Consider the following 51752-nt stretch of genomic DNA (forward strand, 5'->3'; position numbering starts at 1 on the left):
AGTATAGTCTTCTAAACTTTACAATAAATAGTATTTTTCTTTCTTTCTTTTTAAATAGAGATAAAGTTGTAAAGACTTAAATAAAAAATAAAATAAAAAAAAGATACAAAACCCCATTTATTCTCATAGTTTAACATTTAATTAAAATTAAAATTTTCATTTACTTATATAAGTTAACTTAAAAATTGAAGTCTACACTGATTTGCTTATGGGTTTCACAGAAACGTCGTTTATCAAAATTCAAGCTAAATTGAATCCCAAACTTCTTTCACTAGCATTATGAAAATGTAACAATTTATAATACAAAGTTAACTATACTTCCTAAGAGGTCAATGTTATGAAAATAAAAAAGAGTGACTCAAATTACACCACTAAAGGTTAGATATTGGATGAAATGATAAGGCAATGATGATAATAATAATTGAGTATTATGAGAACAACCAACCCAGAAATGGGAACATCCTAATATGGGGACCCTCAAATTCTAATTACTCATAATCTTGCATAATTCAACCACATAATCTCTTTCTTAACCCTCTTTATCACAACAATCTTTAATCTCATCTCTCTAAATTAGGTGCCTTTTGACATGTGGCCACATTAATATTTCATTTCTTGGTTAATTTTGCTAATGTGAAGTAAAATTTAATTTAAAATTTTGGTTCTGCCATGATGCATACACTTGCATCATCTCTTTTGGCAACTTAATTTTTTTTATAAATACTTTGCATAGTTTATAATTTAAGTTCTTGGGTTGATTCTGAATTTGACATCAAACCTTCACAGACACTTCCATGGCCATGAGTGAGCTGGCCAGTCTCCAAAAGTCATTTGAATGGCAACATCATAAAGCAAATTTGTGTTTTTGTTTCTAGGTCTACAAAACAAACTGTTTTTCTTATGTCAAAAGCAACCCATAGTTTGTAGAACTCAAAGTGAACAAGTAGGGTTAATTTTGGTGGGCAGGTTGTCTTCGGCCCTTAAATTTTGAGCCACTGAAAACATATGGATGGGCTTAGCCATCAAATTTGATGTAAATTGTTTTTGGGGTGGTGTCATTTAAATCCGTTTAATGTGCTTATACAACAACAAAGGCCCAAACCATGTTTCATAACTGTCAAGCAAGAAACCTTTGGGGTAACCATTATTGGGTGGACGGGTGATCGAATATAAACTCTTAAGTATATTATCAAGAGGTATTGAGTTCGATTTTTCTCAGGTTCTAATAAAGATACTACTGGAGGTTTACCCGTTTAGGGCCTGGGACATGTGCGCAAAAGAACCTTTACGGTAGAAAGAGGGTGATGGGAGCCTTGTCAATATAGGGTATTATGAAATCTTGAGATTATTGAAAATGAACCAAGAATAATTTTATTAATAATGATATTAAATTTAGACAATAATTTCCACTTTCAAGCCACCAGGGCCTCCAAATAATACATTATATCCGATTTCTCCCGTTGTATTCCCTCTATAATCAACACCGTAACACGCAGGCTTGTCCGAATATGCGTCTATTTAAATTTACTTGGATCCCTGTACAGATTGAACTCATCTATAACTTGCAGGCCTCAGCAAAACAAGTATTCTCTTGATCATTGATTTGAATTGGCCACTCCCCATTTCCAGAGCAGCCTCGTTTCCAGGACTATAGGCAAATCCTCCCCAAGCAATCCTTTGGCATTATCCTTCAAAACGTCGAACAAATTTGATGGCCAATATCCCACCAGGATCCTATTTTTTGATATGGTTAACCACCAATTTTTAGTCTTTGGATCCTACATATCAATAATCATTTACACGTATTAGATTAAATTCTAAGACAATAAAGACAATATTTTATGAATATATGTATGTATTCACCCTTAAACACCAATAAATCTAGTGTACTTTGGAGATCACCATGAGTAGGTTGATTAAGAACTGATTCAGAGGAACTGAACCAACTTGAATGAACCCTGGGCAGAGAGTATTGTAGCAACCTGTCTGGTCATCCCGATCTACCTGGAAATCATTTACAACACATGTTCAGACGACCCTTAAGTTAACATACGTAATTTGATGTATTGAAACTTACAGTCCATCGAGTGTATAGACGAGTTTTATTCGCCGTATAGGTTAGGATTCACCTGAAATAGACAAGAAAAATCAAAACTTAGAACATGTATTATTGTTAAGTTAGGATTAAAATATAAATGACTAATAAAACAAGGAGAATATATATATACATACAATCCATCCAGCTCGAATACTATTATATTATCTCCCTGAAAGTTTTGTATCCATATTGATACTCCACTGAAATCATATATTGTTGCAATTTTTGGGTTACATATAGAAAACATTGCTGATCTCCATAAATTGATTGGTTGGGTCTTCTCGTATGTGACAATCTGCAAACTGATTGATTACAATAATTCTTAGAAGATAATGCAATATCAAATAAAATGATAAGAAAGATATTAATATTGCAGTTCATACTGTATATTAACTCACATGAGTTACATGGATGTCGTTATCACTTGGATTATAAGTATTTGCCAGTTGTTTTTGGCAAAGACCTAATCCTGATAAGATCTTCCTTCTGAATCCTTGGATGGGAACGGTTCCTCTTGGACAAGTTAATCTTCTTGGTTTGACCTCCATTAAATTAGATGATGATAATGGGGTTCCGTGACCTCTAATTCTTCAGGAAAAGCACTAGGCTCCATCTGTTGTTAATAAAACGGTGTCTCAAATTACTGAAGCATATAGATTTCTAATGAAAAAGATTGAATATTGTAAAACAAAATACCTGTATGGTATGGTTCTTGGTGCAGGGTGATCTAACGAGGGTTGTTTTATATATCGACACAATCAATAATATCACCATGTTCAGTCTGCATACGGTAAAAACGTCGCAGATTCATGTTATATTAGCTAAAGAAGGATACAAACTAATTATAATAGGTGTTGCTTAAAGTTTAAAATCAGAGATAATACCTTGATAGTCTTTGAAGCAGGCTTGTTTAGAAGCTTTAATTGTTTTTCTAGCTCTTCATCTTCTTCTGATCCGTTACTGCTGGTCTTCCTGCAACTTCAACACTGACAATCGACACAAAAATAATTAAACACCATATCATCTTTAACATGTCCATGTTTCTGCTCTGACGTGAGTATTATTCATTCAAATTGCTGAATTTATAATAATACCAGCTGACACCAAATTTAATTAGGTACCATACATAGTTTCTCTTAATTTAGGATGATATAATACGAGTTTAATATTTTTCTGTCATATCATAAATGATCCTTCCTAAAGAATGACGTGAATTTAATACTGTCTCCATTTATGAAATCTTTGAAAATTAGAGGGTTTGTTTGGTAGGTTATTTGAAAAAATATTATTCTGAAAACTGTCTAAATAGGATATGATATATTAAATCAAAATAAGATAGAATTCTAAGGATATCTTTGGTATAATATTTAAAAATTATATCAAAATAAAAAATAGAATAGTTGTTTTGTACATTTTTGGAAAACATTTTCTGAAAACATTTAGATTATTTTTTAACTCTTACATTTGTTAATTTAGCTAAACACCTCCCACAATAAAAGTTTATAATTAACAAAACATCACCACCCATCTAAGAACTGCCGGCAGTAAACCACCACCACCGAATGGTAGTCACCGAAATGGTACACTATCAACTAGATCTGGCCGACTGTAAGTTGATCTGGCCCCTTTAGGCCAGATTCACTGTGCATCTGGTTGGAAATGGCCGAAATCTGGCCATAAAGTATGGCCGTCGTCAACAAGCAAATAGATCCGATCCTTGATCTAGCCGTTTTTGGCTAGATCCACAACCAGATTTCTGGCTGTCAGCCACGACCAAAATATGGCCAACTTGGCTATAAACAGCCAAATTGGTGCATGACCGGCTAGATTCGCCTGGTCGTGCTTCGTAATGGCATCGACGGCCAACAGTGGCAGCGATAGTGGCCAGCAGTGGCTTGGGTGGTTGACGGTGTTTTTTTTAATTTATAAAACTTTTATTGTGAAAGGTAATTATTTTTAGTTGAATATAATTGGAAAAATGATAGAATAGGATAATAAAAAAGAATGATAGAATAGGATAATAAAAAACAAGTCCCACTCACTTTTTATTTTCAATAGAAAAATCCTATTTGATTCAGAATAATATTTTGAATAATAATCCCAATAAGTAAACAAACACATATTCTGTTTATTAATCCAAATAACATCGATAACAGAAAAGTGGTTCCAAATAATGAAATAAAAAGAGGCACAATTTCTTCTTTAAGCTTTCATAGACATATAAAGTCTTGTATTCATTAGACGTTTCATAAACTAATAATAATTGTAATAGGAACAATAAATCTTTGACACAAAATGATGTTTTTCATAAAAAAGAATGGTGTTAAGATTTCCCACCAGGATCCTATTTTTGATATGGTTAACCACCAATTTTTAGTCTTTGGATCCTACATATCAATAATCATTACACGTAATTATATTAATTCTAAGCAATAAAGACAATATTTATGAAAATATGTATGTATCCCACCTTAAACACCAATAAATCTATGTACTTTGGAGATCACCATGAGTAGGTTGATTAAGAACTGATTCAGAGGAACTGAACCAACTTGAATGAACCCTGGGCAGAGAGTATTGTAGCAACCTGTCTGGTCACCCGACTACCTGGAAATCATTTACACACATGTTCAGACGACCCTTAAGTACATACGTAATTTGATGTATTGAAACTTACAGTCCATCGAGTGATAGACGAGTTTTATTATCGCCGTATAGGTTAGGATTCACCTGAAATAGACAAGAAAAATCAAAACTTAGAACATGTATTATTGTTAAGTTAGGATTAAAATATAAATGACTAATAAAACAAGGAGAATATATATACATACAATCCATCCAGCTCGAATACTATTATATTTATCTCCCTGAAAGTTTTGATCCATATTGATACTCCACTGAATCATATATTGTTGCAATTTTTGGGTTATATATAGAAAACATTGCTGATGCTCCATAAATATGATTGGTTGGGTCTTCTCGTATGTGACAATCTGCAAACTGATTGATTACAATAATTTTAGAATGATAATGCAATATCAAATAAAATGATAAGAAAGATATTATTATTGCTTCATACTGTATATTAACTCACATGGGTTACATGGATGTCGTTATCACTTGGATTATAAGATTTGCCTAGTTGTTTTTGGCAAAGACCTAATCCTGATAAGATCTTCCTTCTGATCCTTGGAATGGGAACGGTTCCTCTTGGACAAGTTATCTTCTTGGTTTGAACTCCATTAATTAGATGATGATAATGGGGTTCCCTGACCTCTCAATTCTTCAGGAAAAGCACTAGGCTCCATCTGTTGTTAATAAAACGGTGTCTCAAATTACTGAAGCATATAGATTTCTAATGAAAAAGATTGAATATTGTAAAACAAAATACCTGTATGGTATGGTTCTTGAGTGCAGGGTGATCTAACGAGGGTTGTTTATATATATCTACACAATCAATAATATCACCATGTCAGTCTGCATAAGGTAAAAACGTGCAGATTCATGTTATATTAAGCTAAAGAGGATACAAACTAATTATATATAATGGTGTTGCTTAAAGTTTAAATCAGAGATAATACCTTGATAGTCTTGAAGCAGGCTTGTTTAGAAGCTTTAATGTTTTTTCTAGCTCTTCATCTTTTCTGATCCCGTTACTGCTGGTCTTCCTGCAACTTCAACACTGACAATGACACAAAAATAATTAAAAACCATATATCTTAAACATGTCCATGTTCTGCCTTGACATGAGTATTATTCATTCAAATGTTGAATTTATAATAATACCATGACACCAAATTTAATTAGGTACCATACATAGTTTTCTTAATTTAGAATGATATAATACGAATTTAATATTTCCGTCATATCATAAATGATCCTTCTAAGAATGACGTGAATTTAATACCGTCTCCATTATAAAATCTTTGAAAATCAGAGGGGTAGGTTATTTGAAAAAATATTATTCGAAAATTGTTGAATAGATATGTACATTAAATCAAATAAGATAGGATTTTGAGGATGGTTTGATATAATATTTAAAAATTATATCAAAGTTGATAAAAATTAGAATAGTTGTTGGTACATTTTTAAAAACATTTTCTGAAAATATTTAGATTATTTTTTAACCCTACATTTATTAATTTAGTTAAAACTCTCACAATAAAAGTTTATAATTAACAAAGCATCACCACCACCCAAGAATGTGGAAGCCAGCCACCACCGCCGAACTTAGTCACCGGAATGTGTGCACTTCGACGGCCGATTGTACATGATCTGATCTCTCTTTGGCCAGATCCACTGTGATCTGTTGGAAATGGCGAAATTTGGCCGTAAAGTATGGCCATCGTCACGGGCAAATAGATCTGGTCCTGATCTAGCCGTTTCTAGTTAGATCCACAGCAGATTTTGGTCGTCAGCCACACCAAAATATGACCAACTTGGCTAGAAACGGCCAGATTGGTGCATGACTGGCCAGATCCGTGGTCTGCTTCGTAATGGGGTCGACGGTGATGGTGGTACGATGTGGCCAATAGGCTTGGTGGTGATGGGGATATTTTTGTTAATTTATAAAACTTTTATTGTGAAAGGTAATTGTTTTTAGTTGAATATATTGGAAAAAGATAGAATAGGATAATAAAAAACAAAGTCACTCACTTTTATTTTCAAAGAAAAATCCTATTGAATCTGTTTGATTAGAATAATTTTGAATGATGATCCCAATAATGAACAAACACTATCTGTTTATTAATCCAAATAATCGATAACAGAAAAGTGGTTCCAAATAAGAAATAAAAAAGAGGACAATTTCTTCTTTAAGCTTTCATAGGCATATAAGGTCTTGTATTCATTAGACGTTTCATAAACTAACAAATAATGTAATAGAACAATAAATCTTTGACCAAAAATGATGTTTTGTAAAGAATGGTTTAAGATTATGGCATATTTCACTTACATATTCGCCTAACAAATTCTCATCTGAAATGAATTGTTTTGAAAAGAAAAGAAATTAAATTGGCAAAGTTTTGATAAAGTTAAAGAGCTTATTTATAACCTCGGAGTTACAGCCAAACCATTCTTCTAGTTAAGTTGGTTGCTTAATAGGAGTGGTTAGAAAAAAAAAAAAGATAGCTCTTTAAATATACAACTGAGATTATTTTTCTCTATTGATAACAATGAAACTAAGACAAGCTGCACACAATTATTTTCCACATTTCAACCCACCAGGTCCTCCAAATAAGACATTATATCCTAATGGTTCACCATAGACCTCTATAATCAACAGCATAACAATCTGGTTTGTCTGCATACGTATCGATTTTATAATATTCAGCTCCCTGTAACGGTTCCATCCATCGACAACCATCAGGTCCCCGGCATAACTAGTTTTAGACTCTTGATTTGGCAAGAATTGGCCACTTCCCATTTCCAAACCAGTCTCATTTCCCGGATATAGGCGCTCCCCCCAAACAACGGATTTAGCATATCCTTCAAAAGGTTGAACAATTTGCAGGCCAATAACCCACCACGCTCCTTGATTTTGATACAGCCAACCACCCATTTTTGTCATTTATCTTTAAACACCATAAATCTAACGTATATTGGAAATCACCATGATTAGGTCCCGAACTTGATTAAGCGGAATGAGCCTACTTGAACGAATCCTGGGCAATAATTATTGTAGCAACCTGTTTGGCTGTTCGCATCTACTAGAATCAATTACAAATAATAATTAGAGCAATGTATACTTACAACTGACTCATACAAATAGTAAAAAACAAATGATAGAATAATATTTTACTAAATTTATGAATTTTGTTTGTTTGTATGACTCAATTAACAATCAGTTGTAAACAAAATTATTGATATAATTAACTCCCAACAAAAACAAAATTTGTGATTACATCGATGTAAACTTACAGTCCAAGATGTGTATAAACGAGTTTATTATCACGTATAAGTAGGATGAACCTGATATATATAAAAAAAAAAAAAACTCGAACTTAGAACATATATGATTATTAAGTTGGAATTAGAAAATAAATGAACATTGAAACTAGGAGAAAATACAGACCAACCATCAGCTTGTATCTATTATACTGATCTCCATTAAAGTTTTGTATCACATTGATGCTGCACTAAACCATTTACACTTGAAAGTTTTGGGTTATATATAGAAAACATTACTGATCCTCCATAAATTGGCTTCTTTGGATCTTCTCGTATGTGACATTCTGCAAACTGATTATTTATAAATATTAAAATGATTAATACAATAAAAAACAATACGAGATCATAATCTCTCTTGATATGATATTTTACTTAAGTAAATACTGATTCGTGATATATAGAAGGTTAATGAAAAAAAAAATATAGAAATAAATAATATTTCAAGATCCTTCAAAAAGCTTAGATAAGTTTATGTCAGGAGAGAATCCAATAAAATGTAAGAAAAATGTTAACAATATTTCAAACTTATGAAGCAAGTTATGTTATTGATCACAGAGTTACATGGATGTCGTTATCACTTGGATTAAGTATTTGCCTCAGTTGTTTTTGGCAAAGACCTAATCCTGATAAGATCTTCTTCTGAATCCTTGGAATGGGAACGGTTCCTCTTGGACAAGTTTCTTCTGGTTTGACCTCCATTAAGTTAGATGATGCTAATGGGGTTCCCGACCTCTCAATTCTTCAGGAAAAGCCTAGGCTCACTGTTGTATATAAAACGGTGTCTCAAATTACATGAAGCATATGGATTTCTACGAAAAAGATTGAATGTAAAACAAAAATACCTGTATGTATGGTTCTTGAGTGCAGGGTGATCTAACGAGGGTTGTTTATATATATCGACACATCAATAATATCACCATGTTCAGTCTGCATACGTAAAAACGTCGCAGATTCATGTTATATTAAGCTAAAGAAGATACAAAAAACTAATTATAATAATGGTGTTGCTTAAAGTTTAAAATCAGAGATAATACCTTGATAGTCTTTGAAGCAGGTTGTTTAGAAGCTTTAATTGTTTTTAGCTCTTCATCTTCTTCTGATCGGTTACTTGGTCCTGTCATGCAAAAAAATAAGATAATTAATAAAAGAAATTTATTAATTAAATTTGATTGGGTTTGTGCATTCTTACCTAACCTATAATCATTTGATTGATAATATACAGCTTGACATGAAGATGAAGATCCGTAAGCTAATTAAGCTGCCTACGCACACCTCTCCTTTAAACATGCAATCATATTTATTTAATTATTGTCTGCTTTATTTTTGTGTGTCGGGGAGCTTTTGTACTATTATCTTTTCATTTTTAAAATTAAGCTTTTAATTTTCTATCTATAATTTTAATATTAAAGTATAAAGATAAAGTTACTCGTCACTCTTTTAAGTGATTTATTAGGTTTACTTACCTTTAGATAACTCAAATGATAAAACGAGTATTGAGATGTGTGGTTAAGATATACAATCTCAAGTTTGAATACTTTTGAATCTCAAGAGTTAAGTGAGTGATCATGACGGTATGATGTCGTACTAATCATCTATATTATTAGTCGAGATATACACAAACTGATTTGGACCACTTGTTTTAAAAAAAAAAAAAGAGTTATTAGGTTTCTTCGAATCACCTTAAACCATAATAAAAAAATCAAATCAAATAAAAAATTAACATTTGATCATGTCACCATTTGAGTAAGTTCGTAGGATAGTAGAATAAAATTATCTTATAGTATAGTCTTCTAAACTTTACAATAAATAGATATTTTCTTTCTTTCTTTTTAAAATAGAGATAAAGTTGTAAAGACTCATTAAAATAAAAAATAAAATAAAAAAAAGATACAAAACCCCATTTATTCTCATAGTTTAACATTTAATTAAAATTAAAATTTTCATTTACTTATATAAGTTAACTTAAAAATTGAAGTCTACACTGATTTGCTTCTGGGTTTCATGTAAACGTCGTTTATCAAAACTATGTCTACTTAATTACAGAGATTCAAGCTAAATTGAATCCCAAACTTCTTTCACTAGCATTATGAAAATGTAACAATTTATAATACAAAGTTAACTATACTTCCTAAGAGGTCAATGTTATGAAAATCTAAAAAAGAGTGACTCAAATTTACACCACATAAAGGTTAGATATTGGATGAAATGATAAGGCAAATGATGATAATAATAATTGAGTATTATGAGAACAACCAAACCAGAAATGGGAACATCCTAATATGGGGACCCTCAAATTCTAATTACTCATAATCTTGCATAATTCAACCACATAATCTTCTTCTTAACCCTCTTTATCACAACAATCTTTAATCATCATCTCTCTAAATTAGGTGCCTTTTGACATGTGGCCACATTAATATTTCATTTCTTGGTTAATTTATGCTAATGTGAAGTAAAATTTAATTTAAAATTTTGGTTCTGCCATGATGCATACACTTGCATCATCTCTTTTGGCAACTTAATTTTTTTTATAAATACTTTTGCATAGTTTATAATTTAAGTTCTTGGGTTGATTCTGAATTTGACTATCAAACCTTCACAGACACTTCCATGGCCATGAGTGAGCTGGCCAGTCTCCTAAAAGTCATTTGAATGGCAACATCATAAAGCAAATTTGTGTTTTTGTTTCTAGGTCTACAAAACAAACTGTTTTTCTTATGTCAAAAGCAACCCATAGTTTGTAGAACTCAAAGTGAACAAGTAGGGTTAATTTTGGTGAGCAGGTTGTCTTCGGCCCTTAAATTTTGAGCCACTGAAAACATATGGATGGGCCTTAGCCATCAAATTTGATGCAAATTGTTTTTGGAATGGTGTCATTTAAATCCTGTTTAATGTGCTTATACAACAACAGAAGGCCCAAACCATGTTTCATAACTGTCAAGCAAGGAACCTTTGCGGGTAACCATTATTGGGTGGACGGGTGATCGAATATAAACTCTTAAGTATATTACTCAAGAGGTATTGAGTTCGATTTTTCTCAGGTTCTAATAAAGATAACTACTGGAGGTTTACCCGTTTAGGGCCTTGGGACATGTGCGCAAAAGAACCTTTACGGTAGAAAGAGGGTGATGGGAGCGTTGTTCAATATAGGGTATTATGAAATCTTGAGATTATTGAAAATGAACCAAGAATAATTTTATTAATAATGATATTTAAATTTAGACAATTAATTTCCACATTTCAAGCCACCAGGGCCTCCAAATAATACATTATATCCGATTTCTCCCGTTGTATTCCCTCTATAATCAACACCGTAACACGCAGGCTTGTCCGAATATGCGTCTATTGTAAATTTACTTGGATCCCTGTACAGATTGAACTCATCTATAACTTGCAGGCCTCCAGCAAAACAAGTATTCTCTTGATCATTTGATTTGAATTGGCCACTCCCCATTTCCAGAGCAGCCTCGTTTCCAGGACTATAGGCAAATCCTCCCCAAGCAATCCTTTGAGCATTATCCTTCAAAACGTCGAACAAATTTGATGGCCAATATCCCACCAGGATCCTATTTTTTGATATGGTTAACCACCAATTTTTAGTCTTTGGATCCTACATATCAATAATCATTTACACGTAATTAGATTAAATTCTAAGACAATAAAGACAATATTTTATGAAATATATGTATGTATCCCACCTTAAACACCAATAAATCTAGTGTACTTTGGAGATCACCATGAGTAGGTTGATTAAGAACTTGATTCAGAGGAACTGAACCAACTTGAATGAACCCTGGGCAGAGAGTATTGTAGCAACCTGTCTGGTCATCCCGATCTACCTGGAAATCATTTACAACACATGTTCAGACGACCCTTAAGTTAACATACGTAATTTGATGTATTGAAACTTACAGTCCATCGAGTGTATAGACGAGTGTTATTATCGCCGTATAGGTTAGGATTCACCTGAAATAGACAAGAAAAATCAAAACTTAGAACATGTATTATTGTTAAGTTAGGATTAAAATATAAATGACTAATAAAACAAGGAGAATATATATATACATACAATCCATCCAGCTCGAATACTATTATATTTATCTCCCTGAAAGTTTTGTATCCATATTGATACTCCACTGAAATCATATATTGTTGCAATTTTTGGGTTATATATAGAAAACATTGCTGATGCTCCATAAATATGATTGGTTGGGTCTTCTCGTATGTGACAATCTGCAAACTGATTGATTACAATAATTCTTAGAATGATAATGCAATATCAAATAAAATGATAAGAAAGATATTATTATTGCAGTTCATACTGTATATTAACTCACATGGGTTACATGGATGTCGTTATCACTTGGATTATAAGTATTTGCCTTAGTTGTTTTTGGCAAAGACCTAATCCTGATAAGATCTTCCTTCTGAATCCTTGGAATGGGAACGGTTCCTCTTGGACAAGTTAATCTTCTTGGTTTGACCTCCATTAAATTAGATGATGATAATGGGGTTCCGTGACCTCTCAATTCTTCAGGAAAAGCACTAGGCTCCATCTGTTGTTAATAAAACGGTGTCTCAAATTACTGAAGCATATAGATTTCTAATGAAAAAGATTGAATATTGTAAAACAAAATACCTGTATGGTATGGTTCTTGAGTGCAGGGTGATCTAACGAGGGTTGTTTATATATATCGACACAATCAATAATATCACCATGTTCAGTCTGCATACGGTAAAAACGTCGCAGATTCATGTTATATTAAGCTAAAGAAGGATACAAACTAATTATATATAATGGTGTTGCTTAAAGTTTAAAATCAGAGATAATACCTTGATAGTCTTTGAAGCAGGCTTGTTTAGAAGCTTTAATTGTTTTTCTAGCTCTTCATCTTCTTCTGATCCCGTTACTGCTGGTCTTCCTGCAACTTCAACACTGACAATCGACACAAAAATAATTAAAAACCATATAATCTTAAACATGTCCATGGTTCTGCTCTGACATGAGTATTATTCATTCAAATTGCTGAATTTATAATAATACCAGCTGACACCAAATTTAATTAGGTACCATACATAGTTTCTCTTAATTTAGAATGATATAATACGAATTTAATATTTTTCCGTCATATCATAAATGATCCTTCCTAAAGAATGACGTGAATTTAATACCGTCTCCATTTATAAAATCTTTGAAAATCAGAGGGATAGGTTATTTGAAAAAATATTATTCTGAAAACTGTGTGAATAGGATATGGTACATTAAATCAAATAAGATAGGATTCTGAGGATGTGTTTGATATAATATTTAAAAATTATATCAAAGTTGGATAAAAATTAGAATAGTTGTTTAGTACATTTTTTAAAAACATTTTCTGAAAATATTTAGATTATTTTTTAACCCCTACATTTATTAATTTAGTTAAATAGCTCTCACAATAAAAGTTTATAATTAACAAAGCATCACCACCCACCGAAGAATTGTTGGAAGCCAGCCACCACCGCCGAACTATAGTCACCGGAATGGTGCACTGTCGACTGGATTTGACCGATTGTATATTGATCTGGCCTCTTTTGGCCAGATCCACTGTGTATCTGGTTGGAAATGGCCGAAATCTGGCCGTAAAGTATGGCTATCGTCGATGGGCAAATAGATCTGGTCCTAGATCTAGCAGTTTCTAGTTAGATCCACAGCCAGATTTCTGGCTGTCAGCCACAACCAAAATATGACCAACTTGGCTAGAAACGGCCAGATTGGTGCATGACTGGCCAGATCCGAATGGTCATGCTTCGTAATGGCGTCGACGGTAGATGGTGGTAACGATGGTGGCCAATAATGGCTTGGATGGGTGGGGATATTTTTGTTAATTTATAAAACTTTTATTGTGAAAGGTAATTGTTTTTAGTTGAATATAATTGGAAAAATGATAGAATAGGATAATAAAAAACAAGTTGCACTCACTTTTTATTTTCAATAGAAAAATCCTATTTGAATCTTGTTTGATTCAGAATAATTTCCTGAATGATGATCCCAATAAGTGAACAAACACATATTCTGTTTATTAATCCAAATAACATCGATAACAGAAAAGTGGTTCCAAATAATGAAATAAAAAGAGGTACAATTTCTTCTTTAAGCTTTCATAGACATATAAGGTCTTGTATTCATTAGACGTTTCATAAACTAATAATAATTGTAATAGGAACAATAAATCTTTGACACAAAATGATGTTTTTCATAAAAAAGAATGGTGTTAAGATTAATGGCATATTTCACTTACAATATTCGCCTAACAAATTCTCATCTGAAATGAATTGTTGTTGAAAAGAAAAGAAATTAAATTGGCAAACTTTTGATAAAGTTAAAGAGCTTATTTATAACCTCTGGAATTACAGCCAACCACCATTCTTCTTGTTAAGTTGGTTGCTTTAATTAGGAGTGGTTCAGAAAGAAAAAAGATAGCTCTTAAAATATACAACTGAGATTATTTTTCTCTTATTGATAACAATGAAACTAAGACAAGCTGCACACAATTATTTTCCACATTTCAACCCACCAGGTCCTCCAAATAAGACATTATATCCTAATGGTTCACCTATAGACCCTCTATAATCAACAGCATAACAATCTGGTTTGTCTGCATACGTATCGATTTTATAATTATTCAGCTCCCTGTAACGGTTCCATCCATCGACAACCATCAGGTCCCCGGCATAACTAGTTTTAGACTCTTGATTTGGCAAGAATTGGCCACTTCCCATTTCCAAACCAGTCTCATTTCCAGGACTATAGGTAGCTCCCCCCCAAACAACGGATTTAGCATTATCCTTCAAAAGGTTGAACAGATTTGCAGGCCAATAACCCACCACGCTCCTTGATTTTGATACAGCCAACCACCAATTTTTAGTCATTGTATCTTTAAACACCACTAAATCTAACGTATATTGGAAATCACCATGATTAGGTTCCAGAACCTGATTAAGCGGAATCGAGCCTACTTGAACGAATCCTGGGCAATAATTATTGTAGCAACCTGTTTGGCTGTTCGCATCTACCTAGAAATCAATTACAACATACATAATTAGAGCAATGTTATACTTACAACTGACTCATACAAATAGATAAAAAACAAAGGATAGAATAATTATTTTACTTAAATTTATGCAAATTTTGTTTGTTTGTATGACTCAATTAAACAATTCAGTTGTAAACAAAATATTATTGATATAATTAACTCCAAACAAAACAAAATTTGTGATTACATCGATGTAAACTTACAGTCCAAGATGTGTATAAACGAGTTTTATTATCACCGTATAAGTTAGGATGAACCTGATATATATATGAAAAAAAAACTCGAACTTAGAACATATATGATTATTAAGTTGGAAATTAGAAAATAAATGAACATTGAAACTAGGAGAAAATACAGACCAACCATCCAGCTTGTATGCTATTATATTGATCTCCATTAAAGTTTTGTATCCACATTGATGCTGCACTAAAACCATTTACACTTGAAAGTTTTGGGTTATATATAGAAAACATTACTGATCCTCCATAAATTGGCTTCTTTGGATCTTCTCGTATGTGACATTCTGCAAACTGATTTATTATAAATATTAAAATGATTAATACAATAAAAAAACAATACGAGATCATAATCCTCTCTTGATATGATATTTTACTTGAGTAAATACTGATTCGTGATATATAGAAGGTTAATGAAAAAAAAATATATAGAATAAATAATATTTTTGCAAGATCCTTCAAAAAGCTTAGATAAGTTTATGTCAGGAGAGAATCCAATAAAATGCTAAGAAAAATGTTAACAATATTTCAAACTTATGAAGCAAGTTATGTTATTGACTCACATGAGTTACATGGATGTCGTTATCACTTGGATTATAAGTATTTGCCTCAGTTGTTTTTGGCAAAGACCTAATCCTGATAAGATCTTCCTTCTGAATCCTTGGAATGGGAACGGTTCCTCTTGGACAAGTTAGTCTTCTTGGTTTGACCTCCATTAAGTTAGATGATGCTAATGGGGTTCCCTGACCTCTCAATTCTTCAGGAAAAGCACTAGGCTCCATCTGTTGTTAATAAAACGGTGTCTCAAATTACATGAAGCATATGGATTTCTACTGAAAAAGATTGAATGTAAAACAAAATACCTGTATGGTATGGTTCTTGAGTGCAGGGTGATCTAACGAGGGTTGTTTATATATATCGACACAATCAATAATATCACCATGTTCAGTCTGCATACGGTAAAAACGTCGCAGATTCATGTTATATTAAGCTAAAGAAGGATACAAACTAATTATATATAATGGTGTTGCTTAAAGTTTAAAATCAGAGATAATACCTTGATAGTCTTTGAAGCAGGCTTGTTTAGAAGCTTTAATTGTTTTTCTAGCTCTTCATCTTCTTCTGATCCCGTTACTGCTGGTCTTCCTGCAACTTCAATCAATGAACAACGACACAAAAATAATTAAACACCATATATCTTAAAATGTCCATGTTTCTGCTCTGACGTGAGTATTATTCATTCAAATTGGAATTTATAATAATACCAGCTGACACCAAATTTAATTAGGTACCATACATAGTTTTCTTAATTTAGGATGATATAATACGATTTAATATTTTTCTGTATATCATATATAAATGTCCTTCCTAAAGAATGACGTGAATTTATACTGTCTCCATTTATAAATCTTTGAAAATGAGGGTTGTGGTAGGTTATTTGAAAAAATATATTCTGAAAACTGTTAATAGGTATGAGATATTAAATCAAAATAAGATGAATTTAAGGTACTTTGGTATAATATTTAAAAATTATATCAAAATAAAAAATAGAATAGTTGTTTTGTACATTTTGAAACATTTTCTGAAAAATTTAGATTTTTTAACTCTACATTGTTAAATTAGCTAAAACTCCACAATAAAAGTTTTTAATTAACAAAACATCACCACCACTAAGAACTGCCGGCAGTAAACCACCACACCGAATGGTAGTCACCGAATGGTACACTATCACTGATGGCCGATGTAATTGATCTGGCCCTTTGGCCAGATTCACTGTGATCTGGTTGGAAATGGCCGAAATTGGCCGAAAGTATGGCCGTCGTAACAAGCAAATAGATCGTCCTTGATCTAGCGTTTTGGCTAGATCCACAACAGATTTTGGCTGTCAGCCACGACCAAAATTGGCCAACTTGGCTATAAACAGCCAAATTGGTGCATGACCGGCTAGATTGCATGGTCGTGCTTCGTAATGGCATCGACGGGCACAGTGGCAGCGATAGTGGCCAGCAGTGGCTTGGGTGGTGAGGTGTTTTTTAATTTATAAAACTTTATTGTGAAAGGTAATTTTTTGTTGAATATAATTGGAAAATGATAGAATTGAATAAGAAATGATAGAATAGGATAATAAAAAACAAGTCCACTCACTTTTTTATTTCAATAGAAAAATCCTATTTGATTCAGAATAATATTTTGAATAATGATCCCAATAAGTAAACAAACACATATCTGTTTATAATCCAAATAAAATCGATAACAGAAAAGTGGTTCCAAATAATGAAATAAAAAGAGGCACAATTTCTTCTTTAAGCTTTCATAGACATATAAGCTTGTATTCGTTAGACGTTTCAAAACTAATAATAATTGTAATAGGAACAATAAATCGACACAAAATAACGTTTTTATAAAAAAGAATGGTGTTAAGATTAATGGCATATTTCACTTACAATATTCGCCTAACAAATTTTATCTGAAATGAATTGTTGTTGAAAAGAAAAGAAATTAATTGGCAAATTTTGATAAAGTAAAGAGCTTATTTATAACCTCGGAATTACAGCCAACCACCTTCTTCTGTTAAGTTGGTGCTTTAATTAGGAGTGGTTCAGAAAAAAAAAGATAGCTCTTAAAATATACAAAGAGATTATTTTTTCTCTATTGATAACAATGAAACTAAGACAAGCTGCACACAATTATTTTCCCCATTTCAACCCACCAGGTCCTCCAAATAAGACATTTATCCTAATGGTTCACCTATAGACCTCTATAATCAACAGCATAACAATTGGTTTGTCTGCATACGTATGATTTTATAAATTCAGCTCCCTGTAACGGTTCCATCATCGAAACCATCAGGTCCCGACTAACTAGTTTTAGACTCTTGATTGGCAAGAATTGGCCACTTCCATTTCCAAACCAGTCTCATTCCAGGATATAGGTAGCTCCCCCCCAAACAACGGATTTAGCATATCCTTCAAAAGGTTGAAAAAATTTGCAGGCCAATAACCCACCAGCTCCTTGATTTGATACAGCAACCACCAATTTTGTCATTTTATTTTAAACACCAATAAATCTAACGTATATTGGAGATCACCATGATTAGGTTCCAGAACTTGATTAAGCGGAATCGAGCTACTTGAACGAATCCTGGGCATAATTATTGTAGCAACCTGTTTGGCTGTTCGATCTACCTGGATCAGTTACAATATATATAATTAGAGCAATGTTATACTTACAACTGAGTACTACAAATAGATAAAAAACAAATGAAGAGTAACCATTTTACATAAATTTGTGCAAATTTTGTCTGTTTGTTGACTCAATTATACAACTCAGTGTGAGCAAAATATTATGATATAATTAACTCAAACAAAACAAAATTTGTGATTACATCGATGTAAACTTACAGTCCAAGAGTGTATAAACGAGTTTTTTATCACCATATAAGCTAGGATGAACTGATATACATAAAAAAAAAAAAACTGAACTTAGAAAATATATGATTATTAAGTTGGGAATAGAAAATAAATGAACATGAAACAGGAGAAATACAGACCAACCATCCAGCTGTATACTATTATACTGATCTCCATCAAAGTTTTGTATCCACATTGATGCTGCAATAAAACATTACACTTGAAAGTTTTGGGTTATATATAGAAAACATTACTGATCCTCCATAAATTGGCTTCTTGGATCTTCTGTATGTGACATTCTGCAAACTGATTTATTATAAATATTAGAATGATTATACATAAAAAAACAGTGCGAGTCATAATCCTCTCTTGATATGATATTACTTAAGTAAATACTGATTCGTATATATAGAAGGTTAATGAAAAAAAAAAAAAAAATAGAATAAATAATATTTTTACAAGATCCTTCAAAAAGCTTAGATAAGTTTATGTCAGGAGAGAATCCATCAATAAATGAAAGAAAATATAACAATATTTCAAACTATGAGCAAGTTATGTTTTTGACTTACATGAGTCACAGGCTTTGAATTATCATTATTTTATTTATTTTTGATAAAGACTTAATCCATAAGATGTTCCTTGAATCCTTGGAATGGGAACAGTTCCTCTTGGACAAGCCTTTCTCAGTTGTCTCCCTTAAATTAGTCGACGACAATGACGATAATGTGGTTTTCCCCCTCTAGTTCTTTAGGAAAAGGCTAGGCTTCATGTTGTTAATAAACAAATTACTGTAACATATCCGAATGTAGAATTATTTACGATGAATTTAACAAAATATATTACCTGTATTGTATGGTTCCTGAGTAAAGGATGATGTAACGAGGGTTGTTTATGTATATCGACAATCAATACATCACCATGTTTAGTCTGCATATGATAGAAATATCATCACAAATTCTGTTACATTAAGCTAAAGAAAAAGGAAAACTAATTATAATGTGTTGTTGCCTAACCTTGATAGTCTTTAAAGCAGGCTGGTTTAGAAGCTTTAATTGTTGTTCTAGCTCTTATCTTTCTATGGATATTGATGTTCTTCCATCGACATTGATAATCGACACAAGAATGACAAAAAACCATATTGTCTTAAGATAGCCAGTTTGTGCAGTAATGTGTTATTAGCTTCCAAAATTGTTGAATTTATAATAGGGTATTCACAACAAATTTGATTGAGAGCCATACTAGTTCTCTAAATTTAGATTATGACACGATTTAATATTCTTTTGATCTAAATAAATGATCTTGCCTTAACAAAATTCTAATTCTTGGGCAGGCTTCCATGGACATTAATCTCATTCTAATTAAGTTAAGTACGATTTCCCCCTGAGGTTTGCAAAGCAAATACTCACCAGACGTGGGCAGGCTTCCGGACATATACTCTCATTCTAATTGAGTTAAGTACGATTTCCTGAGGTTTGCAATAAGCAAATACTCCCCAGACAAATTTTAAAAACAATTAGGTCATGAATGTAATAGACGTACGCTAACTTTAACAGATGAAAGGACAACTTAGTATATAACTTTTTTAAAATTTATTAAAGAAATACTCTTTCTCATGTGCCATCCCTCCCAAGCTAATTTATCTCTCTTTACTCTCTTCTATCCATCTCTCTTTTATTTCTCCTTCCCCATAATTTTCAGACTCCATAGCCAAACCACCATCGTGTTACTGGTTGTGCTGGTGGCTAACGATGCGATACTGGTGGTGGTAAATGCGGTGAATGGGACAATGAAGATATTTCGGTCTATACTGCTAAACATATGTGCTAGAGTCAGACGGTATTAATGTAATTTTTTTTTTCGTGACTAGGGGTGTTCAGACTAGATTGCGCACACATTAACTAAATCTCTAAAGTCTTAAAGTTAACGATCGGATATAAACAATAATAACCATCAATATTAACAATCTAGGTGACTCGAATTCAGAATCTCTTGTATAATAGACCTAAGAATTCTTATTCAACCACTCAACCATCCAAGTGTGGTTGATTAATGTAATTTTCACTGACCAAGATCGCTTAATCAGTTATGAGAGGATCTCAATGATCCAAAACAAATTGTTGTTAAAAAAAAAAAAAAAAAACTGATAAATAAATTGTGATCATTCAAAATATTAGTGATCCATGTTGCAAGATTTGATAAACTTTGGTACAGTAAAAGAGGTTATAACAATGGTTGTTACAAATATTAGTAAAGGGTTGTCCGTAGTTGACACTTCCTCAAAAAAACATAACAATAACTTGAGATTTATAGATCAATTAACGGTGAAGTGAAGAGAGTTGGAGTAAATTATTTTCTACATTTCAAGCCACCAGGACCTCCAAACAATACATCAAATTCTAAAGCTGGACCAGTATAGCCTCTATACTCAACGCCATAACAATTTGGATTGCTTGTATAGGTTTCTACCTTATAAGGACTTGGATTCATATAATGATTTGTTTCATCTACAAATTGAAGTTTTGCAGCAAAACAAGTTTTAAGCTCTTGCTTTGATAAGAATAGCCCACTCCCCATTTCCACACCACCATCATCTTTTGGACTATAGGCTTGTCCTCCCCAAGCAATTCGGTGAGCTTCATCCTTCATAATGTTGAACAAACTTGCAGGCCAATAACCAATAGCTGTCTTTGATTCTGGTCTAGCGAACCACCAATTTTTAGTCTTTATATCCTACATCACTTGTGAATGTTAGCGTTTTTTAACAATCCTGACTTAATTAAACAAGTAAAATGCTCAAATTCACTAAAAGATTAAATTTTATTTTAGTCACCTTAAAAACCACAACATCAAGGACACTGCCTCCATGAGGATCATGAATAATAGGTAGTAGAACTTGACTGACGGGGTAGGGGCCAACTTGAACAAAACCAGGGCAGAGAATATTGTAGCAACCTGTTCTAGCTCGTCTACCACTATCAGCCTGCAACATTATATAAACAGCATATGTAATGTAATTAATTCCATAATGTAGTTATCCTATTAATTACTTTTTATTTAGTAGACGTATTCTTGATTTCTTAAAACTTACTGTCCAACGAGTGTATAAACGAGTTATACTATCTCCATATAACACCGGATCCACCTAATACACAAATCAAACTCAGACTTGGAGCATAAATTACAAGTCATATTATATAAGAACAAAGACAAATAATGTTGCCCTCAGGTAAAGTTTTTAACATGTAGACAAAAACTGAGTGACTGATTGTTAGATTTAATTTTTCATCTTATGAAGCTAACGAGTACTGGTTGCTTATCTTTGGTCTGCACATAAAAAACTTCATAATGTCTGTACCAGAGATTAACTATATGTATGTCGCGATGCTGATACGTACCGTCCATCCGACCTCAATACTATTATATTGTTCATCGTTAAAGTTTTGAACCCACAATGTTGTTGCACTGTACTCATCTTTAGATGTAAGTATTGGGTTGTATACAGAAAACAAAGCTGATCCTCCACTAAATGATTTGTTTGGGTGTGCTTGTATATTACAATCTGCAATCTGGTTTATACAATTATTAGAATGATTAATTAATATAATTGATCAGATAATATATATAATAACATTGGAACTTATGAACCCAACAGCATAGGTTACTCACCTGAGTCGAATTGTCGTCATTATTTGAGTTGAAATATGCTTCCTTTCTTTGTGACAAAGATTTAAGTCTTATAAGATCTTCCTTCTGAATCCTTGGAATTGGAACAGTTCCTCTTGGACAAGATGTGCCTCTCAGTTTCATCTTCATGAAGTTAGATGATGATAATGGAGTTCCTTGACGTTTCAACTCTTCAGGAAAAGAACTAGGCTCCATCTATTATTAAAGAAGTAGTGTATCAAAATATTACAACATATCCTCTTTTTCATGGACGTCGATGAACACTAAATTTTTTACAGTTTAAAAAGCCGATGCAGAGTCTTTAGAAGAAATTGACTATACCTGTATGGTATGATTCTTGAGCAAAGGATGATCGAATGCAGGTTGTTTGTATATATCGACACAATCAATAATATCACCATGTTCAGTCTGCATAACATAAAAACATCACAAATCCATATCATATTAAGCTAAAGAAAGAAAAATTAGAGATAATATACCTTGATAGTCTTCAAAGCAGGCTTATTTAAAGCCTTTAATTGCTGTTCTATCTCTTCATCTTCTTCTTCTTTAGATAACAATGTTCTTCCTTCAACTCCAGCACTTATAATTGACACCAAAACAATAGACAACCATATTCTTCTCCTTAACATAACCATGTTTTTTTACTTAGTAATAATCAATATTATGCATTCCCATTAGTCCATTTAAAGCCATAGTTCTTTTTAAATTATATGCCATGAATTTAATGTTCCTAACTAGTTCATAAATTCCTTTTCTTGAAAGAATAACATGACTTTAATGTTACGCTCCATTTATAGAACACACCCTATTTGTTGATTGGACAAATTAATGTGAGTTTCATTCCTTGTCATAATTAATTATTTTTTAGTTAATAATAGAGTAAATGACTTTTCCCACCCAAGGTTTTCCTTAATGACATTTTCCACCCAAAAAGTTTCAAAATACCACTTTCCCACTTAAAGTTTATATTCCGTTAATACCTAAAATACACTTCACTTTCTCAACCAGTTTTTGGCGAGTTACCATGAGTCAGGGTAAGAGGGGTTTATTAGAGTGGAGGTCGATGGATCGAATGGCCGTGACTGATTGAATATTCGCAGTCGAAATTAGTTGAAAATCTGTTAAGAACATGAAACGTTAGCTTTGCAGTGGTCGACAATTGATAAGAAATCAAGTGCCGCAATGAGAGAGGTTTTGTAGAGAGGCGACCAGAGGTTAAAATAGTGGTGACAAAAAGAATTTTCGTCGCCCAAATCAGCCGGAATTGACTTTGGCTATTAACATAAATAGAATATTAAGTTTGGATAAGAAAGTGGTATTTTGTAACTTTTTGATGGGACAGTATCATTAAGGCAAACCTTGGGTTGGAAAAAGTTGTTTACTCTGTATATTATTAGGTAATTGATTTTGAAGTCTAGACTCTATTGAACAAACTTAAAGGATTTACCCTTAAGTTTTTTTTAAGATTAGTATATGCATATGCACGTATATATTTAGAGAAAAAAAAATGACTATATGTATATTAAATATAATATTATTAGATAAATATAAAGACGATATAATAGATAAATGTCAATAAAAAATTACGAGAAAAAATCAAACTCGGTATAATGAGCTAGTGTCAACTACAATAATGGGCTGATCAAGTGATCCCAGTTCTTAAACTGGGCGTACTCTAAGCCCAATTCGACCCAATCATCTGCTCGATTTTTCTTTGGCGCTATCCTCGTAATTCAAATTTCAAATTCACAACGGTTAAACTCAAACAGCTGGATCCCACCAACAATTCCATTTCAAATTTCAAAAACTCACCTTAATTGGACAAACCGACAAACAACGGTTACATCCCACACTCCACTCTATAAAATTCCCCTTCAAATCTTCCACATTCTTAACTTTCTGCTTTATTTTACAGTCAAGGCGTCTTCGTATACGTCTTTGGCATCTCAAATCTCTTCAAAACTCTCAAATCTCAACGCAAAATCACTCCCAAAATCAACCCAAAATGAGAGAGTGCATCTCCGTCCACATCGGTCAAGCCGGTATCCAAGTTGGTAACGCCTGTTGGGAGCTCTACTGCCTTGAACATGGCATTCAGGTCAACTTTTTTTTTTTTTTTTCTCTCTCTCTCTCTTAATTTTCACATCTGATAACTACCTTTTTGACTTAACCATATGGGTGCTAACAAAGTTCTGGTATTTCTGTTATTGCAGCCTGATGGGCAAATGCCCGGTGACAAGACTGTTGGCGGCGGAGACGACGCTTTCAACACTTTTTTCAGCGAAACCGGAGCCGGAAAGCACGTGCCACGTGCCGTGTTTTTGGATCTGGAACCGACTGTGATCGATGAAGTCAGAACCGGGACTTACCGCCAGTTGTTTCACCCGGAACAGCTGATTAGTGGCAAAGAAGATGCTGCTAACAACTTTGCAAGAGGACATTACACAAGTAAGAAAAATAAAAAAGTGAACTCTGAATATATGGATTGATAAAGTTTGGATTTTCAATACTAATTTTTTAACTTTGTTATTGCAGTTGGGAAGGAGATTGTGGATCTGTGTCTTGATAGGATTAGGAAATTAGCTGATAACTGTACTGGGCTTCAAGGATTTCTTGTGTTCCATGCTGTTGGTGGTGGAACTGGATCTGGGCTTGGATCTTTGCTTCTTGAGAGGCTCTCTGTTGATTATGGCAAAAAATCAAAACTTGGGTTTACTGTTTATCCTTCTCCTCAGGTTTCAACTTCAGTTGTTGAGCCTTACAACAGCGTGTTGTCAACTCACTCTTTGCTAGAACACACTGATGTTGCTGTGTTGCTTGACAATGAAGCAATTTACGACATCTGTCGCCGCTCTCTTGACATTGAGAGACCCACTTACACTAACCTCAACAGGCTTGTTTCTCAGGTAAAGTTGTGATTTTTTTTTTTTTCCAATTTCTGAAATGGTTTTGAGTTATGGATTGTGTTTGGTTTGGTTGATGAGAGACTTTTGTGTATTTCTTTGCAGGTTATCTCTTCTCTAACAGCCTCTCTTCGTTTCGATGGAGCTTTGAATGTGGATGTGACTGAGTTTCAAACAAATTTAGTCCCATACCCCAGGATTCACTTCATGCTTTCTTCATATGCGCCTGTGATTTCAGCAGAAAAGGCCTACCACGAGCAACTCTCTGTGGCTGAAATCACCAACAGCGCCTTTGAGCCTTCATCTATGATGGCTAAATGCGATCCACGCCATGGGAAATACATGGCATGTTGTTTGATGTACAGAGGAGATGTAGTCCCCAAAGATGTGAATGCAGCTGTGGCCACAATCAAGACCAAGAGGACCATTCAATTCGTTGACTGGTGCCCAACTGGTTTCAAATGTGGAATCAACTACCAGCCTCCGACGGTGGTTCCTGGAGGGGACTTGGCCAAGGTTCAGAGGGCAGTGTGCATGATTTCAAACTCAACAAGTGTGGCTGAAGTGTTCTCGAGAATTGATCACAAGTTTGATTTGATGTATGCAAAGAGGGCATTTGTGCACTGGTATGTGGGTGAGGGAATGGAAGAGGGAGAGTTTTCTGAGGCTAGAGAGGATTTGGCTGCACTTGAGAAGGATTATGAGGAAGTTGGGGCAGAGTCTGCTGAGGGAGAAGATGATGAAGGAGATGAGTACTAGGCAGGCCGAAATAATGAATGTTGTAGGAATTGGTTGTTCCTTTCTTCTGCCAATGGACTCATTGGTCTTCAATCAAATTAGTAGTTAGAATTAATATGTTTTTCCTTCCTTTAGTTTGTTCAATGAAATTTCCATATTTTCTGGTATTAACATCTGCCATTGTTCGTTTCTATTTGAATGCTCCTCATAAGATCAAATGAAAAATAGAAGAAGATTATTATGGAAATTTCATCATCCTTGTATTTACTTGTTTTCTGTACACATACAAGACTCCTGTTTCTTCTCTCCCTCTCTCACTTTAACTCCTAAAAACACCAAGAAAACTACAAAATTCAAAGGAAGAAAGAAAACTACAAAATTCAAAGGAAGAAAACAAAAAGAAGAAAAAGCTTTCACTAGCTCTCTTAAGTTCTTAACTATTTTCGAGCTCTGCCCATTCGAAAACCCCTCAACCTCAACCGGCTCCTGTTAAACAAAATAATAATTTTTAATTAACTCAAAAATCAGATAATTGTTTCGGGTCAAAAATTAAATACAGTGTCAGCTCTACCCGGCCCAAATCCGACTTATAAACAAGTAAAAAAATATACTTCAGCGGGAACCGGTCAACCGCTTTGAAATTTTTTCTCCGTTTCTCGAGAAACAAACAGACGATAAGTCTTAATCAGAATTTAAAAACCTAAAGGAGTTTAAAACTGAAGATTCCAAAATCAGAGCAGGAGAAAATTATATATTCTTTATCTTTTGTAAATTTTCTCTGCCAAACAGCAAACAAGAAAAACATAAAACGAGCTGAAAGCAACAGTCACGGAGGATAAATCTGCTGGACATCATTAATAATTTAAAATCTAAACGAGTTTAAAACTGAAGACTCTTAAAATCAGAAAAAAAAAAAAAAAAACAAAAAAAAGAGGAAGATTATTTTCTTTCTCTTTCGTCAATTGTCTCAGCCATCGAACACAAAAGAGAACAAGGAAACAAACAAACCTTTACGAATCAGTATTTAGTTTCAGTGCGAGGCGGCTCTGACACCAGTTGTTCTCTCAGTCTTGCCGCTAAGAGGTGAGCAAGGCAAGATCGTTGTTGTCGGTCGAGAAAAAACGACAAATTTTACTTGTCGTTCATGGAAACAACTGTCAATCTTTTTACGATCTTTAATATTCGTGTTTAAACAACAACCTTCGCCATCAATATCTTCTCTAAGCAACAACTCCTCTTCCTTAACTCTCAATACCTGATTATGCACGTATCGCCGGAACATCGCCACCGATCGCGGCGACTCTTCCACGTCTTCAGTCGACGATCCGCCACTCTCCTGCTCCACATCCGTCGCCTCAGTCCTCACCGGAAACACCGCCTTCATCGAAACCGGTAAGTCCAGATCGATCTTGTTCTCTGCTTTCACAGTCATTGTTTTCTTTATTATTTATTTTTATTAATCAACTTATTGATCGAATGCGGAAGATTTTTCCATTTCGGTGTTGTTTATATACGGGGAACAAGAGGAGAGAGATGATTAAAACGGTGCGCCTTGGAAGTTAGTTACGTGGTGGAGAAGGGTGTTCGGATAATTGACACGTGCACAGATGTTGACTACTGAAACATGTGGTGATTAACACTCAGCCAGGAAACCGTTGCCGTTTGGTTAGCAACAAGTCTTGGATACCCTAATATGGTGCCACATCAGCTGGTCCACAGTGCCAGATCAGTTCAGTTGAATTGATTCACAAATCCGATAAATAAACAAATTATGCAAAATTAAATCTGATTTACGTTGTAGTGTAAATAGATTATTGGTGGCCACGTCACATCAAATATGTTATAGAATTCGTTTGTGGAGTCCACCTGGAAGGGAGGATAGCTATGCGGCCATTTGGGTGGGTTTGGATGGAAATTGTGGGACACGGGTCGAAAATCGGTAGGGAGAGGGTAAAGTTATTCAAGTGAATGTTTTTTGCTGTTCAAAAACGGAAAGAGCCGTTTTAGTTTGAAGGTGGAACTAAACAGGTGGTGAACTATGATTGGTGATGCTTTTAACGTGATAAAGGTGAAGTGATTTTGATCTGGAATGCATGCGGTCAAACTGAAACAATGGTAACGCTGGTTTTGCCACGAGGCAGGCTTACGTCATTCAGAAATTTTAAGTTCTAGGACAAAATTATTAGAAAATAATGGAATAATAAAGTTGCCAAATCATCACAACCTCCATTCATATAAAATCCGACATTCAAGTTGGTTACGGCTCTCATGTTTGTCATCGAGCTTGATTTTCCTTTTCTAAAATCTGTAATTTAATACGATACAAAAATTTTAACTATAAAGTATCTGTGGATGGTTTAGATGGTATTTTAAGTTCAATTTTTCTTTCGAGCATTACCAATTTAAGTGAAGAATGTAAACTTGGTGATATAATTTTTAATTTTAGGGTTTAATAACTATTGATTTTTTTTGATAATCGGGATATCTAGATCCATGTATGGGTATCTCAATTAATTTTTAAGATATATTGAACATCCTACAAATTTAAAAACTAGATAAGTCATAATGTTATTGTGATAGACGACTCCAAGTTTTAAATCTAAAAATTAAAAAAAAAGAACAAACCTCGTTGATCACACGATCCACCTATGGGTTTAAATTTAGTACATTGGTTGACTAACTTGAGTACATTTTTGTCTCTAATGTTACTATCATTTGCAAGCTGAATTTAGGTCTCAAAAATGCAATTTTTTAAACAATATCAAGAAATGAAGGCCCTAAAATTAATAAACTAATAAAACAGAAAATATACCGACATCCACTACAAAGTTTATTGGAGTCTGGAGAACTAATTAAGTTGAAAAAAATAAAAAATTGTAAAGGTTGGGCATGGTCCAAGGTTCAATCTTCATCGCCATCACCGCCAGCAGCCTTCTTGGCGACTGTCTTTTGGTTCTTTCGCTTCACTCTTCCAGGACGGCCAGTTCCCCCGAAGGGACTTGTGAGAGAAAATTGAATATGCTTTTGGGAGTCCATTCTCACCATGAACGATGGAATGTTCACCACCTGCCTCCCCACCCTGCCAAATACAAAACCAAATAAATTTTGAAACAAAATTCATTCATTCAAAGACAATTCTCAACAGATTTTACACCTGATATGCCTCTGCTTGATGAGGACACGCGCATGGTGAATCGACTTAGCCATGCTGTTCTTGTAGACGATGGTTTGAAGGCGACGCTCGAGGAAGTTCTCAACGGTGAGGGCCAAGACATAATCGAGCTTGTTCTGGCTCTCGTCCAAGAGCCCATACCGGTTCATTCTCCGGAGAAGAGCATGACCTTCGAAAATCCGGCGAGGGTTTTTCTCATCCAAAGTGAGAAGGTGCCTTGCAGCATTGCGAATGCGGCTCAATGAGTATTGAACCCTCAGCAACTCCCTCTTGCACCGGAGCCCGTACNAAAAAAAAAAACACATCGTACGTATCAGCCACATGCATGAGAATAATACAAAAACTCAATAACTGTGCATGCTCCATAATCTAATATATAAAAATTCTTCAAGATTCAAGATAGATTTTTTAAATGTTTAACGTGTAACTTGATAATTATATTTTTAAAGAATTATTAAGTAATATTTATTGACATCAATGAGTGCCTCTTAATATGAATATAATATATTGTATCATTCAAGGATACATCACTTTGGTATACACAATTTAGATATCCAGTATAATTTATTTAGAAATGATCTGAAAACAAGATCCAATCTAACCTAAATGTGAGGGATTTGTATATTGAAAATTGGAAGATAAATCAATAGAATAACATTCAAATACACGTTACCAATCAAAACTGATAATTTCTCTGATTTTTTCGAGCTGTGCTTATATATATATAGTAAAACCTCTCTATAGTGATATTTTATATAGGAATAAACTATACATAATCATAAAAAATTCTAGTCCCAATTTGAGATAGTTATAAATAAGAATAAACTCCACATTGTAATAAGTTATAATTTTTCTAATTCCGATCTTAAGGAAAGTTGTCTCCACATAGTAATAATTATTTGTATATTATCAAAAAATATATGTTATGTTATATTAAAGGTTTGAGATGAAATAAAATATTTATCTAAAGTTGTTTGGGACAATGATTTATATTTTAGAGCTGTTACCACATTTTTCACATTTCTAGTATGTAATAACTTGCTAGCATGAATACCTTCTTGTTGAAGCCAAAATATTTTTAGCTTCTCAAACATGTTTAGAGTTTCATGGCACGAAATTTTTTGTATTTCCGTACTATCATCTTTAGGATTATTTCTTTTATCTTCTTGTCTAATTGTAGCAATGATTTCTTCTTCGATTAAAGCATAGACGAGTTGTTGCTCATTTGGATAATCGAAGAAGACATTAATATCCATTCAATTAGTATAGTAAAATTGTTAAATTTGATTACTCAATTTTGCAATGATTTTTTTATTTTTTTCATCCACTTTATTTATAACTTGCAATTCATCGAAATCGGAGGTCCTAATTTTGCAATGCTTAAAACCATTGGCAATTGTCAGTGACTTCACATAAATTAACTATGCATCAACTGCATTTATAGTTCTATCAATAACACTTATTTTTGCTAATTCCAAGACACAGTCTTATATCTATTTCAAAAGTAAGTAATTGAAATGCTGAATTAAAATCCTAATACTACTAAAATATGAATTTAAATTCTTATACTGAACTACTAAAACATGAGTTAAAAAATAAGAAATCAAAACTATAATTTTTGTAACTATACCTCTATTAAATTATAACCTCATTATAGTAATAAAATTAGTTAGTCTCACCATTATGACTATAGAAAAGTTTTACCATATATATAGTCTCACCATTATGACTATAGAGAAGTTTGACTTATGTATATATATATATTATATGGGAATGGAATTGAAGCCTTTTGTTGTTGTAGAAGCCAGGTTTTATATGTGAAGTTAGGGCTTTTTGGTATTGTGTAAATTTATGTTAAGTTAAAAGAAATAGTAAAAAGGTTAATAAAGACAATTAGCTCATACCAAATTACACAGGAGGCGTGTAACTGTAACGCCGGCGGTTTTCGATAACACTTTATTTTCCACGGTGGCCAGACTAAATTTTCAAAGAAACAAGGAGGAAAAGAAGGTGAAAATGCGGCGAATTTGCTTAGAGTTTGTAGAAGGAAAATTTCCAAGCTGGAAGGATACATCTACGCGGTCAAAATTTAGCCACATAATTAATTAATTTACCCTTATACAGTTTAATTCCAAATAAAATTAAAGCGTTGCTTAATATTATTGGACTATGTATTTAAATAATAAGATTGTTATTAAATGGACGTGAATATAGAGTAGTAGATAATATAATATAAGACAATTTGAAATGGGGAAGGATTTAGAAGATTGCTTGTTGAATTGGGTTTCAGCCTTTAGTCAGCAGATATTTTATCTTTAAACCCTTGACGTGTACATTTGGTTAACATTATAAAAAACCTTTTTTTCTATTTAGAAAGAGTTTAAATAAGGGCGCATACGCGGGAAGGGAGCCCGTACTTCCAGGAGGGAGACTAGCCTCATTAATTACTTCCCCACTGGGCAAGAGGTGCACCCAACCCACCTACCCACCCACCCATCAATAACGGTGTTCAGCTGACTTGCGCTGATAGGCCCCTATTGTCATTGTATGTCTCCGTAGAAATCTAATTTCAAATCTGATTAGGGTTTGTTTAGTTCATTGTTATGATAATTTTTAAAATAATATTTAAAAAAATAAATTAGATGGATATTATAATATAAAATTAAAAATTAATAAAAATATCATCTATGTTTATTTATTTATTAAATATTCTTATAATAAAATATTAAAAGTTAACAAAAATATCTTTAACCTATCCATTAAATACAGACAATTGGCCACCACCGTTGGAGGGTGGCCAAAGTATTTTTATAATTTCTAAAAAAAATATTTAAAAGTATTTAGCTAAATTAACAAATTTAAGAGGTTTAAAAGAAATTAAAAAATATAGAATAATATTTTAGAAATAATGACATTTTGATGTTTAACTTTTTTTTGGAAATACTAACCCAAAAGCGAAACAAACAAAGCCATATGTGTGAATGGGAGACAAAAAAAAAAAATTGTTCAGTATTTATAAGCTATACACCAAAACCAAGTAATTAAATATGTGCGAATGGGAGACAAAAAAGTTCAGATACTTAATGAGCCATGCACCAAAACGTAAGCCACTTTTTCAAAAGAATGGTTCAAAGAAATTTGAAGGAACAGTATCAAAATCATTAGTATGATTAAAGACAGACTCAGAAAACTGGTATTTAGATCTTGATGTTTACCTTTCACGGGGTATTTTATTAAAAGATTATGCAAAGTTTAAATTTAATTAAAAGACCATGAAATTTTAAAATATTAATTAAATAGTTTTATTATTGATTAAGAGTAATTAAACATGATTACTTTATGAGATTCCCTTTTTGGTCTCATCATACACTTGTTATGAATGCTTTGTTGTTTTCAATTTTTTATGTTGATAGTTGGATATCTTTTTGTTTGAAGTTTTGAATAGATTATAGTAAGGATGCTTCTAGTTACTTAATTGTTGCTTTTATTGTGCTACTAAATTCATTCAATATTGAGATGTTATTGTGCATATAAATTCATTCAATATTAAGATGTTATTAATACTAAATCGCTTAAGCGAGCGATGACATCACTGACATCACTTAAGCTAATTTTTATGAATTTGAGAAGGAAATGTCAAGTACAAATAAAATTGGCCTTGGTTGCTTAAGCGATGTCAGCTATCGCTTAAGCGATCACGGCTTATCTGTACAGGATCGCTTAAGCGATCTTGAATTTGAGAAGAATAGACAAGTATGAAAAAAATTGGCCTTGGTCGCTTAAGCGACATTGACTATCGCTTAAGCGATCACGGCTTATCTGTATAGGATCGCTTAAGAAAGAACTGACATCGCTTAAGCGATCTTGAATTTGAGAAAGAAAGGTAAAATACAAAGAAAATTGGCCTTCATCGCTTAAGCGACGTAGGCTATCGCTTAAGCGATCACGACTTATTTGTAAGATCGCTTAAGCGAGAGCTGACATCGCTTAAGCAATCAAAGGTAATTTGCTTTTGTACTTAGAATAATCCTTCTCAAATACACAATCGCTTAAGCGATGTCAACTCTCACTTAAGTGATATAGTATAGATAAGTCGTGATCGCTTAAGCAATAGCCTACGTCGCTTAAGCGACCAAGGTTAATTTGCTTCTTTTCTCCTAAATCTTTTGATATTGTGAACATTTGAGTGAGAAATTATATTCCGTAATGTTTATTTAATATTTAGTCATTTTTTATTAATTATTAATTATTTTTTTCATTTCAATAGAATGTAAAAAGAACACTTTGGTCTTTGTCAATTAGCACCGTACATAAAACCGAAAGATATATTGTTATTCTATTATTTTTGTTAGTTCTTGGCAAGAAAGTAATATATGAAAAATATAATATTGATATAAAATTGAACTCTGCAACTATCTGCTCTGCACTCTGTAGACCAAGGCGAAATAGAAGGGATCGCTTAAGCGATTAAGGGTAATTTACTTCAATATTTCTTTTCTATGTTTATGGACATATGTTTAATATAGACGTAAAAGAACTAATTTAATTAAAATATAATAACGGTCATGGTCCACTGAACGAATAAAAAACCAAATATGTTTAATATAGCATAAACATTTTACACCATATATGTTTAATATAGCCGTAAAAGAACTAATTTAATTAAAATATAATAACCGTCATGGTCCACTGAACGAATCGTACACCTTATATGTTTAAGATAACGTTAATCGCTTAACCGATCTGGTGAAATACAATAAAAATAATCTGAATATATTGGATCGCTTAAGAGGTTTCATTTCTCGCTTAAGCGATCATATGTATTTAGACTTAATCGCTTAAGAGATCTGGTTGTATTTATGTTATCGCTTAAGCAATTCTACGCTTTTATACTTAGTTGCTTAAGCGATCACGAACAAGACATAATCAATAAGTGCCTAGACGTATGATCGCTTAAGCGATCATGTCCAAGGCAGAATAAACTTCTACCCAGATGCACGATCGTTTAAGCGATTAAGTGTATCGCTTAAGCGATTCTTCGCTTTTACTATTGGTCGCTTAAGCGATCACGAACAAGACAATAAATAAGTGCCCAGACGCACGATCGCTTAAGCGATTTATTATATCGCTTAAGCGATCATTTGCTTTTAACGTTTGTTGTTTAAGCAATCATGTCCGAGGCAGAATCAACTTCTGCCCAGATGCACCAGGTGGAGCATACTCAGCAGCAGGTGGAGTTTGAAACAACAGTTGAACCAGATAGTGTCCACAAGACAGAAAGTGATTCTGAGGTGACTAATGTGGATACTATTGATGAAAATGAGATTTTATCCTAAGAATCTCCTCAGCAACAGGAATCGATTGCATATAATAGGTCAAGATGAGAAATTTGCAATCCTGCTCGTTTTGCTAATATGGTGGCTTATGCACTGCCAATCGTAAGTGATGATATTCCTACTACTTATAAAGAAGTAGTTAGGAGTTCAAATTGTGAATCATGGAAACCAGACATGAATGATGAAATGTGATCCCTACATAAGAAGGCGATTGGGTGCAAATGGGTATATGCAAAGAAAAAGGGATTTCCTAATAGAGAAGATGTTTGACACAAGGTTAGGTTGGTAGTAAAGGGATATGCTCAAATGGAAGGATTTGATTACAGTGAAGTGTTTTCTCCTGTGGTAAAGTATTCTTCCATTCTAATTTTGCTAACCTTGGTGGCACAGTTTGATTTTGAACTAGTTCAATTGGATGTGAAAATCGCGTTTTCACATGATAGTTTGGAAGAGGAAATCTACAAGACTCAACCAGATGATTATAGGGTTGCTGGAAAGAAAAATTGGGTTTGCAGATTGAAGAAATAGCTATATAGTTTGAAGCAGTCACCAAGACAGTGGTACAAGCGATTTGATCAATGTATGATGGGCCATGGGTACACAAGGCCTGATATTTCACAAGCAGTTAGTATGGTGAGCAGGCATATGCATGTTCCTGGTAAAGGACATTTGCAAGTTGTGAAATGGTTTCTACAGTATATTTTATGTACTATAGATATTGGTTTAGTTTTTGTGTGGGATTATATTGAGAATGGGAAAATGACTCTCCAGAAGATTGGAACAGAAGATAATCCTACAGACATGTTGACTTCAGTAGTGACAAGGGTCAAGTTCATTTATTGTTTGAACTTGATCAACATCCTACGAGCTTAACTGTGCCTTTTGGCGCATTTGAAGGTGTTGCAAAATCTGACAAAAGAATACAAAACTTTGAAGGTTTGCTAATTCGCCAAGGTGGAGATTTGTTGGAAAAATGGCTCATTTAGCAAATCACATGAGGGTAGAAGTGATAATGGAAAAAGGTTTAGGGACTTATATGTAATAGGCCAAAATGTTAGTTTGTCCCACATTGCTTGGGAATGAAAAGTGGGAAACTTTTGGGGCCTATATATAAGGATCTAAATCATTGTTATTTGTATCTCAAGTTGTAATTCCATTATACTTCTTTTATTTAGAGTTCTTTCTTTAAGGACCCTTTAGTTTGTAAGTTTTGTGTATCTCCCATTTGTTTTAGATATTTGTTGTATTACCTAACAGTTTGTAATATTATTTGGAGATAGTGAAGTTTTTTTTACAGCGTCCAAGGACTTAGGTTTTAATACCGAGTCTTGTTAATTCTTGATATTCTTTATTTTTGCGTTTAATTTTGACAATTTATTTATGTTTTATTATTTATTGTTATATTCAATAAGCTAACATTAGAATTTACGTCAACATTCACCAGTTTGGGAGCAGTTGGTCGTGCATGGAGTATTCCCATTTCCCATGTTGACACTGTTCATACTACATAGTACGCCGGTACGAGACTGACCATAGACGGAAGGTGGGGGTCTCTTGACCCTCCTCGACTTTGAAAAACTTTCAAAAATGTATACATATGTTTCAAAATTTTAAATTTCACATAATTATATTAATCAAATATATCAATTAAATTTTAAATTCTGCAAAATATTTCACAAGTACATTTAATAAAATTTATACTAAATTTTAAGTTTTTTTTTTTTAATTTAGTTTTACAAAGAACAAAATTAATAAAGTTTGTATAATTTTTTATATACTTTATAAAACAAAGGTGCTTTGTAAAATTAGTTTGTAAATTAAACTAGAACTAAAATGGTGAGCATCACCAAGGAAATTGGAAGGATGGTTCAAAGAAATTTGAAAGAAAATTCTCCAAATTAGTAGTATAATTAAAGACAAAGACTCAAATGTCTTGTATGTTGATCTTAATGTTTATCTTTCCTTTGTGATGCTCACCATTTTACTATGATCTTTGTCAATTCATATTTTTGAATTGTTCTGTATGTTCTTAGTTAATGAAGCTGCTAGATAGCTTAGCTTTGTAAAACTCACGTTCATGTTAGAGAATGAGACAATAACTAAATTAATCTGTTCTTTCCTTTCACGATAACTAAGAAATATTGACATACAGAGACAAAGAAATGATTTTTGTTAATTCATATTTTTGAACTGTTCTGTATGTTCTTAGTTAAAACATTTAAAAATCATATTAAAATGGTGAGCATCACAAAGGAAAGTGAAAGTGGAAGGGTGGTTCAAAGAAATTTGAAGGAAAATTCTGAAAACCAATATTATAATTAAAGACAAAAGACTCAAAAGTCTTGTACGTATCTAGATCTTGGTGTTTATCTTTCCTTTCTGATGCTCATATTTTAATATGATTTTGAGATTTTTCCTCCAAAATTCTTTGAACCATCTCTTTCTCTTTACTTTCTCCACGCATACGGTTTCTGGTAAAAGAGTAGGGAGAGATTAATTGACGGTGTGCTTTCTTGAACTCTCTCCTTCATTATTTTCCCCTCCCACCGGTTTCTACTTTGTATTGTAACAGAGTATAGAGAATTGACAGTGTGTTTCAGAGCCTCAGATATCAGAATTAAGCATGAACGACATTGAAGGAAATAGATCTGGTAGCCGAAGAAGATTGGACGTGATTTGGAGTGATATAAGCTGCTTCTCCACCGGTCTCTTTTCACCCATCAGCTCTTTGGTCTGCCAGGTGAGCATTGAGCAAACTTTTTTGTGAAATTAAGGACTATATATATTTATCCTCCATACTTGATGGGAAGGATTGTGGAGATTATTAGCTTTGTCTTTATTTGTTCCTCTATTTTTCTCCTTTGTTTATGCAGAAAAGTGTCCATAAAATTTTCAGTTTTAAGAATGTTTAAGAGGGTCATTTTAGTTCTTTGCTTTTGAATATATCAGATAGCTTGAGTCTCTCAAAATTATTGTTGTAGGGATATAAGTTACTTTGTGCACGCAAGCGTGCACTTGCGGTGTTTTTCGTTTTGTTGGAAACAATATCATTGGTTTTGGATGTCTATGGGCAAAGCAACAGGAGTATCCTTCTTGTGGCATTTCTCTTATCAGTACTTGGTTTTTCCATGACGATTTTGACTTGTGTGCTGGAAAGTACCAGAGTACATGCTGAGAAACAACTTGGGGTGGTGGAGATTGGCTTCTCAGTTGTTCAGTTGATTGCCACATTTGTGGCATTTTTGGGCATCAAGATCAACAACAATTATACAACGCCGGTTTTGCTACTAGTCTTCGCTGTTATTGCTGCTGTTTGCTACTAGTCTTCGCTGTTATTGCTGCTGTTTTCACTTTCATCAAGGATGAAAAAATTCTTGGTTCTTTCAGTCGCACAAACGAATATGAGAATGAGCATCTAGCTAATGAGAAAGCGATTCCATTGATAGAGGTATGGATGTAAGNGGTTGGATAGCAGACAAACCTAACACGAGGATTGTTGTTCATTCCTGAAGCAAAAGGGAGCCTCAAATTTTATTGTTAATCATCCCTATCTTCAATTATAAATTGAAGTAGAAACGTACATGAGGTCAGTTCTAATGAAAATTGATCATATTTTCTCAAACACATACATACTATATATTAAAATGTCAACAATTTAGTATCAGGGCCATCTAATTAAATAAAAATATATATATTTCAAACACGTACATACTATATTTCAAGACTGCAAAATATATACAAAAATCAGGGCTCAGGCATCTTCATGGGAAGGGAAATAAATTGAAACTATACAACTTTGACCGATTTATCGAAATTAAAAGGGGAAAGGAAAAATCATCAATTTATGTCACTAATAAACACTTGTAATAAAGCTCAATTCTTAATATTGGGTCTTTCAGTTTGAGAATGGAATTTGATGGGCCTATTGGGTCTTCATGATGGATCAAGATAGGCTTATCTATGTGCGGCCGATTTACATAGTTTGAACCAAATCCATATCCCAGTTAGTTTGAACCAAATCCATATCCCAGTTTAAAAGGACTGGATATCAATTGGATTACTTCATCTATTCCTGTCCTCACTCAATTTCTTGTCTACTCCTCGTCCCCTTCTTCAAACCCTAATAATAAGGTTTTTTTTTTTTTTTTTTCTTTTTTTAATTCAAAATGAGTGCAAGAAGAAGCAGATTAGAGATGGTAAAAGGATTTTTTCAACAACTCGAATCAAATTGCGACGGTAGCCTTAACAAAGAAGAAATAGATGCTCTACTGGTGGCTGTAAACCCTAGAATCAAATTCAGCGATGAAAAAATCAACACCATCCTCGACGAAGTGCTCATACTTATTATGATGAGGGCACTAGTGACGTAAACCGAGACTTTGACATGTTGGGGGTTCAGCTGAATTTAGATGAAAGCAAAGGTGTTTCAAAGGCATTTGAAGCTTCTTCGTCGTCAATTGTTGATGAAAAGGCAATTGAGTCAGAAAAGATACTAAGAATGGCAGCTTGGGCGGTTTCGCTGAATCACGGTATAGGGTTTGATGACACGTGGAAGATTGTGGATGATTTGGAGATTTGGGTGAAAAGATTGAAAGCTAAGCAAGTGATATTAAAACGCAGGATGGTCAAGAGAATTGGGACCTTCAGCTGAATTATCAGAGAAATGGTATTTGGGGAAGGGTCGGGACATGACTACGCAGTTTTTGTTATGGAATTGGGGGCTTTGAGAAATAGAGCATATGGGGCTAGGTCGACACTCAAAAGAGGAAGCTGTTGATAGGCATATGGCCATTGGTAGGGTTTTGTATGAGCACCAGTTGTTTAAAGAGGCCTTATTGGGTTTTAAAAGGGCTTGTGAGTTGCAACCAATAAATGTTAGGCCACATTTAAGAGCTAGGAATTGCTTGTATATATATAACATAGTACTTACAATTACAACAAAACCTTACTTAGAGGAAACCGAGAGTACTGAGAATTGCCAGACCTCTACACCCAACAAATAGAGAAACCTTCACCAATAGAGTTCTTCCCAACTAGAGATAGATTTTCGAGTACCTGGCCTGGCCTGGCTCGTACAATACCCATTGTCTGTGGGGATGGGCAAGGGCCTGGGTATGGTTTTAAGGCCCGGTCCAGGTTTTTATCATTTAAAAAAGATTATTTTATTTCATTATGATTTTGAAATGAATTTATGATAACAATCAATTAAAATTTTAGTTAAACCCAATATCCCTTATCCATCATATTAATCTATACACACAAAAAGTAAGGTGATTAAAGTAAGACATATATCCTATTAATGAAATTAATATGAATGATAGAAAAATATATAAAAGATTACCTATGAGAAAAAAAATTATAGAAATTAACATGGACCGCAACTAGGAGTCACAAAAAGCTCGTTGGGTCGGGCCTAAGCATTACCCGACATTCATGCAATGGGCTTGGGCCGAGCTCGGGCAAAGTCATGGGGGTTCGGTCCAGGCCCGGGCTAATGGGTACCTAGTCCCAGCCCGGCCCGGTCCATTGCCATCTCTATTTCCAACTTTCATCAAGAGAGTTCTTCCCGGTGAGTCCTTGTCCTAGTTTTCTTTTTGTTACTTAGCCAATCTTTGTCAATCTTTAATCATTAATTAGTCAATCTTTGTCAATCTTGAAATGGATTGTGAACATTTTTTGTTAATTTTTTTTCTTGTCTTTTGATTGTTACAGTTTTTGTAGAAAAGCGATGGACCAATAAGCAGTGTTTCTTCCTTCAACAATTTCTCTCATCATAAGTCAACTTTTGATTCACCTTTTAATTGCAGATTTAATACCATTAAAATTTATGTTGAGAGGAGTCTTGGTGTAGTTGTAGCAACTAGCAATGATGGACAAGAGGGATGTTCTCAATATAGACACTTTCTTGTATGTTAAGCCACTGAGCACTCATGTGTTTTGATATGTCAAAACTAATAAAAAAGTTGATTGGATACTAACAAACATGCAAAGTTATGACAAGAGTCATAACCAAAACAAAATGCAAATTTTCCAGATAGTATGATCGTGAACAAAAAAGGCATGATTGTTCCCAATCTCATGAGCTACCCTGATAAACATTCCACACATAATGACCTCGTTCTAGATGATCATGCATCCTTCTACCAAAATTATGTCTAGTCACTCCAAGTGGCAATACCAAACTACACAATCGTTCAAATCAAGTTAAGACATTTCAAATTCGACTGATTTCGTGCCCTTGACAATTTTTAAAGGTCAATCTTGAAGAATAAGTTTGAAGTACAAGTGTTTCAATGGGAATGACCACGTCGTATGACCGTTCCTAATCGAAGATCGTTTCTTGGTAGAAGGTCAATGTTCTAGGAAGTCATGCATGCTTCTAGAATTTTTATGGATTTCAAAGAGCTAATGGACCGACCATTCCATTTGGTAGAATGACTGTGTGTGATGATGGAATGCCCATTCGTGAAGGTGGAACGATCATTCCATAAAACCTATAGCTAAGCAAAAGTATTCGTTATGTCAGGAATGACCGTTTGCGATGGTGGAACAACCGTTCCTTTGGCTATTATAGGCTTTTTAGAAGAGCATTAAATGCTGCAGCGACTCTTTATTTCAAAGGCTAGAGACAAACAATAAATAGAGCGATTTATTGCAAAGAGAATAAAGCAAAAAAGACTTATCATTCAGAGAACATTCTCACATAATCTCTTGAGCTAAAAATCCAAATCATTAACTCTCACTTGTACTCATATTGAAAACCTTTGAGAGTATTTTTGTTCTTATTGTTGTTTATAAGCCTAGTTTGTGAGGCAAATCAGTCACAAACACTTATCCTTGATATTGATTGGCGAAATCCTATAAAACTAGAGGTGAAATCCTGTCAAACTATTGTATGAGGTGAAAACCTGTAAAACTAGTGTAAAGGGCGCAATCCAATTCTAGTGGACATTTAAAGAGGTTGCCTTGAAGAAGTGGATGTAGGAGGCTTGTAAATAAAGCTTTGAACCACTATAAATCTCTGAGCATTTCTATTCTCTCAACTATCTAATATTTCATGAACATTTATTTTTATAACTTGTTTATAATTCATATTTGTTTGTATCATCTTTTAAAATTTTAATTGGTTTTTGCAGGATATTGCGAGAGAGTTGCTAAAAGTTGTAAGGCTTTAAGACTCATTCAGCTCGTTTGAAGGTTTGTGTTTTTTTCGTTAGATCGACGCTAATGTATTAGTTTTCTCTTTCTTTTTTGCAAGTTATGTTAAGAATATATTTGGAAGAACTAAAAGTAAATGAAGAGAAGAGAACGTACAATCTTCTTATTTTTTCAACGTTTACATCCATATACATATATATACAACTTGTAGAATAATCGTTTTAACTAACTCTAACTAGAAAAATAACAAACTCTTAACTAAAACATCCAGCTCAGCACTCAGCATAACTAATTCTCACAGCTCAGCTTCTTCTTCGTCAACTTGCTTCTCAACAAACTCAACACTCCCCCTCAAGTTGAAACTTTGTAGATATCTTTAATACCCAGTTTGGCTATTAATTTCTCATGCTGTTGTACACCTAAACCTTTAGTTAAAATATCTGCAATCTGATTTCCAGTTGTAATATACTCTGTGCGTATGACTCCTTGCTGGATTTTTTCTCTTGTAAAATGGCAGTCAATCTCAATGTGTTTTGTTCTCTCATGATACATTGGATTGGCTGCTATTTGTAATGCAGCTTTGTTATCACAATGTAACAACACAGGTTTTATTCCTTCTACTCCTAATTCATCAAACAAACCAAGTAACCAGATTATCTCAGATATACATGCTGCCATGCTTATGTATTCTGCTTCAGCAGATGATCTAGCTATAGTACTCTGTTTTTTTGACTTCCACGATATAAGAGACTCTCCAAGCTTAACACAATATCCACTCACTGATTTTCTACTCATCTGACAAGCTCCCCAATCCAAATCACAATATGCAACAAGCTTCATTTCATTACTTGAGGGCATTAACAACCCCAGACCAGGACTTTGTTTAATATACCTAACAACCCTTAATGCTGCTTCTAAGTTGGACTCTTTAGGTGCATGCATGTATTGACTAAGTGTTTGAATAGAAAAGGCTATGTCAGGCCTTGTCATAGTCAAATAAAGCAGCCTACGAATCAACCTCTTATAAATGGATGAATCTTTTAGCAGCTTATCCTCTGATGTAGGTTCAAACTGTTGATCATATTTGAATGAAGTAAGTTTTGAATTCTGTTCAAGTGGAGTCTTGGCAGGCTTTGCATCAGCTAGTCCAGCTTCTAATATGAGTTCCAACGCATATTTCCTCTGGCTCATAATCAATCCTTCATTTGATCTAGCAATCTCAATGCCAAGGAAGTACTTCAGCTCACCAAGATCTTTTATCTTGAAGTTCCTTTGTAGAACAGATTTCAAGTCTTGTAGCATCTCTTGATCATTTCCAGTGATTAAAAGATCATCTACATAAACCAATAAAATCACTATCTTATTGCCATTCCTTTTAGTAAATAGAGAGTAGTCATATTTGCTCTACTGATATCCATGTTTGATCAATGCTTCTGTCAGCTTGATATTCCACTGTCTGTTGGCTTGCTTTAATCCATACAAGGATTTGAGCAATCTACAGACTAATGGCTCCCCCTGATTGCGAAAACCTTTAGGTAATTCCATGTAAACTTCCTCAAAAAGATCCCCTTGTAAAAATGCATTATATACGTCCATTTGCATAAGTGGTCAACCATTAATAGATGGTAAAGCCAAGACACTCCTTACGGTTACCATTTTAGCAATTGGACTGAATGTGTCAGTATAGTCAATGCCTTCCTATTGGCTGTATCTTTTGGCTACAAGTCGTGCCTTGTACCTCTCAAGGCTGCCATCAGAGTGATACTTGACCTTAAATACCCACTTGCATCCTATGGCAGATTTGCCTGGTGGAAGAGGAACTAAAGTCCATGTTTTGTTAGCCTCTAAAGTAGCTAATTCTGCCTGCATGGCAGCCACCCAATTGGAGTCCTGAGCAGCTTCTTCATATGTAGTAGGCTCATGTATTTGAGAGATAGCAGTGAGAAAACATTGATATGAATGTGTAAGATGTTTGTAAGAAACATAGTTGGTGATTGCATAATGAGCAGCAGGAGAGACATAATTAGTAAGCCAAATAGGGGGTTTAACAGTCCTAGAGGATCTTCTAAGGATTGGAGGAGGTATAGTAGGCGATGAAATAGCAGGAGAAGGGACATGTTCAGAAGACTCAGATGAAGCAGGTGGTACAGGTGAATTTTCTAGTGGAGAAGGCTAGTGTGATGCATCTATTGGTAAAAAGTTGTAATAGAACTCACAATCATCAGGACATGCAGGTGAAGGGGAATGATAAGGAGGCAGAGCTACTGAAGAAGATTGAGAAAGAAATGAGAAAACATGCTCAACAAACTTTACATCTCTACTGACAGAAAACATGTTAGTTTCCAAATTCAGCAACCTATATCACTTTTGAGTTGCTGAGTATCCCATGAAAACTGCTGGAATAACTTTATTAGCAAATTTATCTGTGGAAGTGAAATGAGTTGCATAACTAAGGCAACCAAATACCCGAAGATGAGCAATTGGTGGTAATGTGCCATGCAACATTTCATAAGGGGACTTGTTGCTTAAAACAAGATAGGATAACCTATTCACCAAATAACAGGCAATAAGAATGCAGTCTCCCCAGTATTGAAGGGGAATTCCAACTTGGATTTTCAAGGATCTAGCAACATCCAGCAGGTGCCTGTGTTTGCGTTCTGCCACCCCATTCTGTTGGGGGGTGTAAATGCAAGAACTCTGATGAATGATGCCCAAGGATGTAAACAACTCAGTGCAATTAGTGCTAAAAAACTCTCCCCTATTATCTGATCTAATGACTTTGATAGAAGCAGACAAATGATTCTGGACCAGCAAAAAAAAATTTCGAAGATGGAGTATGGTTTCTGACTTATGTCTCATTAAGAAAACCCAAGTGATTCTTGTATGATCATCTACAATAGTGAGAAAGAACTTATGATGATCAACAGTGGGATGAGCATAAGGGCCCCAAACATCTATATGCAATAAATCAAAAGGATGAGATGCTCTAGTATGACTTGAAGTAAATGGTAATCTGACTTGTTTAGCTAAGGGGCATATTCTGCAATCAGCCACACATTGTATATCATTCTGAGTAAGCTTTGTTGAAGGAAAATATTTCAATTTGGGAATAGGCACATGGACAAGTCTTTTATGCCACATTTCAACAGAAGATAAACAACAATTATTAGGCAAAGTAGAAGGATCTTCATGTACTGTGTAAACTTGAGGAACCTTAGGAACAGCCGATAGATGTGGAAGCACAACTGGTGATGCATGGTGTTTGAGAGGCAGTAAAAAGTATAAACCTTCAGCTTCTCTACCAATCCCTTTTACCTTCCCACTGAAGAGGTCCTGAAGTATACAAAAATCAGGAAAAACAGAGATGAAACAAGACAAATCTCTTGTCATCTTTGCAACTAAAATCAAGTTGAATTTGAAATCAGGAATATAGAGAACATTGGTAAGTTTCTGGTCAACAGCAAGATAATGTGATCCAATATGAGAAACTTTAGACATATGATCATTAGGCAGTCGAACTGATGTAGAAACATGTGAAGATGTTAATTCGGATAATAGATCAATACAAGGAGACATATGATGACTAGCCCCTGTATCTAGAATCCAGGATTGTTTCTCACCTAGTGAAGATAAAAAAACATTTTATACCTGCCATATTCACCATTCCATCTGCTGTAGAAGTAGTTGAATCTTTGTTCAAGAGTTTGAGGATCTCTTCATATTGTTCCTTAGAGAATACTAGAGCAGTAGATCCTGAATTGTTAGGCTCTGCATGATTAGTAGATGGGGCTGAAACATTATTGACTGAAGATTGATTTCCTGTGAATTTTTTTTTGGTGAACTTGAAGTCAGGAGGATAGCCAATGAGCCTGTAACAATTTTCTTTCTTATGACCTTTCACATTGCAGTGTTCACAAGTAATATTCCAGATTTTCTTTCCCTTGGACTGTTGCTGTGATGATGACGATGAGTACAAGACAGTGGATTCCAGGGAAGATTCTGATGCGGTAGATCCTGTTATGCTCCTTTGACTCTCTTCTGTCACAAGCATGGAATAAGCTTGGTTGATACTAGGCAGTGGATTCATTATCAAGATCTGTCCTCTTGCTTGCACATATGTCTCATTCAGTCCCATGAGAAACTGCAGAAGTTTTTGATTCTGCATATGTTCCACATAGGTTTTTGACATCTCACATTCACATGTAGGTAGCTATATAATAGATCCATATTCATCCCATAAAAGTTTGAGTTTAATATAATAAGTGGATATAGTTGAAGTTCCTTGTGCTAAAGTAACAATGTCTCGGTATAATTGAAAAATCCTTGAACCATTGATTTTGTCAAATCTCTCTTTTAAATCTTGCCATACCAGATGTGAATTAGGAGCATAGATTATACCACTCAACAATTCTTTACTAACAGAGTTCATAATCCAAGAGAGCACAATGGCATTGCACTTGTCCCACTGTTGTTGCAAGTTAATTGAAACTGTGACTCTTTTATAAGTTCCAACAATAAAGCCTATTTTGTTCTTAGCAAGTAACGCTATTTTCATTGATCGACTCCATAGTGAGTAATTTTCTACTCCAATGAGTTGAAAAGAAACTAAGATAGAACCTGGAGTATTCGAGGGATGTAAGTGCAAGGGATGATTGAAGTCCACTGATGATGAATTTTGATTATTCTGAGAACCAGTTCCAGTTGAGATGTTTTCATTTCCTTCAGTTTCCATTGACGTCGAACTGGCTTAATAGTTGAGTGAGGAAGAACAAACTAAAAGAATTGAAAATTTTGACAAAGACCGAATTGAAATTTAATGGCAGATCAGTACCAGATCTTGGTGAAAATTTTGATGTTTGAACAAGAATTTCAGGCCTTAGATCAAGGCTCTGATACCATGTTAAGAATATATTTGGAAGAACTGAAAGTAAATGAAGAGAAGAGAAAATACAATCTTCTTATTTTTTCAACATTTACATCCATATACATATATATACAACTTGTAGAATAACCGCTTAACTAACTCTAACTAGAAAAATAAAACTCTTAACTAAAACATCTAGCTCAGCACTCAGCATAACTAATTCTCATAGCTCAACTTCTTCTTCGTCAACTTGCTTCTTCTTTTGTCAACTTGCTTCTCAACAAACTCATCAAGTTAAAGGCACTAATGAAAATGTTAAAAAGGATGTTGAGTTGGGAAAACATAGATGCAATTTTCATGTTGTGTGTCGAATATATTTCGATAATTTCTAAGTATCATCTTTTAAACTTTTAATTGGGTTTTGCAGGATATTGCTTAAATGAAGAGGGAGAGAGTTTCTGAAATTAGTAAGGCTTCATTCACTCATTCACTCATTCAAAGGTTTGTGTTTTTTTCGTCAGATCAATGCTTATGAATTAGTTTTCTCTTCCTTTTCTGCAAGTTAAAGGCACTAGTGAAAATGTTAAAGAGGATGTTAAGGTAGAAAAAGAGAGATGCAGTTTTTATGTTGTGTGTTGAATATGTTTTGATAATTTATGGGTATCATCTTTTAAAATTTTAATTGGGTTTTACAGGATATTGCTTCAATGAAGAGGGAGAGTGTTGCTGAAAGTAGTAAGGCTTTAAAGGCTCATTGTTCAAGGTTTGTGTTTTTTTTGGTCAGATCAGCGCTTATGAATTAGTTTTCCATTTCTTTTTTTGCAAGCTAAAGGCACTAATGAAAATATCAAAGTGATACTGAACTTCTGTATATGTGAAGTTTGATCTGCAATTATGCAAGACGCGGATGAAAAGATGAATTTTGATTTGTGATGATGTAAGACGTGGATGAAAAGATGACAACAATTGTCGTTGAGAAGGATACAGATGCAGTGGATGCTGAGATGGATACGAAAAAGAGAGAAGTTGAGGTTTCTGTTTATGTCATTTTAAAGATATTTTTTCTCTTTTGTCCAAAGTTTATGTCATTACACTATGTTAGTTTACATTTTGATTTAGTGATTTATGATGAATTTGGATATTTGACCTATGGGTGCTCTACATAGGGTTGTGCAAAATTATCTGAAATCCGATCTGAAAAAATTAGATATCCAAAAATTCGAATCGAATTCGGATAGTAATAATTTAAAAGTCCAAATATCCAGATCAGATACGGATCAACCATTCTAAACAACCAGATATTCGTATCCGATTCAGATTTTACATTTTTAAACAAAACAACGTCGTTTTAACTTCCCTTTACATTTTGCTTTTAAGTTTTAACTCTACCCTAAAAGGCTAAAATCTCACCAAAGCCATAACTCACAATCTCTTCACTCTCTCATCACCATCCATCAATCTAGCACAATCTCACTCTTTCCATTTCTCAACAATTGTGGTTGCTGCCGAATTGGACTCTCTGTACGTAGGTTTGCTGGTTAGGTGCAAGTGCTAGACATATATAAGGTAAAATGATGAAAGACAATTTAGGGTTTTCCAATTTCTAATTTTTTATGGCTAAGTCTTCAAATTGGATTCTCCATTACTATTTTTGGTCTTTGATTTTTGGACTAATTCAATTCTCTTCTCTCTCTTTTTTCACAGCAACCATTTTTGCATTTTCCTCCATTGAGCCACTCCTCTTTTTGCTATATCAGTAAAGGTTAGTATTCATTGACCATTGTAATGATGTAATATTTTTGGGGGTTTTCCAGGATTGTCAATATAAATATATTGGTGTAGTATATCACGAATTTGTGCTGCTTTGGATCTAATTTTGACCTCTTGAACCTCTGTAGCGTTAACTATTACTAAAGCCTGAAGTTTGATTAAATGTATCCCTCTTATTTAGTGTTTTGATAGTGGAAAAGAAAGCAACATCCCCTTACTCGCCATTTAATTTTTGTTATCATTGATTGTGGCTGTGCAATGTTAATTTAATATTTTAATTATGTTGAGAAATCAAGTCTCCTAGTTTTCTCATATTGTATCTTTGGTAGCTGTATAAGATAGATTATTGTTTTGTATTTTGTATCTAGATAATTATAGCTATTATTCTGGATCATAAAATTTAGGCTGCATTTTTGAGGGGACAATCATCCATTAGATTATCATGTTTAAACAGATTCATTTTGATATAGACAATCTACACAAAACTTAAGAATTCCCTACACATTCAAACTCCACAACCTGCTACATGTATTTGCTTGAAAGTAATCAATAAATCAAATGTAACAATATACATATTAAGCAAGTGAAGCGAGTGATGCAGAACTTATTCCCTGAAACGAATGTATTCTAATTTTTAGACTCCCCAAATGCATCTCGGAGGTATATCTTTTATTTTCTTTAATTTACATGTCCTAAAACTTATTCCGTGAAACTAATATTTGTTCACATAATTAGTTATCTCATTTATAAGACTAATTAATGGATGCCGTAAAACAATGTAAGTAGGAATATTTCTATCTCTTAGTGGTTTGTTTGATTGGAAAAATAGAAGTGTTTTAATTTATAAGTATGAATTTGTTGGTTGTAGACTTGTTGTTTTGGATCCATTAATATTGGTTGGACATTTTAGAGGTTGCTAACATAATGTTGACTTTATATATTAGTAGGCTGAATTAAATTTTAGGGATGAATAATTAAAGAAGCATAAATTCTAGACTTAAAGTTTGTATTTTGTAAATTGCAGGTTGGAAGCATAAAGGCAAGCTTTAACTTGAGAATGAAAAACCCTGCTCGCAATTCAGTCCAAGAAGGAAATAGAGTGAAGTTGGTGTGATGAAGTTGGCATGAAGATAAAAAAATGTGTTAGTATTAAGTTGGCCATTTTGTTTGTCTTTTTATTAAATTTGTAATTCTAATTTGGGTAATAGATTTTGTGTTAAGTTGACATTAAACAACTTGTGGATTAATTTGTTGATAATCATGCATTGTAATTTCAATTTTATTAGAAGAATATTTGATTTTAAATTTTTAATAAGCATTTTCTAAAATTCGGATTGATTTCGAATATCCAGTTATCTGATCCGAAAAATCGGATATCCACTTATTTCTGATCGGATTCGGATTAGGATATTTCCTTATTCGAAAATCCGGATTGGATCAGAAATAGGGCCATTCGGATCGGATATTCAGATTTGAATTGTCCTAGCTCTACATTAGTTCATATTTTGATTGAATTAATTGTATAAGGGAATTGGAACTTTAGTTCTCTTTTATGAAGATGATTACAATTGTTATTTAGAAGGATGCAAAAAATACTTTAAGTCCATTGAGATTTAGTTGTAATTTTAAATTTTCAATTTTACATCACCCTTAGGTAACCTTTATTAGTTTTTTTTTTTCTTTTTTCTAAATATACCACCTTAAAATTTATTTAATTATTTATTTATTTTTAGTGCTTGAATTGTAAAATTGAAGGTTTCTTTGACTATGAGGGGTAATAGTGGTGTCAAATAGGTCAATTTGGTCGATATAATACAAAAATATACAATTAAATATATCATATATTAAATAATATTTGTAATTAAAGTAGAACAACATTAGCACATTACATGCACGCCATAATAATATTTCTAATGACCTTAGAAAATATGGCAAAATGACCCTAGACCAATCAAGACAAAATCCATTGGAATGGTCGCCTCTACATTATCATAATGATTGATTGCGGGACCTAGAGCCTATAGGGTGTAGCTTCCAAAAAGTAACACTGCAGGAATGTAATAATTGGCATAGGGGTTTATATGGGGATACCCTATCAGGAAAAAACCAGGGCAAAGACATATGATCCACTATATAATTTGGAGAAAATAAACTTTTTCTCTCTTGCAGCACTATCTCTTTTACATATAAAAATATAAGATTTTTTGTTTTAATTTTTCTCTCAAAATCATTATTAACTCTCTCTTATTCTCCACAACTTATGCTGTCCTTAAATAGAAGAGAAGAAGACCTATGTTCAATGAAGATTACAACATCGCATCAAATGCCGTCCAGCTGCCTTTCAAGACTTCCATGTGTCTTCACAAAGTACTGTCAGCAGCATCCAAGAGTCGAGCTCTGTCTCCAACTGCCTTAGTTCACAACTCCAGCTTTCCTACACCACTCTAGCTGCCTAACGTTCGTAGCTCCAACTTTCTTGCACTGCTCCAACTGTCTGAAGTTTACAGCTCCAGTTGCTTGCACCGCTCCAGGCGACAAAATCCATGGGAATGGTGTCCTCTACAATATCATGGTGATTGATTGCAGGGACACTCTAAAGTAGATGTTAGTTCAGGGGAGTCAACGTAAAAATGTTTTTTTTTTTTTTTTTTTCAACATTGATTGAGATGCAAATAGTATTTTCTAATTATATGCTCCATAAGAATAAACTAAATTTATTAGCTTTAGGGGTGTTCAAAACCGGTTAACCAATTTTGTGAACCGAACCAATTAAGGAGAAAATAGGTTTTTCAGTTAATCAAAAAACTGATTTGTAAAAACCGGTTAACCAGTTTTAATATTTAATATTTTATAATAAACTGGATTTTATATTTTAATTTAATATATTTATAGTAAACTGGTTAATAAAATCGGTTTCAGTTAACTGGTTTTTGCCATTTTCTCCCAAACTGGTAACCAAACCGAAAATTTGCTGTCGGACAAGTCAACCCGGGACTTGGCTAGGTTTCAGAACATGACCAAAAAAAAAATCAGATAACGTGCACTTTATTCTAGAAGAGACATAACAATGTTGCATGTGATGGAAGCTTAAACAAGAAAAGAAAAGTTGTCATTCTTTTGTAAAATACCAGAAAGAAAATGCTAAATACAAGATATCCAAATCCGAGTTGCATCTTTCCGTGTTGCTAATTGCCATTATCATGTTGAAAATGATAATATTTTGATTTGAATATCCGAGCAAAGGGTTTTATTAATTTAAGATTAATTGAGAAGAAATTTGATCATCGCGCTCATACTTATAATAATTGTGATGCTTGCATAACTTGATTTTATTGATCGACTTCCATAAGGATGT

General features: G+C 33.7%; 6 protein-coding genes across 6 annotated transcripts; 1 reads left to right on the forward strand and 5 right to left on the reverse strand.

The window, feature by feature from the left end:
- Window positions 1-11273: 11273 nt before the first annotated feature.
- On the reverse strand, window positions 11274-13036 carry LOC116146006. Its single transcript, XM_031431417.1, has 7 exons — window positions 12881-13036; window positions 12687-12773; window positions 12385-12603; window positions 12117-12287; window positions 11960-12013; window positions 11746-11886; window positions 11274-11657 (listed from the first exon to the last, which is right to left on the reverse strand). Exons 1-7 carry the CDS (start codon window positions 13034-13036, stop codon window positions 11274-11276), a joined length of 1212 nt encoding a protein of 403 aa, XP_031287277.1.
- Window positions 13037-14581: 1545 nt separating this feature from the next.
- LOC116146007 lies at window positions 14582-16658 on the reverse strand. The gene is made up of 5 exons (XM_031431418.1): window positions 16652-16658; window positions 16417-16511; window positions 16223-16309; window positions 15923-16141; window positions 14582-15103 (listed from the first exon to the last, which is right to left on the reverse strand). Exons 1-5 carry the CDS (start codon window positions 16656-16658, stop codon window positions 14582-14584), a joined length of 930 nt encoding a protein of 309 aa, XP_031287278.1.
- A 4457-nt stretch (window positions 16659-21115) lies between these two features.
- LOC116146008 lies at window positions 21116-23091 on the reverse strand. Its single transcript, XM_031431419.1, has 7 exons — window positions 22933-23091; window positions 22775-22861; window positions 22436-22648; window positions 22165-22335; window positions 21858-21911; window positions 21600-21749; window positions 21116-21499 (listed from the first exon to the last, which is right to left on the reverse strand). Exons 1-7 carry the CDS (start codon window positions 23089-23091, stop codon window positions 21116-21118), a joined length of 1218 nt encoding a protein of 405 aa, XP_031287279.1.
- A 1107-nt stretch (window positions 23092-24198) lies between these two features.
- LOC116145968 (tubulin alpha chain-like) lies at window positions 24199-26344 on the forward strand. Its single transcript, XM_031431386.1, has 4 exons — window positions 24199-24554; window positions 24670-24904; window positions 24992-25362; window positions 25465-26344. The coding sequence occupies exons 1-4, from the start codon at window positions 24462-24464 to the stop codon at window positions 26116-26118; spliced, it is 1353 nt and encodes a 450-aa protein (XP_031287246.1). The 5' UTR covers window positions 24199-24461; the 3' UTR covers window positions 26119-26344.
- Window positions 26345-28879: 2535 nt separating this feature from the next.
- On the reverse strand, window positions 28880-29574 carry LOC116146009 (40S ribosomal protein S9-2-like). The gene is made up of 2 exons (XM_031431421.1): window positions 29252-29574; window positions 28880-29176 (listed from the first exon to the last, which is right to left on the reverse strand). The coding sequence occupies exons 1-2, from the start codon at window positions 29572-29574 to the stop codon at window positions 28999-29001; spliced, it is 501 nt and encodes a 166-aa protein (XP_031287281.1). The 3' UTR covers window positions 28880-28998.
- Window positions 29575-42114: 12540 nt separating this feature from the next.
- Window positions 42115-43359, reverse strand: LOC116146010 (uncharacterized mitochondrial protein AtMg00810-like). The gene is made up of 2 exons (XM_031431422.1): window positions 43293-43359; window positions 42115-43097 (listed from the first exon to the last, which is right to left on the reverse strand). The coding sequence occupies exons 1-2, from the start codon at window positions 43357-43359 to the stop codon at window positions 42115-42117; spliced, it is 1050 nt and encodes a 349-aa protein (XP_031287282.1).
- Between the last annotated feature and the right edge of the window lie 8393 nt (window positions 43360-51752).

The sequence above is a fragment of the Pistacia vera genome, unplaced genomic scaffold, assembly GCF_008641045.1.
Source record: "Pistacia vera cultivar Batoury unplaced genomic scaffold, PisVer_v2 Contig470, whole genome shotgun sequence".
Taxonomy (NCBI): Eukaryota; Viridiplantae; Streptophyta; class Magnoliopsida; order Sapindales; family Anacardiaceae; genus Pistacia; species Pistacia vera.

What these genes read in the sequence shown, in the direction of transcription:
- LOC116146006 (XM_031431417.1), bottom strand. Translation starts at nt 13,036, where the DNA reads ATGGACATGTTTAAGATTATATGGTTTTTAATTATTTTTGTGTCGATT. An exon ending in GTCTATACACTCGATGGACT is followed by an intron (nt 11,887 to 11,959) that starts GTAAGTTTCAAT and finishes AATGATTTCCAG; the next exon opens with GTAGATCGGGATGACCAGAC. An exon ending in TAGATTTATTGGTGTTTAAG is followed by an intron (nt 11,658 to 11,745) that starts GTGGGATACATA and finishes ATTGATATGTAG; the next exon opens with GATCCAAAGACTAAAAATTG.
- LOC116146007 (XM_031431418.1), bottom strand. An exon ending in CTGCTTCAAAGACTATCAAG is followed by an intron (nt 16,310 to 16,416) that starts GTATTATCTCTG and finishes TACCGTATGCAG; the next exon opens with ACTGAACATGGTGATATTAT. An exon ending in ACGACATCCATGTAACTCAT is followed by an intron (nt 15,104 to 15,922) that starts GTGAGTCAATAA and finishes ATTGATTTCTAG; the next exon opens with GTAGATGCGAACAGCCAAAC.
- LOC116146008 (XM_031431419.1), bottom strand. Translation starts at nt 23,091, where the DNA reads ATGGTTATGTTAAGGAGAAGAATATGGTTGTCTATTGTTTTGGTGTCA. An exon ending in ATGACGACAATTCGACTCAG is followed by an intron (nt 22,336 to 22,435) that starts GTGAGTAACCTA and finishes TGTATAAACCAG; the next exon opens with ATTGCAGATTGTAATATACA. An exon ending in GTTTATACACTCGTTGGACA is followed by an intron (nt 21,750 to 21,857) that starts GTAAGTTTTAAG and finishes ATAATGTTGCAG; the next exon opens with GCTGATAGTGGTAGACGAGC.
- LOC116145968 (XM_031431386.1), top strand. Translation starts at nt 24,462, where the DNA reads ATGAGAGAGTGCATCTCCGTCCACATCGGTCAAGCCGGTATCCAAGTT. An exon ending in GCCTTGAACATGGCATTCAG is followed by an intron (nt 24,555 to 24,669) that starts GTCAACTTTTTT and finishes CTGTTATTGCAG; the next exon opens with CCTGATGGGCAAATGCCCGG. An exon ending in TCAACAGGCTTGTTTCTCAG is followed by an intron (nt 25,363 to 25,464) that starts GTAAAGTTGTGA and finishes ATTTCTTTGCAG; the next exon opens with GTTATCTCTTCTCTAACAGC.
- LOC116146010 (XM_031431422.1), bottom strand. Translation starts at nt 43,359, where the DNA reads ATGGACGTATATAATGCATTTTTACAAGGGGATCTTTTTGAGGAAGTT. An exon ending in TTACATGGAATTACCTAAAG is followed by an intron (nt 43,098 to 43,292) that starts GTTTTCGCAATC and finishes TGGTTTATGTAG; the next exon opens with ATGATCTTTTAATCACTGGA.